The 64,597-nt window shown below is 40.3% G+C and overlaps 1 protein-coding gene across 4 annotated transcripts; it reads right to left on the bottom strand.

Annotated features, from left to right (window-relative positions):
* Positions 1 to 7,720: 7,720 nt before the first annotated feature.
* oprd1a (opioid receptor, delta 1a) lies at positions 7,721 to 46,356 on the bottom strand. Of its 4 annotated transcripts, XM_037094158.1 has the most exons (7): positions 46,156 to 46,356; positions 44,389 to 44,436; positions 33,829 to 34,035; positions 31,293 to 31,446; positions 22,852 to 23,138; positions 11,746 to 12,101; positions 7,721 to 10,558 (listed from the first exon to the last, which is right to left on the bottom strand). In XM_037094158.1, the coding sequence occupies exons 4-7, from the start codon at positions 31,341 to 31,343 to the stop codon at positions 10,029 to 10,031; spliced, it is 1,224 nt and encodes a 407-aa protein (XP_036950053.1). In that variant the 5' UTR covers positions 31,344 to 31,446; positions 33,829 to 34,035; positions 44,389 to 44,436; positions 46,156 to 46,356; the 3' UTR covers positions 7,721 to 10,028. The 4 variants fall into 4 exon arrangements, with proteins under 4 accessions (XP_036950053.1, XP_036950052.1, XP_036950055.1 ...); XM_037094157.1 differs by lacking the exon at positions 33,829 to 34,035; XM_037094160.1 differs by lacking the exons at positions 31,293 to 31,446; positions 33,829 to 34,035; positions 44,389 to 44,436; positions 46,156 to 46,356 and adding an exon at positions 23,361 to 23,811.
* Between the last annotated feature and the right edge of the window lie 18,241 nt (positions 46,357 to 64,597).

Genomic DNA, 64,597 nt, shown 5'->3' with positions numbered 1-64,597 from the left:
CAAAATCAATTTCCAGTCCAAAACCTCACAGAGATGATAGGGAAACTTCATTTCCACTGATGTCCAGTTGGTTAGTATTATCTTACCAGAACAGCAGGTATGCCACACAGGTTAAACCAGCACAAGAAGCACATGATAACAGGGAGAGCCACAACCATTCTAGAATCTCATGATGCAGGCTAGTCAAAACAGGAAGTACCAACGACACACAAAACATCTTGATGAGTGTAACATTTTTTATAAAAATCTGTATTAAAAAAAAAATATTTTGCCAGTATATTGGGTGTCTCTTGTGTTTGTGTTTTAGTGTCCTACATCACGAGACTGGACTGGTTGTGGCTCTCTCTGTTGGGATGTAGCTGAGCTGGCTGAGGTCATCTTTAATTAACCCCATCTGTGTATGTTGATGCCAGAGTACACACTAGGGAGGGGCAATTTCCCCAAAAGGTCCGTCTGTGTCAATATTAAAAAGTCAAATTATATTTTTTTAATTATTTTCTACTTTAAGGAACGGGCCCCCCATTCTTCAAAGTCTAATCATGATTTGAGCATGTGGTGTCTTATATTTTCAAATTATCGTACAGCATATTTTTTTCTCTAATGTAGGGATTAATAAAAGTAAAAATCTTAATCTAATTTTAACCGACAGTACAACACCTTTCAGGAAACAACCTGTAGCCTAGCCTTTTGAAGATGAATTTTCACTAACACTCTCTTGCAAAAACAGACATTGCAGGGTGTGGGTCTTATGCTTACATCTTTGTAGCGCTGTCAGCTTGTTAAAGTGGGAGAATGGTACAGCATAGATTTCACATGATGACCGGCTGAATGTGAAAACTACACGTTAACCACAAATCTGCTTATTACTTTGACATGATTTTGACTGTGAAAAGTGTTTTCACTTGATGATTTCTATTTCTTCTGTAACTTTCATGTTGGTCTTTGTTTCCATGTTGTCCTGCCCATCAGCTTGCATAATAGAAATCACAACATTGACAAGTACTGATGTTGTAGTGTCTCCCTGAAGCGGCTGTACACCCTGTACAGAGCGTTCAATCAGCACAGGCTCAGTGTCCAGGTTACAACAAATAAAAAGCTTGACGTCAGCCTTGAGGTACTGTTGTACCAGTAACACACAGTTTAAACTAATGCACAGTGTTTGCTGGATCTCCAGCTTTCGATATGGAGATGGCTGACTTCATTATCATCGCTATCATGTCGCTGCTCTTTTCAATCACCCTGACGTAGACTCACTATGATTCACTATGTGTTTATATATACATGACTAAGTAACTATATATATGTTCTGCAATTTTTGTAGCGTGAAGGAGTTTACAAGGTTTAACTTTATTTTGCGACCCAGTGTTGAATAATGGCAAATAAACCACCCTGTACCTTGTAAGCGTAAGAAAGAGTGAGACCAACATCCCTTAACCCCCGGATTCTGCCAAATCTGTGGCTGTGGCAGCACATCGACATGCAGGAGCAGTCAGAATATAAATGTGAGAGCTGCCGAGTGGAGACTGATGGGTCATTCCAAAGTTTGTCATAAACAGTATGAGGAGGAGGAGGAATCTCACACCAACCTTGGTCTACATCCACCGACTCTTCCTACTTTAGGCTCTGTGCTGATTTCCCCCATGCCCTTATTATTTACTGCTCTTGCTGTGTTTGCTACTTTCTACATCGAGTTATATCATAATAAAATGTGTATGTAGAATGTGGTAATATATGTATCTTTAATATGGGGAAGTACCTGAGACGCCACAGAGGCTGCATGAATCCTTTTCTTTGTGATCAACTGCATTCTTATTCTCCCCACATACATTGGACATGCATTATTTATTACTTTTCTTCCCCTTCTGTAATCTTCTTTTTTTGCTAATACTGAACCGGCCATTCTTTATGATCTCTACAGAGTGAAAAGAGCATAATGTCATATCGCTCGCTCTACTCTGCAGTATCTCCTCCCAAGATCACTGGTGCCTCTGAAAGCTATTTAGACCTTTCATCAGTTTCCATTACGCCTGTTCTCTTCACAGTTTTGACATAATTGGCCCATATATGTGTGTTGTCTCATAGCTGTTTGGCTCGTTTGAGCTCCTTTACAATAGAAAAAAGCTCTCAAAACCCAATTTAGCATTCAGCTGAATGGATCGAGAGTAGGACTGAGACAATTAACCTGAGAGTAGAAAGCAAAGTGTTTGAACATGATGGCAGCACATATTTAAAGCCCAACAAAGCCAAATCAATTTTTAGCTTTATCAGGTGCAATATATGAATTGTGCATTGTACTTATTAAATCAACAACCATGGTTCGTGGGATAAGGGAGATCTGACCAACAATTTCAGATGCCCAAACCATTTCTTAACCCTGACGATAATTGAGTGTCTCATCATCCTTCCACACTCTTGTCAGAGCGGTGGCTCATGTCCTCATTTAAATCTAGGTCCACATTGGTTCTACAAGCAAATTAAGATACTCTTAATTACTGAATTAGACTTTGTTGTTATGTCTGCTGACACATGCTAAATTCAGCCAGTTTCTAACTTTTTTATTTTATTGTTGTTTAAAAAACAATAAATAAGCTTAAGAACAACCTGGATTTTTTTTTTTCCATGGCTACATTTTTTGTGGGTGCAGAAAGTGAAGGACTGATGCTGGGGTCATTTTTGAGTTTTTCTAATATGTCAGTGTGGTCTAGGCATGGTATATTGATACATTTGTCACCATTTTGGTTCAGACTGAAATACCTTAATAACTACTTGATGGTGCCCAGAGGATGAACCTAATGGCCGCGCTTATCACCTGCCTTATTCTCATTACCAAACTGTCATCAACATGGCACGTTATTTTGTACATTACAGAAGGAATTGTAATAAAATTAGTAAATCCAATTTTTTTTTGTCAGTAAACACAAACACATTTACCCAGTTTTTGGCTTACAACCAAATATCCTCAAAACTGTGTAAAGTAGAGTTTGGATCCCGTTTATGCAAATCCGGATAAAGCGACTGCTCTATCAACTCGCCGTGCCATACCCAGCGCTGCCGATCCCACCATGCGCATCATGCGCCAAGCAATGCAAACCAAATGGCTAGTAGCGGTACTGGCCATACCCAACATGAACTGTGCAGCTGAATCTCCTGCTCTCCATACAGCATGAATAGATTCCTTTGACTTGACATCAGCAGATGGATCCATCTGCACTGTTGGTCTTATTTAGTATTGGACAAGGACTGTGAGTGAATAACATAATTTATATAGCTTAAATAATTTAAAGCAGGCTCCTAAACTCCTTTGAGTCCTTAGAAATGAATAAATAATCAAACAGATTGTCAGTGAACATTTTTCAAATCCATTCTGTATGAATATATTGTAACTCGGCAAATTCATTAACTAAAAACGCTTCTGACTGAACTTGATTCAAAACATTTCTGGCAGCATTACATTTCAGCGAAATAAATCTGCTGTTACAAGCTAGTAGCCTGTGTAATTTCTAGGGGACAGAGTCTTCAAGACCTTCAGACTTATTATTACAGCAGAAGCAGCAGCACCACACTACGCTGCATATTGGAACGCAAATACTGAGCTCCTGTGAATATTACATCAGGGATGTGAGCCTTCTCCTCGGTTGTTAAAGTGGCCAGCCCTCGGTTAATCTACAGGGAGGCCTCTTCTGTTGTTGTGGATGTTGAGCAATCAGGATAATTGATAAGTGGCTACCAGAGAAGGAAACCTCTATAATTAAGTTGAAACTCGTCAGCGCTTTCTCTGGAGCTCTGGATGTGGTGCCACTCATCTCCATGGTGACTGCAAGATGCTGGTCTGAATTTGCAGAGGAGATGGACGGTTGGATGTTTAATTTTCTTATAGCGGTGGATTGCACAGTCTGAGCCAGCCTTGGGCCATCTCTCGTGTATTTCTCTCAGCACCAGTGGAAATGAACTTTGCAGTCCAATGTCATGTCTATTTTGAAGCACTCTCCCACTTTTCTAATTGAATCATTGTCATGCACGATGGATTATTCCATTATGAACCAATACTTTCAAGAAAATATTGTGCTATCCCATTTCGCACGTGTTTCCAGGAAAGAAACAAACAAAAATGAGCCCATGCACTTTTCTCTCAGCTTCATTTTATTTGTTTTAATCTTTTCATTTTTTTGCCAACAGTTTGAGTAAGGCTTGAAACACAGCTGCTGCATTAGAAATGTTTTATACAACAGATACACCAGAAGAAGCTTAAAAGGTATTTGTCAAAGCTGCAAAATAACTTGTTTAGAGTCGAGTGAGATCAGCAGAATTGCCTTACACACTGCGCTGCCATCATGGGTTATACAACGAATTAACATCTTGCACAAATGTACATTTATATTCACACAGGCCATTCAGAAGAGTTTACAGTGTTTAGCAGTTGTATCTTAATTAGAAAAAATGGTAGTTAACAACAATAATGATAGATAAATTACAATAAGAAGCATATGAGGGCAGAATCCCAGATAGCACGCCTACAGCTTGCAGATGTTGACCCGACGATAAGAAGTTTTGTGGGAAAGATGGAGTAGGAGGAGCTAATTTGAAGGACGCTGGTGAGACGTCGGCATTTGTTTGACACCAATAAATCGACTTTCCTGGGATGGTCACTCCAACCTCTGCAAGACCTATGTATGCTACTGGGGATGAGGAAAGGGGATTAACGGAGCAATCAGTAACAAGAACTCTTCAGTAACATTGATTGACAATCAATAAGAACTCTTTAGTATACAGTATGCGGCTCCTCCTGAGCAACAGCCCCAGCTCTGCAGGCTCACCTCGCTTACCAGGCTCCCCCTTGGCTCCCTTCCATCTCCTTTATGCACTGGCAGAGGGGGTTAAATAAAAGTCAGTTGTGAATACTCCCCTCCTTTCCGTATTCAGCTCTGACCATCAAAAGGCAGCACAACTGTCAAAAGCATACTGCCGTCAAACTAGCAGCCTTCATAGGAGTCCCTAGCTTCTTCGTATGTGGTACGGCTCTAACGACGAACTTTCAGAGCTGGTAGTTTTGAATTGCTAATTTTAGTTAGTGTGAAGATCACATCAGTGTTAGTATGCAGTCCTATCAGTCCATTATATCCAACTGCTTTGTTATGGCACTTACACATTGAGGGATCTGTTAATTCAGTGGGAGTATGTGCAGGGTTAGGTTTAGGCAACATGAGAAACTTGTTCCTTACCAAAAGATTGTGGTTTTGCCTAAATGTTAGTAAAGTCGACACATCATGTCTGTCCAGTGCGTCAAATCCAGCAGCCTGGTCAGTGGCCTCACACTTCTTATTTTGACACTGTGGTTATCCCTCTATCGTCACTTTTTGAAGTGTTCATCTACCGCAGTATTATAAAGGGCAAGAGCCAGGGGATGGTCATGGTGGTCTGATGGGTCATGTACAAGACTTTGTCTCCAGAGGCATCTGTGCCCCCTTTGTGACCAAAAGTGAAGAGTTATTTGCTTTCGACCCTAACCCTATATTTAGGTCAATGACACAACTTGCAATACGAGAGTGACCTACTGCCATTACTTACGCTGGGTGATGTGAGCTCGTCATTTACATAATATAACCTACAAGAACAAAGGTAAGTAGTTCTTTTAACCCATAGTATGAGGTTTTCCTAGACCTAACCAAGTAGTTTTTGCTCCTAACACTGTACATGTTTTGCAACTTTAACAGCAGTCGCAAGTGTCATTGCTAGTTTCAGAGAGACAGTCATTTTCAAGCCCAGTGCCTGCGTTGTGTAAAAAGCAAATGCACTGTGCAGTCTGGGCGTGTTGGTCTGAAAGTGAGGTGTGGTCAGGTGTGCTGATGGCAGATTGCTTCCTTGAGGCAGCAGAAACTGACACACCAACAGAAAGCTGGTCTAAAGTCAAACGTGCAGTCTGTTTGCTGCTATTTAAAGAACGCAATATTCAGTAAGATGTGCCTACATGGGCAAGTTCACACCATGCATACACTTTAAATTATGATTAAAGTTTACTCTAAGTTATTTTAAACATCTCCATGAATGCAGTAATGTACTGCAACAAATACCATGGCACAGTTAGTCACCAAAACTAAAAGCTTGAGGGGAAACTCTGTTAATGTAGAGATACACATATGGTTTCTGCTGCTGGAGGATTGATCAGGATGCTGCTTTTTATGACCCTTCCCACCTGATCCACGGACTGAGATCCACACAGCCTCTTCCTCCTATGTTTAATATCAGTGTAATTTTTCATATGCAGTCAAACAAAGTTGTTGACAGGACAAAGAATTGTGAAACAGCGGGGCAGAGGGTTCAGCAACTGAGGATCAGATACGTGTCTCTCAGCAAAGACGAGTGCTACTGTGTAATATGTGTCAGGTCCTGGAGCACCTCGCTCTTAGAGGGAATCGTAGATGACGCTCGGATTGGTTTGATTTATTTTGCGCCCAAAACACGGCCATGAATGACTTGCGTTGCGTGTCGCACTTTGCGCCCAGACAATCTGCCATTTAACTAGCAAATGGACTTGGAAACGCCCTGAATGCACTTGCACTTTGAGTGATAGATGGTCTAAATAAGGCTCAATATCTGAACAGTTTGTCAGCAAGCTTTATTTTGGTGGAAAAGATGACGAGTAAGGACGTGTTGCCATGTCTTACATTTCTCAAACCTTAGTCAAGTACTTTGATCGCATAAATAAAATAATTCCAAAACATATACCTCAGCACTGATGAAGCTTTTGTGACTCATTACAATAAAGATTAGAGTAATGGTTTTTGGTGGCGCGCTGCCCGTTTACTTAATGAATATAATTCATTTTGTCAATTTGTGTAATATTGTGATGAAGTGCTGCCAAGGGGGAATGTGTTTTAGGGGATTATTTTGGGGAACCTTGCAGCTTGTTAGGTTACTGTTTGTCCCTCTATATTCAATGATAGTGAAAGTGAGAGGGCAGGTGGCGCTCCAGGAGGCGGGGTATATTATTAAAATAACCCAGGGGAAGGACCAGACTGCTATTTGTACAGCTTGAACCCTCTGTTTCCATTAGGGCAACATTGGATGACAAGCATTGATGAGTATCACTTGGATATCTCTGTTACTTTGTTAATGTTATGTTGTGCAACCAGGTGCTAAAAAATTACAGACTGATCCTTTTGGAGTGGATCAGACAGAGAAAAATATAACAGTGACGACAAGTTTTATTGAACTAACTGTAGCCAACAATTGAGACAGTCTTTTAAATCTCAAGATATCAAATGACTATGTCAAAGTATCACCACTGAGAATAACTTGATAATAAGGAAATCATGGACACACACACACACACACACACACTCTTTGACTTTGATCATACCCTGATTACACAAAGTTTGTTAAAGTTCTATTTTATTCTAGATTTATTAGAAGTAATTAGCTTTTGTTGAATTATCAAAATACCATTGTCATTCTCTTTTGGAAAACTAGCTCTGTACATTTCTGTCACCCTGCCCCTACGAACAGGATGTTTTACGACATTATTAGACTGCATTAATTATCAGTTAGATTGAGATTCGTCCCTCTACCTCAGCTTCAATGTTGTGACTCAAGTCACTAATTGGACTGTAAACAACGGCTGAAAGAAAAACCTTTGGATAGGATATCTGTCATCAGATAATCAATGACTGAACCAGAAGCCCTGAAACATTGCCCTCAAATGATCAGACGATAGTCTATGGGTTCCGAGATCAGCTGCTATATTTGCAAAGATAATGATAGCTGAGAGACATCCAGCACACCCAACAAATGTAACACTTGGTCAAAGCTAAGCAGAGAGCAGGTATATACTACAGTACATTTTAAATAACAATCGTCATTGTAAGAAAATATACAGGAACACTACAAAAATGTCAATCTCTTATAGACAGCACACAGAGTGGTCAATTTCTATTGTGAATATCACTCTCTGTGGTTAGCCACAGTCAAGCTACAAGCAAATTGCTGAATCTGTAAACAGAGCAGGTATTTCTTTCAGCTCTGAATTGTTTTCTTCCATTTCTGTTTCTTTATGTTTTTTTCATTTGAGCCACATGGGTCCAAAGCATGGTGGTGAAATAGTACAATCCAAAAAGTTTGAAGAAAGCTTACAGAATCACAGGCACAGCTCAAAGTCATTTTAACTGTGGATGAAAAGCCAAATTTGATTCAAATGCGAAAGCGTTGTATTATCTACAAATTCACATTAATTTGCTTTTTCCTTTCAGTTTCCATTTCGAGTCAGTTTAATTCATATGAAGCCAAAAATGGAAACATTACAAATTAGCCTCAAGGGGCTTTAAAATCTGTACAACATATGACACCCTCTAGCCGTGGGCCTGAATCTTTTTATCTTCCTTTTGCATGTGTTTTATCTGGCGCACATTTACAATTTGTCATAACATTTCAACATTAATCAAAACTATGGCATATTTTTACATGTTTTCATGCCAATGTAGCCATCAAAATATGTATCATAAGAAAGCAGATGCCCATAAACTCTGCATTATTACCTCTGACATAGCACATCTGCTTTGCAGAGTTGACATGGTCATTAACTTTATGGCATCCATTGATTGATGTCTCCAGTCTGATTAATGTCAGGATCTGTTGGAGTAGATAAATTACCTGGAATAAATTACTGTTCTGGCGCATGCCATTCAGTACGTCTTTAATGGGATTTGGTGATCCGATGTGATGGATGGGAGGCTAATATAGACGCTGATCAATAATCTCCTTGAAGCAGCGAAGCTCCTCTCAGTCTGACTGCCGTGGTGTTCTTTGACTTCACAGTTGGTTTGAATAAAGAACCGATAAGGTCAGCGGTGTGGCAGCCAACTGTTTTCTTCAGTGGCAGGTTTAGTATTCTTTAGTGATTTTGCTGAAAGGCTCACTGCGGGGCTTGACACCACACTTGAAAGTCAAGTAGGTGAGGAGCCAAGAAGTCCATGGAAATCCAAGCTTCGGTGGTTTGATGCTATTCTGACATTTTCCATCCGAGCACAAAACCCCCCCACACAAAAGTCAATTATTTCTTGTCCTTTATGGCAGACATGTTCAAACCCATGGATGCCCAAATTCTTCTCTCAACACAGCTTATGGTAGCAGAATGTAAAGCGAAAAACAATGTTTATTTTGCTGTACAAAAAAGATCACCTGAATCACACAGAATACCAAATAAGATTTCCCTTCTTTGCTAGAAAAGAGAGATTTACCTTACTGCGCAAGAAACTATGTCATTCATCATCCAGCTGTTGGTGGGTTTCACTTGTGTGGTTCTGTTCTCTAAGGCCCATTTTTTTGGGCTGATGTTGAAGATATAGATGAGATGGCCGCTCCCCCGCTGTCGTTTTTTTTTTTTTTTTTCTACTTCAGAGGAACCACCAACAATCTCTTTAATTTCTTTCAATGTACAGGGAAAAAAAGTTCCTTGTGAGAAATTACGAAGTTTGAATTGAAAAGCTCATTGTTTCACACTTCTGTGTTTTGTTGCACATTCTTCAACCTCACGGAGTCAGTATTTTATTTAAAATGCACTCTGATGGATGATGTAGTAATGATAGACAGAAACCTGTAGGTGTTTCTTGGTCCTGTTTGCATCATCAAAAAGTCCTTGCTAGCTCGTCCTCTGATCCTGTGAGCAGAAAAATCTGACTGGGGATTTTCTGTTTCATAATCTTGCTTTAATATGTGGATATACTCTTCGGGCTATCACCCTATCTACTGTCAATGCCTTTGAAAGGCATCACATTTCCTGTGGAAAAAATGCTCAAAGTTATTATCAGAAGGAAGGAAAAGTAATATCAGAGTGAAACTTGTCTGCTTTTAACTCTAGCTTTTCCGGTGTATGTCCAGTATGTCAGCCAAAAAGGGTGAGTGAGTCAGTTCCTTTAGACAAGTGTTCCGGCGAAGATCTCTTAAAACTCTGTTGTGGAGATCTGGGTGACCTCTGATTGCAGATCCTGCTGGATCCTCCTTGAGCGAGAGCTGTGGGGGACCCAGTCCATGCCTAGTCATGCCGGCTTCTTCCCCGCTTCTGATGGAGCGCAGACAGACACTGGCTCTCTAGTGTTGTTTCGGCCTCTGGTCAGACTGTTCTGCTCCACGCGGGTCCGACAGGGAAGGCAGAAATCCCTGAAGCACCGTTTAAAATTTTCGTCCAAGAATGCGTAGAGGACGGGGTTGAGGCTGCTGTTGGTGTAGCCCAAGGCAATGCACAGGTGCCAGCTGGCTATCACAAAAGGGTTCCTGCTGTCAATCTCCACCATGGTCTTCACGATGATGAAGATGTGGATGGGCGTCCAGCAGATGATGAAAGCGGCCACAATTACCAGGACCATGCGGGTGATGCGGCGCATGTTGCGGTCTTTCTCCTTGGAGCCTGAGAGCAGACGAACGCTTCTCAAGCGCAGGATCATCAGGCCATAACATATGGTGATGACCATCACAGGGACCACAAAAGCAAAGATGAAGACACAGATCTTTGTAACTGTGTCCCAGTACCAGTCAGGGGCAGGGAACTTCAGCATGCACATGGTTTTACCTGGAAAGAGAGCAGGAAGAATTAGAAAGAATTTGTTAATGGAAGTTTACACTATCATGATACTGGTTTGTAGCTTTAAAAATCAGCTAAATCTGTACACCAACTTACGATACATTAACCCCAAGATATTACTGTTGTTGCTGCTGTGCAATGGTGAAGTTCAGCAATGTGCCATCTATGCAAATTGGAAGGTATAGGTGGTAATATATTTTTTTTTTCCTTCCATTTACTGATTCTGATAATTCCAATACCTGAATGTTACATTAACACAATGCATTAAAAACTTGTATCTTCTTATAAGAACACAACTACATACGTATACTGTTAAAGCAGCTTGTTAGGAGCCACATTTACATTTCTACAGGCTGTAGTCATTATGACAGTAGCAAAAGAGGAGGTCAGGAGCAGTTGTAAGCAGGTGTATTATTTCTAATAAATAAAATCCGTGGTTTTGGATGGGTGCGGAGACACGTGATATTTCTGCAGTATCTAACTGCAGAAATATGTGAGTATTTTAAGCAATGAGCTTATAATTAATGCTGACTAGATTATTATTTTCTTCCAGTGTGACAACACGAACTTACTTTGTTTATTTTTCAACCGTAGTGCTTTCACATGATGTTATGATAGCTCATTAATAGCATATCTTTTCAAGAAGTGGACTGCAATGATTCATTTTGCCCCCATTTTTTTTGAAGTACTTTCAAATAATTGAGGAAGGACAGCAAAGAAAGAATAATTGGTTCTCTCTAGGCTGTTGCTCACAACTTCCCAACTTCTCTAGGACACATCATCAGACAACTTCGGAGTCTTGAATCACACTGGGCAGTGGAATGATGTTATATATATATATATATAATTGTTATATAGAGCACATTCATTTCTGCACTCGTACTAAATCCTGGCAATGGTTGAAATTCTAATATTACAGGTTTATCTACTATGAAGTTAATTCATAGGAGTTAATGGAACCGGGCTGGAATTAATACAGTCAACTATCTGCTATGCACAATATATCCGGAGATTCATCAGAACAATATTTTGCCTCTTCAGGGTTGTGAACTGAGCCGGGCCTGGATCACCAAAGACATTGGTGAGGGAACTAATCTAGGCTAATCTTTCAAAATGCCTAAAAACTTACTTAGATAGGTAATGAGATGAAACATGTGAAGCCAAAACTATCTCACCACTATCTGTCACTTTGGTCACAGCCATGATCATAATCGGAACCCCGATCGCAGAGGACAGAACCCAGATGAGCACGTTGATCATCTTGGCTTTGACCGGCGTTCGAAATTCCAGCGCCCTGACTGGGTGGCACACGGCGATGTAGCGGTCCACACTCATCATGGTGAGGGTGAAGATGCTTGTGAACATGTTGTAGTAGTCGATGGCAATAATGAGCTTGCACAGGACTTCCCCAAACGGCCAGGTGTTCATGAGGTACTTGGCGCTCTGGAAGGGCAGCGTGCTGGTGGCCAAGGCGTCGGCAAGAGCCAGATTGAAGATGTAGATGTTCGTGGCTGTCTTCATCTTGGTGTATCTGGTTTTGATCACAGAGCAGAGGAAAGTGGCAGCAGTAAGTGGCAGCAGTAATGAGAGCAGCTGGGTATGTCATGTGTCTTGGGTATGGGGATTTATAAGTGTAGAAGAAGAAGAGAAGATTTAATTCCCTCACACTATATAGATGTGCAGAATAGACCTTCAAACCTCTACTGCTCATTCTTCACAGCCTATTTGTAATATTTTTTTCTAAATGAGAGATATGAGATACTGGTTACAATTGACATTGTTGGCCTTTGATCAAGCAGCCTACTTGCTCAAAACGCACCAGGGAGTTCCGTTAAAGAAAATACTTGCTGCTGCCGAACTGAGGTTCATATATATTGCATGTGTTGTTTTTATTATGGAACTGTGCATTTTCCTTTGTGTGAGTACATGTATCAGCAATTAATTAGTTTTATTGGCTAGGATACTGGCTCTTCGGGGTCAGTATTTTTCTTCTGGGGAATAAGGCTTATTTCCAGAAAGGCTTATCCTATCAGAAACCTTGCAAGACATATTCAAGCTGAATCTAAATCTCAGCTCAAGATTTTTAAGTCCTTGCATCCAGTTGCAAATCAGCTAGGATGCACAGCGGAGCACCAAAAGGGAATTAATTAAGGGCTAGAAAAGTGCTAAATATTATTAAGATATACTGTATAATACATACTGCAATTGTGTATTTTTGAAGGATAAAGAAGGAAAGAACAATGACAGTAATAGAGAAGTAAAGATGAGGCAAACACTCATATTAGTGGTGTAATCTTTGTTAGTCTCTTCCATAATTATACACCCAAACCCACTGTCTAAATGGATATTTGTATTGATTTTCCCTCTGGTCATTTTTCACACAGGCAGTATAAATAGTAACCTATGGGTGTTGGTGGTGGCAGTGATTGGAGGGGGCTGCACATTTCATCAAGATGTTCGATTTTCAGCCATACCCAGCTCTAACCCTCTTTGAATGACCCTTTAATCATTCCTAATAATATCTGGACATTCACAGTTTTTATTTAAAAATACAATATGTATGTAATATACAATATTCTCCATCAAAATCCATAGATCCAGCTACAACTTTTTTTTGCCTATTATGTTGTCTAGTTGTGTGCCCTTATTTTCCCTGAGACGGTTCCCTGATAAATACCTAATTTTGGTCGAAGTCATTTCATTTGGTCGCCTGTCACAGTTATATCTGGGAAATCATCAGACGATACATCAGGTAAAGAGAAAGGAAGTAAGCAAATGTGGCTGACTGTAACGTGAATGATACTTTGAAACATTACATCCTCCACAAACTTTCTGCCTGACTCAAATCCGATAGATTTTCAAAATAATGCTGGCTGTTAACAGTGGAGACAACGACTCCCATGATTCCACACTACTTCGACCGAGAAGAGACCTTAAGTGGCATTTAGCCCTTAATTCAAATAATCTCATGTTTTTATCAGGGTTTGTCAATGTTTGCTGTTTATCATCTTTTTTTTTTTTTGACTCAAGCAACTTATAAGGGAATTTTACCTAACCCGTCTTATTGGTGGACAGAATTATTCAAACCTGTTACAATGGATTGAGAGGCAGTTCAGCGCTGAAATAGAGGATATGTCAATTTCATTTCATTTAAAGTCTATTAAATTTTTAACTATGAAGATTTAGGAGTGACATGCATTTCAGTATTTGGCAGAAGCCATCCACGCAAAGACTAATTAACTTGCATTTTTGGTGTACACACAAGGGGAAAGACTATAAAGAAAAGTTTCGCACCAAATTCAGTATATAAGAACTGAAACTGCCAGTTCTGGTCGGAACAAACTGTCTTAACGGGGTTACCTCCACAGCAGCTTCACGAAATATACAAAACTTGCCAAAAGCCTGCATTTTAAGTGTATGGTTATGCAGTTAGATTTGGTGGATATGGCCCTGCTCTCCGAGGGAGCACTTCAAGCATCAGAGCTGCGGGAGGATTCTACTGAGAAGGCAAATCCCCCTTAATAAAAAACATCAATTACATGCAGTAATAAAAAAAACACCAAACTTAATAAGTTAACATCAATTACATGCAGTAATAAAAGAAAAACTTAATAGATTAGCATCAATTACACGCAGTAAATCTTAGTTACATCTACAACAGAGGATTACACAGAAGGATGTTAGAGGTGGTGGAGGGAGCTTCAGCAGCAAAAAGCACTGGCATGAGTGTGATAATCTATGGAACAGTGAAAGTGTAAGCAAGGTTGCCACGGGTCTAAAAAGTACTTTGATTTTGAAAATATATGTCCTACAAGACCTTGAAAGTGTTTGGAATTACAGAGCAGTAAATAGGTTCTTAACAGGGATTGGATTTTGCTGATTGGATTTTCCAACTTTGAATCTCAGTACTATAAAACTTGACAGCTTGATACGCTTTCTTATGACACCCTCTGGTTAGGATACAAGCATACAGCTTGTCATTGTCATTGGTCGTGCTTTCTTATATTAGTTGCTACCTCGAATAAGTCGCAGATCGCGAAGGTAACCAGCAATTTGTAGCCCTTCCCATCTCCCCGAGCCTGCAGTGGAGCGAGCTATCATCAAGTGGACAAAAGTCAGATAATGACAGTCATGGCTTCTTATTTTCTCTTCATCCACGTTTTCTTACTTTCCGACATCTGCTGTATTTAACTGATGCATTTTGTTTTCAGCTCTTCCAGGAATCAGCTGGGCCATGTAAGTGGCTAATCTTCGATGCGGGCAGGAAGAGTGTTGGCAGCTGCTTCTTTGATCGCCACACTGCTTTTAAGCCATCAGTAAGACAAACACACCTTCAAACAGGTCGCCATGCTGTGATGGAGGCGCAAATCCCTGACGGCCGAGTCAAGCAATGCTAGCACACATGTAAATGCCCCAGACAGACCAAATGCGCGAGCTAGAATATCAACCTAACACCACTGTTATTTGGTGACATCAAGCTTGGAGAGGAGAGAGCATGTTTATGTGATTGCTGAGCCGCAACACACTTCAAATGTGTTTGATTTGTATTTTGGCTGCACTTTAACCTCAGGTTGAAGTTGTAAAACATGGACATCCACTTTGACACAACAGGGAGACGGTGTCCTTTGATTTGTGAGCATATAAAGCCGCCTGCCTCCGCTCTTAAGCGTCCGAGTGGAACAAGCAGAAGACTCGAGATTCAATCTGTGATTCAAGCTGTAATGATACATAAAATCACCTGCATTTGGTGGTTGCTCATTTCCAATGCTGCACAGAGGCAATTTTGAGTACATCTCCTGGTGTTGTGGCTGGTGCGGTTCAGTTTTATATAACAATGACTGCTGTCTAAGAGTCCCATCTGTCGTTCCAATGTTCACTGTCTTTCAGTGACATCAGATGACATCCTGATTACTGTCTCTTTTCTGTTTAGTTGAAGGAGATTCTACATTATGCACATTATAAAACTGTATTTAGGCATGAAGCATAGGCCTGATCTTTGTACAGTTAACTCCAAAACACACCTGAGGTGGATTGGGAATAACAGGATAAATAAGAGCTTGGCAGGCTGTGCATTCCTCCACCTGTATGCATGTGACGCACCCACTAGTTGTTTGGAGAGATTAACTCATTGCCCAGGTGTAATAAAGTGCAAAATGAATGTTCTATTTAGGTATGCTAGTTGTGTGTGCTCAATCAATAACAGCACTTACTGGTTCCGACTGCAATAATTTCTCCAGGGAAGGTATGTTTGAGTGTCTGTGTGTGTGTGTGTGTGTGTGTGTGTGTGTGTGTGTGTGTGTGTGTGTGTGTGTGTGTGTGTGTGTGTGTGTGTGTGTGTGTGTGTGTGTGTGTGTGCGTGTGTTGGGACAGGGGTGCACTCGTCGGTGATATTCCTTTTTTTCATTAGACTTTTTTTCAATAAGTTTCACATGTTTCCGTTCCTTGTTTTTGCTAGTTTGATAGAAACCACAAAAAGAATATGACTGAAGAAAGCGTACAGCCATCAAAGTGCTGTTTAAACGTCAGCTAGAGTTATAGGGAATTTGGGGCTTTGCTCACCAATATCTGTTTACAATTTGCCACATTTGCTATTAGTGCTTCCTGTTTTCAACACACCCATGGATGTACAACAAGGCAAGTCCAGAATTCTCATGTCCAGAATTCAGAAATTCCGAGCAGATTTATGGATCTATTCTTGATCGACACTGTAAAATGACTTATGTAACTCCAGTAACAGTACACACAAACGTAGGTTACGTTCATAATTTCAGTTATGTAGCATTCAAAACATGACTTACCGGTAGCTCCACTGGACATAAACAGGGTGAAGGTCCTGTGTTTGTTTGACCAAACCACTAAAAACCAAATATGGATCATAATGAGCCGCTTTCACAGTCGACTTCTGTTGTTGTTTTTTTCTGATGAGGACAGCCTGACAATGGAGTATGTGCTCAATATCAGATTTGACTCAAAGAAGGAGTACAATTTCTGTCTCAAGTTCCACCTTACACAGTGTTGTCTAATATTTCTCTACAATTGTCCCCAACGAGAGGCGTTTGGCTTCCTCTCTCTCTCTTTCTGGTTATCTATGTCTTTTACCATAATCCTGATTAAAATTCCATTTGGGAAGGTGAGTTAAATTATTGAGGAGCACAGGGATTGTTTTATTTCTTACCTTTCTCCACCCGTAGTGTTCATCCAATCTGGTTTAAGTCGCATGTATGTTATTAGTTACTCCTGTTAAATCTAAATGACCCTAACTGCCCCCTTCATCTTGTAGGACTAAAGCTCATCAATAAAAGGAAACACTGAACCCATGAAGTTGGCGCCTTACGGCTGGTTATGAACAATCACTTTTATGTTTGGTCATCCTAATCCGACGCCTGTATTTGGTTCTACAGCACAAGGGAGCGGTGAGCTTTTGATAGTTACGCAAGGGCTGTCTGTGAAGCGAGCACAACATTAATGTAATGCTTTGAACTTTTTGAAAACACGGGCAACATAGATGGGCACTGACGTCATCAATCATTGATAGCAAATGAAAAATCACATGTTGAAGTTTCTGGATTACAGCCATCAAAAATGAGACAACATGAAAACTACTACAGACTCAACCAAAAACCGCTCCCTGTTTACTTCTACATCCCAGTCGGTTTGAGGCCTTTGATTTAGCAGCTAAAGCCCGGCTCTTGACATCGGGAGAGGATTATGTTTATCGTCACTTTTATAATTGAGCCACGATTTCACAGAAATCGCTCTCCTCCTTCCCTAATCCTACCTGACAAGAGAGGCCACAGAGATGTAGCGTGTCTCCCACTTTGTGCCACTTTCTGCCCCCCCCCCCCTTTGGTAAACAAATGCCTGGATGGATCGGCCTAGATGCTCTACCACCCAGCCTGGTGTATTATGACCCTGTGGAGATTAGAAATGAAATGTTGGAAAGGAGGGTAAAAATAATCAGTGTGCATCCTTTCACTGTTGGGTCTTTTTGTACCTCATGAGGACGGTAAATCGGGGGGGGGGGTAATAATTGAGAATTCAGATTGGTTGGTCTAGCTTTCTTGGCCCTGAGATATTATGTCACATCCACTCAGGAGGATATCAAAGAGCTTGTGGTGTGGCATGAAGTAGGTATTGGTGGCTCGAGGGGAGGCTTTTTAATGTTTTTAATGCATGAGTCTAGGTTGCAAGGTGAGCCTCCTCTCTGTAGGTGATAAGCACATGAGTAGACTTTAATTTCACACCACAATGCAACAGGGTTTTTTTTTTTTTTTTCTTGTATAAAAACAGCTGTGACAAGAAACCAATTTCCACGTTCTGCCATTGTAATCACGTACCGGAGCCGGAGGTTACGTTATGGTGACTTGTTCTGCTCAGAGGGGAAAGCTTTAAAGCATCCATCTTCCTTTTTGTAGGGCTGGATGGGCAATTATGTGCCAAGAAATCTAAATGAGACACCCTTTTTCATGTAATAGTGAAGCATGTTTTTTTCATGGGCACAGTCCCATTCTGTGGCCGTTTAATCACCCACTCTCTCTTTCCCCCTTTTCCCTTACAGCGAGGACTCCCTGCTGCAAGGCTGTCATGGCTGTCCAATCCATTCCTCTGCCTTACACATCTTCTGATGCCACATCAGAAGAAAAAAAAAAATCTCATAGTAGCATATGGCAGAACAAAAAATAAGATGTCCAACCTCCACTGACTGTGGCAAATATTGACTGTACTGATCTGAAGAAAATGTGATATGTTTCATTAATTGGGTTGAATATGAATTCCTAATTTATAATTGCAAGTAAAAAAAAAAACAAACAACAAAGACAAAAACATATCATTAGCATTAGCAAGATAATTTTGTTAGCAACAGAATCCATCTACTACAGCAGTACATGGTAAATACTGTGATTATTATTCTGTGCACTTGATAAGGTTGTATATTTGGTTAAATTCTGTGCTAGGTAGCCACTGTAAGGACATGTGTGACAGCATCTACAGTCAACATATGAATCCTTCCTCTGCTGATACAGAAGTCAGGCATGACTCTCCTGTGTTTCCGGGGCTAAAGGCCATACACACACCTCTCACACACAGTCTGATATAAATGCTCACGGTGTGTTGGAAGGCAGTGGTGGCCATATTGAATCAGCCCAGGAAATAAACAACCTTATGCACAAACACAAACGCACACAGTCACGCTGCTACTGGCATCGGGCTGTGGTATTCTCGGCCAGTTTTCCACTCCCTATCCCTAAAGAAAAAAAAGAAAAAAAATCTTCCTGAAGCTGTTTTGGCTCACGCTCTCGCTTAATCTTTTGTCTTCACAAACACCGGACCAGAATACCAATGTACAGTATGTGAACACTGTCCAAGATCTGCGTGGAATGGAACAATAATCCACGAGAAGCAGCCCAGGTTGTGGGAATCCACTTTCACACAGACTAATCCTGCCTTTCACAAGCTGCACATCAAACTGATTTCAGACGGAGGCCACTTGATAATAAATTGCCTGAGCACCGAGCCAGTTCTTATCTAACAGGTGTGGCGGCAGCGGCAGGAGCTGAAGGCAGCGGAGAGGATGGCTGGTAGATAAGATGAGCCTCCTGCCGCTGACCCATCCTGTGTGGACCGTCTCCAGAGGTGTCGGTGGCAGCCACTCCATCAGTAATCACAACGAGGGCGCTCACCACCACAGCAGCCAAACGGCCAATTCGCACTGGCGGGAGCATCCATGCGGACTCCCTTGTAAATGGGGTTTGTGAGCATTTGAGTGTCTCTATCTGGCAATCTAAAATTCATGACTTAAATTCATAAAAGATTTAAACTGTGTGTTGTGTCAGGAAAGAAAAAAAGGAGGATGCTTTCAAGTGAGCTTTGGGTTTCTTAAATCAGAGATACAATTACTGCTGAAGTGATTCGTCAAATGAAAGATGATGATAATCAAATATAATTTAGTGACCTACTCATAATTTAAGTTACTTATCTGATTTATCTGGTTCCAGCTACTAAAGTGTGACGATATCATTCTAAATTACATTATCTTTTCTGGGACATGTTCCACTTCTTCTGACATTTTAGAGATGATTCATTTCAGTTAGTTGACTGATAGAGGAGTGCGCATAATGGAAATAGTTGTGATTTACGTCACTCGTTCTATGCTATAAGATTGTTGTCAACCTAAGGTTGGTTGTTACAACCGCTATCAGCTTTTCGGCTGATAATGATCTCACTTCTTTGATTAAATAGTCTATTTGATATTAGAGGATAGTGAAAAGAAGCGCTTCAAAATGTTGAGATGACGTCTTCAAATAGCTTGTTTCATTTGACCAACAGTCCAATGCAAACATATCCAGTTGATTATCACATGAGACAATGAAATGCAGCAAATGCTCACAATTTACAAGCTGAGGGCATTTTTCCTTGAAAAATTACCTTGACAATATTTGGTTCTCATAATGATTTCAACTCAGAAAGTTCAGACATTATTATGACAGTGCGATGTGGTAGATCCTCTCAGCACATGGTCTGTCTGCACTATAAACTGATGAACAAATCGCTGTTGTTAGGGGGCCCCAGGGGGATGACAAACTTCACAGCAATGTTTCAAAATGTGGCATCTTAATGAGGACTGGATGATTTGTTATGACATTTCAGCACAAAACCTCCCTGAAAGGGCACCGTGTCAAGGGAGGGGGGAAAAAAAAAAAATGTATGGAAGCACAGAGAGCAGTGAGCAGATCAGATGATGACAAAGTATGACAGTAATTAAACATTCAATATGTATCTTCTGCTGCGAGGGGGTTGCCTATCAAAACAAAAGACATTTGGGGAGTATTAAGTGAAAGGGCCCTGCAGAAGGGGGGTGGAAGAGTTCCTGCTAACAGCTCTAGGCCGACCTCAAAGGTCAAGTGACGAGCCAGACCTTCTGGGGGAATTAACACCTGGAGTCACATCAGCTTCTGCTCTGATCCCGCGTCCTTCACCGATTGGAGGAGAACTCAGAGACTACCTTTTGAACTTTTAGGGTTCAAAAGTGGATTTATCTTCACTCCTGTTTATCAGCCTGACTGCAGAAGAGATCAGCAAAGGTGACCATCGATCGACTGCTGCAATGCTAACTGGAGCCGGACGCTACCATGAGGGTGGCAGAGGATGTCTGTGTTATGGTAATAAATCTATATCGCATCATAAACAGGATGATAAATGATTGCCACATGGGGCTCAGTCATAACCCACCCATGTTTTTTACACTACATCACCTTCTGTATAAGTTTGGGTGTCTTCTCTAAGTTGGCTCCCTGCGGAGTCTACGGATGTTCCGCAGGATATTATAGACTATGACAGGGGTGGTAAACGTGCTCAGCCTCCCCCTTGCTGGGGGGTGGGGGTGGGGGTGGGTGTCTGGCATCTGTGAAGAGTCCTCTCGCTCACTCGCACAAACATAAATGCCAGACAAATCGCTGCGCACAATTTGATTCACTGCCTTCTTCTTCCGAGCTCTCATCCATCTCCCTCTCATCTCTCTCTTGCCTCCCTCTCTCACTCATTCTTTCTTTCGTTTGTACCTTTGTTTTGCCAGTTTTTCTCCCTCCGAGTCGTGAATGAAAATAATGGGCAGAGCTTTAAATATTTATGAATTCTTCTTGGTTCAATATCCAAAGATTGCCACTTGCACGGAAACAGCTTGCTTGCAGCTTTTCCCACACCCATCCATCTTTTCTCAATTTGTTTCAGTCTGCTTTTCTCTTTCACTGGATACATTGCAATAATACCAATAACCATTTAGACCGTGTTTCCGTCTTATTGTGCACATTTCAGCCTGTCGTGTCACGTTTGTGTGGTGAAATACGACCACTGGCCTTAGATTTTTCACCTCCACCCGGTCGTGTTATCCTCCTCCGCTGTAACTGGGGCATCTCCAAGTAATTCTGCCTGCTTGTTAAATAAGCCGGCCCAGCTGTAGTAATTAATGCGTCAGGTGATGGTAAAGGAACACGTTCAGAGATTAGAGGGTAGCTAATTGATGGCTGAGGACGGGTAGGGCTGCAGCGAAAGATACAAGCTCATTTATTCCTGACAAGCATGCAGGTCTTCTCCGGGAATGACAGGGTTCTTTTATCTAGTGACATAATGGGTGTGTTACGTTGCGTTTAGAGCTGAGGTAGAGAAGCAAACCGACCTCGGACTGACAATTATACTGCAGGCATTCACACTAATGGACAAAATCTGCTTACTCTGCACAAAACCTGGGCATTTTAGCCTTAAAGTGTTGGAACTACTGACTAAAAAGCTTAAAGCTTAAATCAAAAAAATTAAAAAAAGGATGTTTATCATCCCTGTTTGCATTCCATTAGAATAGCAAAAGGAAAACACACTTTTTAATTCAGCGGCCAATTAAAGACCAAACAACAAGTCTTTTCCTTTCCCTCTTCCCATTAAACACGGGTGTGTGCAGCTGGTGGTCCACAGGTTTATGTGGTTTAATAGAGACTCTGTGCCAGCGTCCCTCTCCGCCTGAGGGACAGCTGACTCAGGCCAAACTGACAAAATTGTCTCCGAGGAGACCCTCCTACCATAAAACATGCACATGCTGCGGTCATGTGTAGAATAATGAAGAAACCATGCAGGGAGCGCTGGGACTCACACGCAAACGCATCAATCACTCTACTCACAGTCAATCACAAAAAGATGGTTGTTAATGGGGCAAGAAATACTGATCTACTTGGTGAGTTTAGAGGGAATAAAAGTGAGGTCTGGAATTTCCTCCGGGATCAATAAAGTATCTATCTATCTATCTATCTATCTATCTATCTATCTATCTATCTATCTATCTATCTATCTATCTATCTATCTATCAAAAAATAAAAATAAAAACAAGGTTCATTTTAGATCATTTTTATTATTCTTACAGGTTTCTGCACAAAACCCCCAAACAGACCAATTTATTGAGCAAAGGGCTGTAGAAAAGCTTGCTTATCACTTTTTCATGCCATCAACCCTTTCTGTTAAAGTGAAGTGATTCTTTTGAGAGTGTGTTTGTTGTGTACTTTCACGAAAAATTGGTAATAGTAAAAGCCAAAAGCAAGCCAAAGATAAAATTTACATCAGATTTTGTGTCCAGTACGCATCAAAATGTATTTCATCTGTGAGATCATCACTTAATCTCACTCTATTACAAAGGGTCTGTCGCTGGGCGTTAGGAGGTCTCTATGACTCAGTGAGTGCATGTTGGAGACTTTCACTCGCAAATGGGTGTAATTTACAGAAGAAGGCAGCGGTGTTTTTACCTGACCACTCCGTACATGACGAGGACGTTGCCCAGAAGTCCCACCACGCAAATGACGGAGTAGAGAGCCGTGATGGAGATGGCTATGATTATCCCCCCGGCGCTCCTCACCGGACCCTGCTGCTGCTGCTCGGTGTAGTTCTGCAGCCTGTCGCCCATCAAGCCGCTCTCCTCGTCCGGGAAGGTGACATTGAAAGGGATGACGGAGTAGAGGTCGGACAGGGAGAGCTGCGCTCCCGGGACGGTGTACGGTTCCATGCCGCGGCGCTGTCCACTCTGGCCGCGGTGCTGACAAAAACAAAAAACAAAAAAACCCAAAAAAAACTTAACTCACACAATTTTGGTGAGAGAAATGTGAGCGACCAAAAAAGCAAGAATTGGAACAGGAGTGGAAGAGTTTTGGAAAATGTGCGGAAGCGGCGAGCCTCTTTGGGGAAGAAGAGAGGACAAAGAGATATGAGGAGGAGGAGGAGGTCAGCTTCAGTCTGTGCGCTCTGGCTGTGTGAACACCTCTTATACTCTCCAAGATCCTCCTCACAGCTGGAGCGCTCTCTTACATCCGCGCGTCGACGTCAAGGCTGCGCAGGCTGAGCGTCCAAAGGGAACGGCAAGGTGGTGTGTGCGCAACACACCTGAACCTCATGTGGAAGAGTCACGATTCGATCTTCCGGTCGGAACATTAACAAATAACCCCGGAACTGCAAATCATACCCAGAGCGTTTAGCGCAGAGAAGCTGCCTTCCACAGTAAACACCTCATCAATCGTTTGGTCCCCAGCTTCAGCCATGGAAATCAGGAGTGGTGGACATTCAAAAGATGCAAGAACAGTGCACAGACAGGTAACTCTGATGTGTCTGCCCACAAGCTGTGAACATAATCACCCCCAGCTGCCGACAAACAAGCAAGTGCCACAATCGATGAACTTCCCATTGAGGTCATTTAAGGATGTGCCTGACAGGGATAAAAAAAAAAAAAAAAAAAGGTTTCACAGTGTTTCGACTGCCTGGGATCCTTCCTCCACAAAAGAAAACACGATTGTTTCAATGTCACAGGGATGAATAAGATGATGAAGCAGAACGTTGCAATTGAGAAAACAATCTAACCTCAGCAGGATCCCTTCAAATGCCTCTTTTATGGAACCAATCAAAAATGTTTGTTTACAATACCTTCTGGGTGGAAAACCAGCTTGTGTGCAGTTGGACTGCCTTTTGTCACGATGTTGCCTCAACATCACGATGATGCTTTACTGTCTGATAGTAGCCTCCCCTATGCTTTCAGGGACATTGGGTTGGAACCCAATTATATGACCACAGACAAGGAAATGACAGCCTGAGTTTACCCCAAAACTAGCAGTTAGCCCAAGATGTCTCTGTTGGGTAGGGTTAGGTTTAGTGTGGTTCAACATGGCGATCCTACCTCTCTCTAACTATCCTATTTGTAAGAAAGTTGATTTTGAGTCTCATTTCCCATTCATCAAATCCTGACACAGTGAGATTGTAGGTCGGGTTGGTCACCAACCCAAAACATCGGCCTTTGACCAGTTTGGAATGAGACTCAATAATCAACTTTATTACAAACAGGACCTTAAACATTATAGTTACAGCTGAAAATGAAACCAGAAATAAACAAACTTGCGGATGTCCCATAACTCTGCAATGAGAACAACATGGTCTCATTCTGTGCTTAAGTTAACAATGGTAAACATGCAATGTTCAGGTACACTTTCAAAATAAAAGCACAAAAATTATTTACTTCAGGAAAGGTTAAGGGTTTTGCTTAAAATGAATACTTCGCAGAACTCAAAGTCCTATGAATGAGCCCTCCAACCGTCCCTGACCTCCTCATGTTTTTCTTTCTTTCTTTCTACTACCGAACTCCTTTGCCACTGTCATTATCGCCCCCTGCTGGTACTAGGCAAGGCAAAATCATTGCGCTTCACGCACTGTCCTCAAGTGGATCAGCAGGTCGACACCTTGCTGTTTGACTGCTCTGCACAGCAAGAAGGTTCTGGGTGCACAAACAGTTTGTTCAATAGATATTAGAAAATCCCCAAATTAAAAAAAAAAAAAAAAAAACTAGATGTTGACACACTGCTAATAAGCTACAATAGCATCCCCCATTTAAGATTCTGCAGGTCTCTATTCCCTATAGGAAAATCTACTATTCAGTGACAATTGGGAAAACACCATTTTCTGATCAAGGTCAAACAGCTACCAAACAGACCTTTTTGTGTTTCATTTTGGGAATCAGCTTAACAAGATTTTTCCCCTTATTTAACACACAAAGCAAAATGTTGTACGAGAGGGCAAAAATAAAATCTACACACACACACACACACACACACACACACACACACACACACACACACATATATATATATATATATATATATATATATATATACATACATATATATATATATATATATATATATATATATGTATGTATCTGTCCACTAGCTGTCCACTAGCTACTCTACATCATGAGACACAGAATGCCTTCAACACATTGATCAAGCTGGATTGATCAAGGTAATCCAGCAGTGCAGGCAAACAGCAATTGTGGGGTGGTCTCCTGGGTAGACAAAAGGTTGATCGATCTTGGACGCATTCCTCTCACTCATCGATGCTGATGATGGCTCAGATGTGACTCCTGGGAAATGAAATGCTTAGCAGATACAGAAATGTGCTGGAATTCTGATGGCTCATTAGCCACTTATGGTCCATCACTCACCTTAACCCACATGTGTTTGCCCTTCCCCCTGCCCTGTCCCTTTCATCGTTCTACATTCAACGTCTCTCTTGGCAACAACACATGAGCTGGCCACCCTTCAGAACAAAATGCATGTGTCTGAGTGCCATGTGCACCACTTACTCCCTCTCTCTGGACTCCTTTCATGCAATCACAGTGTAATTGAACTTGCTGTTTCTCTAGCAAGCCTCTTTGGCATTTAATTAGTGTTGAGTTTTCGTCTCTGTAGTACATTTTTCATTTGCTTTATGTTCAGTGCATTTCCCAGAACGTCGCCCCATTTGGGAGACACCACCCTGATCCTTAATTACCTTGAAGAGAAAATGTCTGTGGAGCCCTGCCTGATTGTGTTGTGCATTTCAACTTCTCCACACACCTGCATTTCATCTTTATTTTGTTAGACAATCTGGTCTCCAACTCAGATGTATAATGAAGGGTCACTGAGGGACAGGAAGCACCAGAATTCTTATTCCTGCTCTTAGCGACGACTGAGAAGTGGACTTTGATTGAACAGTCATTAGCTCAAAATCCCCAGGCTGGAGGGTAAATTGGCTGGTATAAAGGGAAAAGTGAAGGGAAGAGAAACACTATTAACATCATGTGCAACTGGCCTGCTGATGGGCCTCTAAGCAAGGCACATAACCGTTTATATACTGTTTGCACAGGTCAACAGACCTATCAAGCTTTCCCCACATTCCAAAGCAGCCTGCATGAGGCTCTAGTTAGAAGGATACTTGACATTTTAAGAGTACAGTGCAAGTGCAGTGCAGTGCAGTGCCCTTTCAAATCATGCTGTTCGGCACTGATTATCTGGTTATGTGAGGGCCACAACAATCACTAGGAGCAAGCATCCCGTAGCATCCCAAGCAACAGTACACATTCCTTAATGCTGACATTAGTTAGCAAATAGCTGTTGACAGAAATGTACACTCTCACTTTAATTTCTCAAAAAATAGAAAATCCTTGTTGCATGTCCCCACTCACCCAGAGTCCTTTAACATGCTGCTTCTGTTTGTTTCTTGCTGCAACAAGCTACTACAGGAAGTTGTTGCACCATGCTAATTTCCATTTTGCATTCTAGCCCATGAGACTAACGTTAGCTAGCATACTACTTTTGACAGTAACCCCAAATCTCACCTGCAGTTCTCGCTTTAAGAATGCAAAACATGTGTTGGCTCGGACTCCTTCAACCTTCTGCTTTTGTTTTTTGTTGCTGCAACGCCTTAGCAAGTTTTTGCGAGACGCTAATCTCTGCCTTGTTTACCTCTGCTTCCCCATGAGATCATGTGAGAAGGATCACGTGAGCCCAGCTTTAGCCTGCAGAGCCATGAAGCCAGAGCGCTGAAGCCTCTGAGTGGCATTCACTGTTTATTCAAGACTTGACTCAACAAGATGATTAATATTGAATGTGTCGCGTGACCAAATTGCACCAAATTTCCATGGGTCCTCAGCAACAAACCTGCAAAGTGTGGAGTAGATTGGATGAACTGTTCAGACAGACAGAGATTCCGTCCATTATAGTTAGATGAAGGTAGTGTGTTTTAGAGCCTACACAGAACACAAGAGCAGAAGCGTACCAAAACGGATAACACTGCTTTATCCGCTCTATTGTGATCTGTAAACGTTAGCATGAAGAAGGTTAAATTTGAAGCCGCTCATCTGTTTTTAGCGAAAAGCTACATTTGTCTTGAGTGCTTCCAAAGTCCTCCCAGAACGTCATCGAGGAGGTAGCGCGTGGCTGAGTGGGAGGATAGATATTACCCTTTTGAATGGCCTCATCTTTCAAGTGGTTGGGAACATTTTTCTGCTGACTCGAAAATAGATCGGAAAAGCACTTTAAAAAAAGAAAAAGAAAAAAAAAAAGGCTACAGACTGAGGCTCCTCTGCTTTTTCACAACAAATGTAAAGCCATCACCAGTGACATGATAATACAGCAGTAGGTTAGTATGAATCTTGAACAACAAACCTGAAACATCACTCGTCACAGTTTGTTGTTGTTGGTCCCATGTTCCAGTGAGAGAGGTAAGCTGTAATCTTCTGCCTTATTAAATGCTGAAATCAATAACGTGTAAATCTGGCTAAATCCACATCACTAATTCACCCTGTTCACTTCAATATGTTGGGTAAACTCAAGTGCAGCCTGTCTGGCAATGTATGGAACAGAATCATGTGCATAGGAGGCTAATTAGATTTGCAATGGATTTGAATTTTCAGGTTGAATGCATATACCCAAGCTGAACATAAATTCACAATGAGTTCATAGAGTTTTGTTGTCCTATGATGGTCTGCTAGCTGCTTAAGAGTTTTTTTTTCATGAATAAAACATGAAACGAAACACAATGAAATTTAGATTTAGTGAATACCTGCTAAATTGTCAAGCCACTTTAAAATTCAGCCGCTTTAAAGTACAGCTGCACACTCTAAATAGAATTTGGAGTAAACCTGGGGGTGTGAGGTTTGAGTGTGTGTTGAATTAATCGGGTAAGACATTTGAAATGATAGAGCCTACTGGTGCGGTTCAAGGCTGAGCTGTCATCCACAGATCCAGCTAACTTAATCACTTTCTATGACAGTGTTACTTTCAGGGCCAATGAACGCTTCCTTGACCTTATTGGTTAGAATGCTATGCAGGTTACAGGTCACATTATAAAATGCCCTATCCATAACAAGCACGTGCTCTGTGTATTATTAGTCTCTGACCTGAACCTGTTCCTGTTATCAGAGTCAGTTAGTTATCAGCAATGAGGGCTGGTATGATCAACAAGTTGGTACTACAGCAACCGATGACCAGGATAGAATATGTATGATTTGGGTGGTTTGGGATAAAATAATAAGTCAAAATTGACTTTTGGTTTCATAGGACACAAACAGGGATGATAACAAAAAAAAAAAAAAAAAATTTGAAGTTACAATTGGGCGAGAGGTCTCCTGTGGTTTTAATCTTATGCTTGAGCAAAGACTAGGTGAATTAATACATGTTTAGCTGCACTCTTTCTGCAGTATATGGGTAACCTCTGTTTTCAATAAACCAAGATGGTGACGAGCACTGTGTCAAACTCGCAGCTTCACTGTGGAAATCCTGTCACACTATTTACACTGGATGATGATGTTATGAAATCAGGCAGCACTAGCTCTAGGACAGTATCATGCAAGTACATTTTTAGACCCTTGTGACAGGACTCCAGTTTTAAAATGAATAAGTCAGAAACATTAAAAAGTTAGCCATGGTTTACACTTTCAACCAACAAATGGAACTAATGATAGCTTGACTAGCAAGCTAGCTCTAATGTGACAAATTAAATCTGCCAGCAAAAAGATGTAGTTTCAGCTGAAATCCAAAGCCAGCTTTCGCCTGTCTCGTTTCCAAAAAAATCCTCAGAATTCCAAGGGTACATTTGCCACTTTTATTATCGTAAAATGCATAACCTACCCCAATAACACACAGGTCAGCATCTCGCCAACATCCTGTCAATTAGCAAACGCTCCCCATACTTCATCAACGTAACTCGGGCAAATGTATGCAAGACGTATATGAACTCTCTGGGTATGCACGGTGAAAGAATGGAAAGTTCAACAGACACAGCAACAATAAATTAAAGGGAAAGGGATGACTAATAGATAACCAATTGCTCCATCACATAGTCAGTGGCTGACGTTAAATGGTGCTGAAAAAGAAATATAAGCAAAGAGTTTAGAAATGAATGCCCTGCAACACTCAGTGTCAAGGTCCACAGTTTACCCTGAAGGAGAGAGACATGCTGTTTCACACAGCAATTTAGCCTACAGCAACAGGCAGAAACAAAAACAATTTCAGCTTACACCTACTCGTATGTCATGGCAGCTCGTATCCCTTGAGGCATTCCTCTATTCCTTATCCCAAACCCTTGTCTTGTCCAAAAATCTGTGCAGCAACTGCTTGATGAATTTGTCCCCAGAACACAGAGTCATACAACCTCTACACCATGCTTGGAATAGATATGAGTGACTAGTGACAACAATATTGCTACTGTTAGAGTTGCACTTTGAGTGTCACTGACTCAAGTTTGAAGCTGCACAAGGTAAAAGTTTGAGTTTGAATAAGCCATCTTCTTTCCATGGCTGCAGCTGTAAAAAAAAAAAAAAAAAAAAAAAAAAAATGCTGGCGTCTTGGATCCGGTTTGTCAGCCTGAATATCATCGACCTCTGACCAGGATGCCGTGAAATTTGCTCCAAACTGTGATGATTCTTAAAGATTATGCCTTTAAGTGATCCCATGAGCCTTCATTGTATGGCCGTTCCAATTCCATATTTCAGCATATGAAATATCAAATGTATGGCACATATTTTGCGTGAAAATTGACTCTCGCCTTCAGGCATCCTGGAGAATTAACCCTAACCCCTTTATTATGTCTGCTGTGATTGTCACTGTAATAGATGTCATTTTCATGAAAGCTGCTTTGGATATTCGTGGATCAAAATGATGAATCATTATGTTTTTGAGCGACAACCTGGACCCCTGAGGTATGTCATTCCACTTGTACACGAGAGAAGACCACATCGGTACATGTCAGTGAAAAATCAAAATCAACTGGTTTCTGGACACTCCCTTTACTGTCTTAAACCAACTATATTCTGAATAAAATAAAACAACAAGTTAGTGATGCTTTTATATTCAAATTTTACAGCATAATCCATAATATGAGGACTGGCATATCTGAGAGAAAGATCTTATTTTGGACAAGGAAGAGGCAGTTGAACTCAGATTACATACAATTTCAGGATTCATGAAGCAAAACATGTCAGTATCTTTGAAACAAGCAGGCAAATGCAAATGTTAAGGTATCAGAAAGTATGCTGTTTGATAACCATATGTCATATACTGCATGACATATGGCCATAGGTAATGTATAGCCTTTTTAAATTGTAAATAAATAAATAAGAATAAATTGGGATTAGCCAGTGTCAGGCCCATAGATTATATAGAATATAGATTGACATTCCAAGTTCAAAAAGTGATGTCAATGTGGAGGTGCCCTAAACCCGCATTCTTTCAAATGGCCAGCAGGAAGAAACTACACAGATTTCAATTGGGTTTACACTTGGTCAGGCTGCCAGACCTCTTCATAAATGGATTTGTTTGTTTCCAACTTTGAACAGTTTAAAGCCAATCAGCACAAAGACGGGTGATGTGTGCTTATTTAACCCCTTTAGACACTGTGTCCATTGGAATGGATCTATTTAAAACACAAATTTTTTTTATTTATTTTTTTCCACTTTGTTTTTATGTTGGAGAGGAGTCAGAATCAGTTTAATTTTTCTCTTTTTGCCCGGCCAAAAAATTGCAAGTCTGAAGGGGTTTTAAATGAGGTCTAGATTAAAAAAGCAAAACAAACAAAAAAAAAACCAAACAAACAAATGAAACCTACCTGAGATGTGTTCATAGGCTCAGTTAAAGTCACTGTTATGTTTTTATTTTTATTTTTTTTAATTTTTTGAAATAAATGTTTATTGTACAATGTAATGGCTGTGAAGCAATGACACTATCAGCATTTAGACTGCTTTACGTGCTCACTCTGTTACTTAGTCTGCCACTGGGCATAAAATCTGCTGGGGAAAATGCCGGCTCACAGGTGATCCAGTCTTTCTGGCAGTCTGGCACCAAGTCTATCAGCTTTACCTCTCCATATAGTTTAAGTAAATGAATAAACTCACATTATGTCCTGCGTTGTTGGAAGTTGTTTCTTGGAGGAAAACAAGAACCATCGAGTTTTCTCTGCAACAGCGATGTTTACAACAATACCACTTCGAAACACTGGTTACTTTCCGCTTCCCCTCTCATCCTCTGTTAAACTTGCTCTCGTAGTTTCTGAAAAACAGGACAAACAACACAAAAACTCAGAATGTTTACAATTTGGTGTCTCTGAAGTTCATTTCCTACCTGCGGTTGTTACATGGGGTTACAAACAGTCCAAAATCAGGTTACCAAAAATCAATGAGAGAGAGGTCAGATTGCAGGTACAGTATGTTGCATTCTGTCCTCTGAAAGGCTGCGTACGCACTGCTGCCAACCACCCACTAGTTTGTTTTTTTAAGCACATGTCCAAATGTTTCACATGTCGGTGAACATCATGACCTTTCATTCAAAGATTATTAAGCATGGCTGCTGTATAAAACCGTTCATACAGAGAAAGAAAAGCGGGGGAGTTTTGAGCCGCATAGTTAATGGCACAGATTGACATTTTAGCCAACTGTGATGGTTCAGATGGAGTCTTTTTAGATCCTGAATGAATTCAGTCAATGGATCGCATTTTTTAGTCATGAAGTTTTTCAAAGAGTGAAAAAAATTCAGTTAGCACCCTGTTCCCCTAGAAGTGCAAAAAATGCCTACCGAGCAGCTTTAACTTCAGAGATTGGGTTAGCTGTTCATCAATAGGAAGAGATTAAAAACACATCAGGGATCAGCTCTGTTGTTGAAAAGACTTTATTTCAGCATGCCGTGATGCTGCCAGCGAGTGAGTATTGAATTTAAGAATAAGTATGGCAATTTCTCAGTTTTGCTGCAATAAGGCTGACGCGTTGCTGTGTTACTGCTGATGTGTGTTTACGGTTTAGACCTTGCTGATTAACAGTTTGGAGAACACTGAGCAAGCAGCTTGGCCCGGCGACAGGATGGGAGTTTCGAGGCTCTGGCGATTAACTGCTCTCTGGAGCCTCTGACTCTTTAGAAATTCATCCTGGGTGTACGTGATCAATGGGGAGGAGGTTCTTTATTTAATGTAGTGTACCTGTCTCTTAAAATATCGGCTCCTGATCGATTTATGTTGTCGAGTATACAGAGATATAAACCCTGAACTCTGATCCTACTCCTTCTGGACTCTGGTGGATGTCGAAACAAGTGGCGCTCCGTGTCGCCTCCACTTTCAACTGAAAATTGGGGGCTTTTCTGGAACCTAATCATCAGCGGCGGAGCAGATGGATGGTAGGGGAGGGAAATGTCGGGACACATTAGCTCCAGCCTTGTTTCCCCTTCGCACTCCTGGAAACAGAAACGACGTTAGCGGCGCTGGATCCGCTATGTGGCTGGGTTTCTGCCACAACATATGGTCAGTGCTGCTGGTCCTCAGTTTTTACGCCAGGACTTTCAGTTGAGCAATTATGCCTGGAGGCAAAAGTGGTTACGCAGTTAAAGTAATATCACCACTCATCTGTGTTTTGCTGCAAACTTTTGGACTGAGTGCACAATATTCTCCTATTCTATGGAATAACACAAATCCGTCAGACCGAGGAAACGACTTCTCTCCAGAGAGGAGAGCTGCTGCCCTCACCTCTGCTGCAACATTGGACATGTTCTGCCTCTCCAGGGTTCAATAAGATAAAAATCTATTTTTAATGTTGTTTCTTGGCTTCTGTCTGGGTTCAGGGAACCAGAGCGAGTCATGACTTCTCTCAACTTGTTGCCTTGTTATTTCTGTGCGGGCAAACAGGGAATGGCACACAGTAGAGGCCAAGTCCCAAGAGTCCCCTTTTGTACTCAGCAGACTTTTGTCATCAAGATCCATGTATTATTCCCTGAGAAATTAACAAAAATATGAAATGTGCTTGTCGCAATTTTAGAGTAGTCGAGAAAAAAAAATCCTTGATCTATCCCTTTATCCAGACCAGCACTCTCCCAGCATCAGACCTGTCCTCCATCCAAGTTTTTGTAGAAATCCATTCACCTGTTTTTGTGTAATCCTGCTGACAAACCAACCACCAAACATAAACAGGCGCAGGTGAAACATAACCACCTTGGCGGAGGTAGTAGCACTTCTGTTGTTACGAGGGCCGGAACAAGTCGCAACTGTCTCTTTGCAAGCTCATTAAGCTGCAGCTGACGCAAATGACTGCTGTTCTAACGTCGCAGGGCTGCTCTGGGTTTGCCCTCTTGGTCAGATCGGCACACTGCCTCTTGATGACCGCGATGCCAAGCCGGCATCTGCTCTCAAAATTGCCTGGCATGGAAAATGATGCTGGGAAAACCACAGCACATTAAATTAGGGCTGGCGTTAAGTTTTCAGAGTGCGCCCGACCGGGGTCCATGAGCTTTAAATAACATTTACAGTGGTGCTGAAGTGGACGGCTTTTTGCTTGCTGTTTAGAAATCCTAGGATTAGGCCATTGTTGTCTGTACAGTGCAGAGAGGTACGGTTGTAACAAATAGGCAAATAGGCTTGGTTGATATGACATGGTGACAAATGAGTTTCCCCACCGGTGATTAATAAAGCTGTCTAATCAGAACGTAATTATTCTGACGTTCAGCAAGGTCCGTCCTGTACACATTTGTGACCAGTCCCCCACCAGTTGTTGTCGTGCAGCGCAGGATGAAGATGATGTTCAGATCCAGTATAAAAGGCACCTTGATGCTTAGACAATAAGGTAATTGATGGGCTGAAGTTAGGGATTGTCTCCAAAGTGCCTGCCAAATGACAGAAAGAGCATTTCAGATTTCAATCATTTATGTTTAATGAAATATCCTGCCCAATCCCCACTACTGATCTCCAACCAGACCATTAACAACCGGAAATTAGCTTAGTCTTTACTTTCGTAAAAGCATAAATTAGAAGTAAAGCAGTCTAAAGCAATTACACATGGGTAATTTGATTTTTTTTCTTTAAACTCCCAGTATAGGCCCACATAGGGATGTAATGCTACAGATCAAAGTCAAAGTCGAAGTGAACTTTATTGTCAGTCAGATCATGCAATTAGTGCTAGTAATTACACAGAGGATCGAAATTGCGTTTCCCCATACTCCAAATGTGCAAGTAATATTTTAGCACACAACATGAACACAACATAAACCTGGTAATACACACAAATTTAAACAAATAAACACAACATATACAGACAGACAGTGGGCGTATACATTATATAGAATAGAATATTTTGAGCTATGTTACTGAGGTGAAAAAAGGTGCTATATAGCAAAGTGCAGAATAGCAGCATGGAGGTATGTAAACATATGATATTGTGCATATAGAGACAGCATAGCACAGACACTGAATTTAAATTAATCAACCCAGTGATCTGATTTTATTTATCTCTCTTTTTATTTTATCTCTTTATGATATGCTTTTGTTTTGAAATTCCCATTCAAATAGTGCGAATGCCAGGCAAGTAAAAGACAATGATGATAGTTACTGATAGTTACTGTCCTCTTGAGAATAAACCAGCAGTGTGGTAATGTTGTGAGTTTTGAAGCAAAGGTGAGTAAACAGCAAACAGGCCATCTCATAAAAACCCACCAACTTTTGTAAAATATCGCAATTGTTTACAGCTGACACTGATTAGTTTCGGGGTAGAAATTTGGGGAAGTTTTTTTTTTTTAATTCCTAAGCAAACTAAATCAACAAACTCACTTTCTTTTCATATGACTGAATAAACTGACCTGAAAGAACAAAACAATTTCATACTACTTAGTTCACATTTGGCTGACCCTGCCAATATTCTAGCTTCCATCAGGGTTCTGGGTACCTTATTTTTCCTCTAAGAACAGCATGTTTATTCACTTACGGAAAAAATACTAATACGTTTGCTTCTTGCTTTTGGTGAAAAGCGTCTCTGTCCCAGCCACTCCGCCCACCTATTTGCTTCTTGTGAGAAAATGTGCAGGTGTGTCTCCAAAAAGACAGTGATGAGAGGGAAGAGGCTGCAAAAAATGGCGAGGCAAAGCTGGAGAGAAAAACAGCAATAGTGTTTGCTCTTCAGGCAACCTCTCTTTCAGCCACTCCACTGCTTGGCATTGCCTTTGAACGGGAGGCGGTTCAGAGGACGAAATGGAAAACAAATCTAAAAACTCTGTGTTGTTCCCTGTTTATGTTTTCTTTCTATCAACCTGTTGACTGCAATACAGCGACTGATGGTGTGGCCGGTGTAGAGAGGCTGTAATGGATGGAGACATGCTGCGTGTTTACAACTCTGGTAGTGCCGCACAATAACACCTTAGCTCTTATTCATCCCCCTATATCGTTTCGCCTGCTGCTCCAATCAACCTTTTTTTTTTAACTTTTTTGGCTTGGTGCTTCTCTCACCTGACAGAGAATCTTTTAAGATAGAGAAAAAAGGTGTTGCTCGTAGGGAAAACAATGCTGTTTTCACCTTCTCAAAGCTCTGTTCATCCACGGTTCCGAGGGAGAGTGGTTTCGGTTCATAGCACAACTTGGAAGCCAACTGTTACCACTTAGTCCACAATGTGGTTGACTGGAGAGACGGCCTCGTGTGCCAAACTCTCAGAGTCGAGACTGAAGCTGTATTCCAGTCTGACTTACTGAGGCAGGTCAGCTCACACATAATATATTTATTTATATACACATAGAAAAATCACTGAAAAGCGACCCTTAAGTATTTGTTCTCCTGAGAGTGATGTAACTGCAAGTAACAGGGGCGCTTGGAGGCATGTTTGCGGTTACCGGTACAAGAAGAGAACAACAGAGCACATTTCTGTTGTTGATACACCTGAGGGCAACGCAAAGCTTTGATTTATGTGTACCGTCGGAGCTTTAGTTAGTGGGGGGAGATGGAGGAAAGTACAAAGCCCAGACAGGGAAGGCTGTGTGGGGGGGATGGGAATTGATTTGGCTAAATAAGCATGATAACCAGGTTGCTCTCTAATCAGTAATAGAGCCAATTAGGCTGGTGTCTTGGTTGGATTGGTCTATGAGATAGATCCATTATCAACCCTAATAGATGTTCTTTAAAAAAGTCCTTTCTCAGTACCAAGAGCAATTACGGTCTTTAAATATGTTTGGCTCTGCCTTCTTTATATAAATGAGTCGAAGGGAGGGGGAGAGGCAAGAAAGAGCAAAAGATGGAGGGAGACTCGCCGAACGCTTCAGAAAATGTGCCTGCCTGTAAGAGAGAAAAAGTCCACTGTGGTCCCGTAAATAGTCATTTACTCAGTGTTTTTTTTTTCCCCCTGAAGGAAAATTTAACCACAACACAGATGCTGTTTGAAACAGAGAGAAATGTGCACTGTTGAATTCTCCCATTAGATTACTGCCCATTTTCAAAGCGCCACCTTTTTGGGATGCCAGCTGTTCGTCGTGCTAGTGAATAAGATTAAAAAAAATGGCTTTATATTAGATTCAAAGGGTGAGTGCAGTCCTGCCTGTGCACCTGTGGGGTTGCCTTTGAATTACAGTTCAGTGTCAGATTTCTCCGCTAAAGTTATCTGATGTCGTTATTGTATGTCATCAGTCTCTGCATGCTTAAATTATATTCCCCAAAGTAACTCAGGAGCACAGTACGCATTGTAGTTATCAAACTGGAGTTACATCCAGGTAACTAATTCACCTTATCTCACTGCTGCATAGGAGACTACTGAGGCCATGGAGACATTCTTTTATTCAGTGTGATAGAAAGCTTTATTGCTATCACTATGAATATTGTAAACCACCAATTAACCAACCAAGCTTTAAGAAACTTTCCAACTTTCCTGATCACTTAGTGAATTCAGATTTCCCCATTTGTAACTTCCCTTGCCATAAGTGTCTTTACTGTTCTATTCTGTGATTAAATGTGATCATTTAAATCACAATCAAGTTTAGCACTAAAAATGTGATATACTTGTTAAACTGTCCATGTTATTTGTCTTATGTTTGGAAAACAAAATGCAAATTAAAAACCAGGGACATATTTAGATATATAACATAAACACCCAGGAAATAATTATAGTGCATTTTTTAAAATTTGCGTCATTGAATGGCTGTCATCTGAACATTTGAACTTTGACATCAGATAAATACCGTCAAACAACCTTTACTGTGTTTAAGCAATAAGCATCACTAATGTAAACAGAGAGTCCACTTTTCCTTGCCCTGCCGAAGTCCTGCACTCTGTCGGCTCTGACCCAGTCTGCCCATCGAGTGCAACAGCTTGATCCAGGATGATTTCTGTCAAGATGTGGGCAAAACAATCTCTGATTCCCTGTTCTAATTATGGCCATTTCTTTTTCCTGTGATTAGACAATGACCAGGAGGAACCAGTAGTTGTTGATAATGAAGACTTCGAGACTCTGCTTTCAATAGTGATGAAACATTTCAATCTAGACCAAAATGGCAGACCGACCGATCTACAGCACCATCCCCAGAAACACAGTCCGAGTGTGGCTAAAAAGTACTGCCAACCACGTGAACAGAGACTCCTTTCTTTCTTTCTTTCTTTCTTTCTTTCTTTCTTTCTTTCTTTCTTTCAAAGTTTTAGGTTTCACTGTTAATTACTGACTCTGTGGGAGTTTTTACTCTTGCCATTATTGAGGTTACTTTTCTGTCCTCTGAATTTCTCTTTCATCCTCAACAAACAAAAACAAATCCTTCATTTCTCACTGGAACTAAAATGTCTTTAAATATGAATGAACAGAGGGTCATCCAAGCCTGGCAGTGTGTCTGGCCCTCGGGCCAATATCTTGGCATGCCTGGATGCAGTCTGTCGCATCCCCCATCTATGGGACAACAGAAGACACTGAGACCTTCTTGGAACAGACTTAAAGCGCTGCAGGTGGCAGGGATAACCCAGGGCAAATCTCTCCTGTCTAGCTGGCATCTGTCCTTCCCAAAACATTTTGGTGACCAATTCAGAACCCCTGTGAATAGGGGATAAGATAAAAAGTGTTTGTGGCCAAAGGCAGTTTCTACAGAGAAGAATATTCATACACCAATGCAGATAAATCTAAAAAGTTTGCACCAATTGCTAGATTTTTGTCAACAACAATAATGTTCTGCTCACATAATCACTGGAGCACCGTCAAAAAAAACTTTCAGTGCACTGTAATGTGAAACAACACTATTACTCTGTAAAGAGAACATCTTTTTTGAGTACATTGCCTGCAGTCAGGCTTGATTTTATGATTAACCTGTCTGGTCTAGGTGAAAGCAAATTCACTGGTATTGAGATCCCCATCCATGCTCTTAGGAACACAAATCAAAGACGTAATTAGAAGTTGCTTTGGTTAAATGGGCTTGTTATTGGGCTGAGCTCTGGAACAGAGGAGTCAGATCATCCAAAAAGTTGTCAACAACCCCCCAATTTCAATTTACTCATTTCAAGAGAAAAACCTAAAGCAACTGTTGCACTATTATCAAAAAAATGAAGGAAAGGCTCCTAGAATACCAAAGTAACCACGCTGGGCTCGGATTGGGCCTGGAAAATGGACTTGGATAAGGGAAAAAAGCTTCTGCTTTTGGATATTATAGTTCAGCCAAGCCTGACATACATTGAAGAAATAGCAGTACCACAAGAAGACGAGAAAGAAGCTTATGAGAGGAAGTAAGTACTCTGAGCCACTGACACTGCCTGCAAGGGTTGCAAGTCCTGGAATTTCCCCATAGAAATGGGATACAGCGGATGCACTATTATTGAAGTCTATTGAAGAAAATGGGGCTAAGGGATTGCTCTATCCATCAAGCAATCAAGTCCTTGTCAAATGCAGAAGGAAAGAGCAGCAATTTGTGGATGAGTTTGTTGATTTGTAGATAGGGTTGTAGATGAAAAATGAAGAAAGATATTGCCAGGATTCACTGTTGAGCCCTTTGGAGTTGTGTTGGGGTTATGAATGAAACATAAAAGAAAAGCCCCAATGATTTACCTTCCCTCCTACACCACTCCAAGAGGGCCGGCTTACCACAAAACATCAAGTCCTATCAACTCCGCTTAGTTGGAAGTCAGGCTAATTTTGGTGTTCGCATTTCAAAATAGTCCTCCAATGTGCGTTTGAATGTATGACTGGCATTAACCTCAAGTTTAACATTTACCCCAAAGTTTAACATCTACCCCAAAGAACACACATATTCACAGAGCCACTAGCACGGATTTGGATTATTTCATTGAATTTTTCCAGAGTGACTGTTTCACTGATACTGTATCCGTACTTGGAATGGGCGGGTCTTAAGCCAACAGCGGGCGGGGCTGACTGGTTGTTATTTGAAGGCTAAAATTGGTGTAGTTTGATTAGAAGTTGCTATACCTGTTTTACTACTTACAGAGCAGCCCCAGAATTGAGCTATGGATCAACAGTTATTAGATTTTAATACATTATCTGTGCTGGATACTCGTTTCAGCTTGCTCAATCCTTCAGTATCTCTGACATTAAAGTCGAGATATGACATTTCATGTGCGCTCACATTTGGTCTCTCTTCAAATAGTCCGGTTGGATTCTGTTGTATTGTATTCTTAGGGAAAGAGGCATGAGAAGGGATTGATTGACGTAACCGGCTCATATGTGCATTCTTATGAAGTTTCAAGCTTATCTTTGGAGATGAATTATACAAACACCAGCTCGTGTTTACTTTTACTGTCACATCTACTTCGGTAATGAAATCATGTCTTGGTTTCTATGAAACTTGTCTCAGTTTTCATGGGGTAATTTTATTTTTTAGTTTATTAGTCCAAACTCTAATTACATTGAGATTACTTTAAAACATGAATTGCCTTTGAACACTCAATGCATTGCTCTCTGTGCATATTTTAGTTTTACTGAGCCACTCTTGACTGCTCATTTTATCATCCGTAAACCTTGCAAAATCTCAGTGACTCTTACAATATCTTGTACCTTACCATGTGTGTAACTCTCCCTGTAATGAAAGCACGCTTCTCTCTTTGATTCTACAACCCTCTGGGTTAGAGCACATTCAGATTTCGGTTGATAGGAACTCATACACACTCTGCTAATGAGACATCCCTGAGGCTGCAGCGCTCCTCCTTCCACCGCTGCCTTGACTCATTTACCTGCTATCCTCTCAAGTTTAAAGTAATTCTGGGTATCAACTTCAGAAACTGTTTCCAGAATTGGTCATTAATTTGCTTTCCTTTCACAGCTTCTCTGACCGCTGATGGCAGACTTCAGTCTTAAATATTCTGTGCATATCAAACAACTAGAAAAGCTCATTCAGAGATAAAGTTCAAGTGCAGGCTTTCTCTGTGAAATATCTGATCCAGGTCAGCAACATTTAATTTGAGGAGGGTAAGGTTTAACAATAACTTAGGTCATTCCTTGGCTACTTGCTTGTAAAATAATGTCCTTGATGATGATGACTTGTTGGCTCAGCATCCACCCAGGAAGCCCTAACTGTCAGTGTATGTCTGTGAGTATTCTAATTAATATATGCACTTTCTGCTGATGTAGGCATGAGATGAGCAAGCAATGATGACCCAAGGTCTTGTGAACACTACCAACTAAATCTTTCACAGTCAAACCAGAAACACTTTTATTGTATGTTAGCAACTAACAATTCAATTCTGCTTCTGTTTGGCCAAGCTTATCTTCTTTTCAGCATAAAGTCACCTTGATAAAAGAATGGTTCAGTATTTATGGAGGAGATTATTTATATGGAACAACAGCCAGTAGCCAATTAACTTATTTAGCATACAGGCAGGAAGCTAGGGAAACAGCTAAACTCGCTCTGTCCGCTGGCAATAAAATCTGCCGACCAGCTACTCTGAAATTCACTGATAAGCATGTTTGTTTAACATGAGCAAAAAAACTAAACATTTAGTTGTAGTTAAAAAGGGAGTTACACCATGTAACCTGATTGTTGGCCATGCCAATTACCTCCTGGACTGTCTGCTGGCAGCCTGGCAATCATACACTGCTGACATGGCCAGGAAAGCTTTAACTCCTGCTGTTTTCACCGTACTGGGGTTGTTCCTGGAACATTATAATAAATGTTACTCTAAAACCATCATTCCCATCGATAAAAGGCTGTTTTGGCTGAGTGGGTAAGGTGCTGGACTCCCAGGAGAGGGGGGTTAATATCCTGTTTGACCCATATGGATTATCATGGGCAGTTTTTTTTTTTTATTTCAAAATGTAAATTGTTGGGTTAGGTCTAACAAAAATAGTTAGTTAGGTTAAGGCAACATGTACCCGTTCATGTGCTTGAAAGGACACCCTGTGTGTGTGTGTGTGTGTGTGTGTGTGTGTGTGTGTGTGTGTGTGTGTGTGTGTGTGTGTGTGTTTTTTCAGTCTTTCTCCCACAAAGCTATTACCAAAAACAGGACTGATCAGATTCAATGATGGTCCTGGAGCAACATTATGATATGCCAGGAACAACACCAACACAGCAAGATCAGATTGTGCATATTTGAAATAACAATCTAGCGACAATAGACTGGACCTTGTGTTTTTAACCCCCCCCCCACAAAAAAAAATCATAGTCAAACAAATTCACACTTTGTGTGAAGCGTAATAATGTTAAAATACCACAAAGAAAAACAATATGTAACAAACTGGATTACAGCAGGCACATTAGCTGTTAGCTAAGGTCTAATTGAATGTTATTATAATATGGAATATTATGGGCAAGATGAACAGCCTTTGATTATGATGATGAGGTCGTTATTTTGAATAGGCATGTAGACACATTAGCAATGTCATCCCATCCGTGCAAATCCAGGCAGCCATTCATACAGGACTCCTTTTATTTTCAGCGAAAACTAAACCGTTTTGTAGGTTCGTTAAACAGGGAGGAGTACATGTGTGAACAAGTTTTTTTAGACACTGCCTTTATGCTACACTAACTGTCTATTTGGCATGTGCAGACACGGGAGGACCTCTATGCAATAAATTAGCATATTGCAGTGTTTACAGTGATGAAATCTACCTTGAGGGTGTGTTCACATATTCAGACTGAACACAGCAAATTATAATTGGGCTTCATGCAGTCAGTGTAATAGTTGGTTGTTCAAGGGGTTTGCAAACTGAAGAGTTAAAATATATCGACTTTATTGATTTTTTTTTTTATTTTCTACCTTTCCTGAAGCCATATTACTCCACTCAAGAAGGGAAACGTGAGAGAGAAAACATCAACAAACCATTTTTAGATCAGGCAGCTTATGTATCATTGGTTTAATGGACCTTTGAGTCAAGAAAACATCCGCTGGTAGAAAGGATTCTCTGTGAGCAAAGCGAGGCAAAAATAAGCTTTGCATTGTATCTGAATATATCAGCAGGACTGTTTCCACAGTAAGCTAATGGTCTTTCGGTAAGATGAATGCCAGTTTTACACACTACTTAGCATTTGGTAACAAGAAACTGGTCCTTTTTCTCTTGAAAGATCCTCCGCTTGCAGCAGTGCTCATACTGTGAGCATAATGGACTGTAAGTATAATTCATGCAATCAATTGCTTAAATCAGACTCCTGCTGGTACAGTGAATGGTGGATATACAGTAAGTGCATTTCACAAAGACCAGCATGTTCCCATGTGTCCAGCCTGAAATGAGGATGTTACTGTACTGCATTGTATATTTTAGTAGATTTACAGAATAACCTCGGGGAAATTTAACCTCGATTTAACAAGCGCTCTGTGGAACAAAAGCTAACTCCTGAGAGTCTTGATGGCCCTGATTTCATTTAATCATCATCATGTTGTGTGTGCGTTGTGTCCTCCATTTGTATTTTATCTGTTTATTTGCGGTCTCTTCTATTTGTATTTTTTATTATTTTATTAGGGACTACGGATGCAAATGAGCAGCTTTGCTATGATCCAGCATGTTTACAGAGATGTTTTCAATGATCATTAATTTGCACTGTTCCTATCCAAAAATAAAGCATTATTAAACCAAAATTAAATTATTAAATGAAACTCCTGAGAGTCTTGATGGCCCTGATGGAAAGTGTAAGCTATGCATTACCTGTAGCTGAGTCAGTGAAATGGATTTCAAAAGGGGTGATACATCACAATATAATCTCTGGTGAATACTGAATGTGTTTGTCATCACTTGGCAAATTCAACGCTCAATAGGGAAAAGAACAAGAATGACAAGCTCTTCATAAATCATGTGAGAGAAAATTTCTGGGTATGTTAAACAGAGCGCAACTCATTCTGTGTCAGGGAAAAGGGCAGAAGCTGACAAACTGATGGCAGAAATTATTAATCGCTTTGCTCCGGCAAAATGTTCGCTCAGTTTGAAGATTCATAGTCGCTGAGTTTTGTAATTGTACCACTATGTTAGTCACGCATAGTCATCTTATCAAGTCGTGGCTGTTTTATGTTCTTGTCTGATAGAAATTTACACTGACGAAACTGTACTAAATGGGTGAAATCATGGATACTACAGCGACAGGCTCGATAGGCTTTAGCTATCTTTTTATGTTTCTCTTCTTATGCACTGATTTGCTTAGCTGAACAGCCAATAGGAGTGACTTCTTTCACTGACAAGTTCCCCCACCGATTCAAAGCGCACAGTCAGCTGAAAGCAGCCAACGAAGGCTAACAAGTTTCAGGGCAACAGATGCTCACGAACAGCCCGACAATGGCCAACCATCGGCCTGGTGTGTCCGGACCCTAACTCCTCTCATGTTGCAATGTATGGTAAGGTTCAACTTTCCAAACCGAGTCCGACAACAAAAAAACAGCCACACAGGTAGCTGCAGATGCCCTACAGATGAATAATTATCTCAGCCAGCTGTGCATAACCAGGAGACGAGACGGCCAGAGTGACCAGCATTTGATTAATTTGTTAATTTATTGCTTTTCAAATATCATATTAAGTTCAGAATAACTCAAATATACTTTTTAGTTAAGAATAATATTTGAACATTTTAAATTAGAGAGGATTTCCCTGATTGGTTCCACACACAAAAATATACATATGCTTTTTAGTAATACGTAGAATGTGGATTCTGGTTGCAGCTTATTTCACGACCATCGTCTCATCTTGATTCAAACACTTAAGTGCTGATTGACTCATTATGTCCAATTTGCCAGTGAAATACCACCGATTGCACCTTTAAGTCAAATAAAGGTGTTGCAAACAGGTTATTGCAGTGCCACTTACCTCGTTGTGCTGCTGTCGCCATGGCAAGCTTTCGATGATCCCTCCCGACTGTGAAAAGATCATCACCATTATTGTAACCACTGTTTTTTGTCCTTGGCTCTGAGCATCATCTGGAACAGTAGCATACTCATTCATTACTGTTGCTGTTGGTGCTGGCAGAGCAAACATTTGCCCCGCACTGCAACTATTTGTTTGGAGGCAGGCAGTGTTCTTGGCAGTCAGTGGCATTAGATGAAAAGCTTTTACTTCTCTCTCTTTTTCTCTTCATGTGACACTTGTGGTAGCCAAAACAAAAATTATTATTGTATAGGGAGATAAGATGTTTAAAGCATTATCATTTTTCTGTTTCTTTTCTTGGTCTTTTGGCTGAGTAATGAGGCAGCTGCTGACCAACTCCACTCAGACGTAGTCTCAAGGTATGAGACGTACATGAAAAAGGACAGATGGTCTTTTCTGAAGCCACAGCATTTAATAGGGAGGCATTTTATTTTATACTTCATTTTGTGTGTAGAAGAACAATTATTCTTAGCACTCACTTGTGAAAGATGTACTGATATTTTATACTTTAAACAGAAGTATGAATAAATGAATATATAAAAACAGTTCAAGTCAGAGTCCTGCATTCATAATTAAACAAAAGTAAATTAGTATTATCAGCAACATGTACTTAAAGCACTGGATCAACATTAACAACTCTCCCTGTGACCTGATCATTGAGATTATATTTGATACTATGAGATTTAAGAGACCAATGCAGCCATGAGGAAGCAGCATTTTACAGCTCTAGCAGATCATGTTGGAGTTAGTTTTAACATCTTCATTCAGATTCAGTGTGGTAGTTTGGTCCAGTGGTTCTTAACCTTGGGTCGGCACTTGAAAAATGTGTCAGATGATTAATAGCAGAATGAGAGGGAATAGACAAAAACTTTTTGTGAAATATTAGATAACTGAACCTCTTTGTTATCTAGAGGAAGCCTTGGGAAAAATTTCGAGGGGCAAAAGTCTCAATGGTGGAACAACTCCAAGTCATCTGTAAATTTTCAAAGACCTATAAATCTAAAAAGTAAAGTAAAAGTTACTTGTAACCCTAGCAGTCAGACAAAGTGCTGCAGTGCAGTAAAAGGTATACCCTTCATCTGAAATGGAGTAGAGTTGTAAAGAAGCAAAAAATGGAAATCAAAGGACCCTCAAAATGTAGTGCAAGACTGGAGTTAATGTACTTAGCCTACTTTACACTGCTGGAGCTGTGCTGTAAGATGCACCGACGAATAAATGGTTCATTAGCGTCACCTGGTGGACCCTGTTGATTAAACCTTTAAGCCCCCCCCAACTCCCCCAGTTGTTTCCGAATAACAATTCATCTGAATTTTGGTTTTAAAAATTCAAAAATGAACATTATCAACAGTGTACACCTTTTATATGCACAGTTATTATACTTTTTGCAAAAATGCCTAATTAACTTAGCATGCTTACTAGCTTCCCGTGGCCTGTCCTGTCTCCTAACACCACTATGTACATCAAGACATGATGAAACGTTGACAGTTTGCTACTTACAACAAAATATACTTAGAAAATGCCAAGAAAGAAAATGACTCACTAAACAGAAAAATACAACCTTTACAATAAACATTTCTAAATTCAAGTTTCTCTCTTTTAACCACATTAGTTACCTCGTTTACTCATTGTAAAACACACTTGATTTAAACTGACATAAACAAAATGAAACTCAGTAAAACAGTCTTGACTTAGCCTTGTTGTTTGTGATACCTGTGTCATCTGAGGTTGTGCTGCAGCAGGCAGACTCCACTCACAACTAGCTACTTGCTCTAGGTGGCTACTTGCTAACAGCAGCTACTTGCTAACGGCAGCTACTTGTTAAAGGTAGCTACTTGCTAATGGCAGTTATTTGCTTATGGCAGTTCCTTGCTAACAGCTAGTCATTACAGTCACTGAGGCAGTACAACAAATATTAGCAAGTCCAGTAAATTGGGGAGCCCTGAGCAAAAATACAAAAGTACAATATACTACCTTAATAATGTTTTCTGTATTGTGTATTACGTTCGACAGCAAGCTAACACGCACAAATATAACTTTGTAATGTTTTTTGCCTTGGGCCACCCTTGCAAGCCGTTTAAATATTGAGTTGTACATTTTAAGTGTAGCCTAAATTAAACATGGTATTATGTATGATTTGGAGGATGAATATGAGTGCAGTTCATTATAACTAGACTCTGCAAGTGTGCAGCGACGTAGCGGCTCTGAACTACTGGTGACACTTCCTACAGAGGCAGCGGATCTACTAACCCTTAACCAGCCTCCCTAATCCTCAGTCTCTTATCTTCAGTCACCGCAGTAACAGTAATCATTTGTTCATTCCAGGATTAAAAAGTTCAGCTCTGCTTCATGAACCTCTTGATTTGTGTATTTGCCCACAGATATGCATTATGCAGTCATATCCCCCCTAACCCCTCAGACACGCTGTGGCTTTTGGGTTTCTGAATAAGCAGCTCAGCATTATAATCCGCTATTGTGTTTCCAACCTTATCCATTATCTGACTTTATCTGCTCTGTGGGCCAGAAAGACTTTCTTTTTTTCATGAATTTACAACACTTCATTGTTGAGCATTGGTCTACTTTTGTTGACTCATCGCAGCTAAACCTCTTCTCATTCCTGTTTTTTTTCTGGAGTCTCTTTTCGTCTCCTCACTTAAACACAGCTCTGTTACATTCAAGTCTGACTATATAGACACCAAATAAGCCAAATTACCCCAAATAATTAAGTTATAGTATAGTTATAACTGTAGGTGATGACATCTGTCTGCTGTCTGAATTACCTGAACAAATGCCATAGGGGAGGACAGGGAAAGATGAGCCAGTTTATTTTTTTTACTGCAAATTTGAAGAGTTTCATTTGTTTCAAATAATCATTACTATTTATAGCTCCCATTGTGTGTACCTATGGAAATTAAACAAATTAAAACAAATCATCTAAGTATAATGTTTAAGGGCAAAGACAAAAAAAAAAAAAAAATCTCAGCTGAAATCAAGAAAACAGAAAATACCACAGACAAATGCTGAAACATCATAACCATAAATTAAACACCGCTGGAATTTCTTCAACATGTTTTCTACATTTCTCGCTTTCTTTTTTTTTTAAGTTGATTACATTTCAAACTAGTTCATGTTAACGTCAGACACATACAGATATCTCGGTCAGGACACCTATGTGTGTGGAAATATTTCAGCATAATAGCTGTGCTCACAGTTTTCAGAACATTGCTGTGCAAGTACATGTTTTTGAAAACTTGAAAACTATTTCCTCGCAATCCAAGCTCAGATCGGACACATTGAAAACACTTTACACAATTCAAGATGAATAACAACTTCTCTCTTCCGGCTAGTACCTCCCCATGGGACCACCCACTCCTACCATTCCTCCCCCGGTGTCTCCATCAAACACACCAGGTAACCAGGGCAACGACCGCACGTGTCTTCCTCTTGTTAATGAGTCTTAAGTGTTGCCTGGAGTGCCACATTTTAATTGCAATACAGGTCGATGTGCGGCTCTAATGAGCAACATGATTAGATGAAGGTTGTTCTTGTTAATTATTATGAACGGTTTTCCTGGAAACAAAAGAGTGTTTTGCTAAAAAACTGCAGACTATTTAACTGATCATTACCTATGTTGCAATATTAAGATTAAAGCAGCATCACTTTCGTTCCACGATTCTCAACGATTAATTATTTATTTATTTATTTATTTATTTATTTATTTTTTACATGAAACACTCTCAAATATAACTGAATTTAGTGTTCAAAATACGTTATGAAATAAAAGACAACACTACAACAGGCAATCTTCACTTACATTTAATTTTTGGATTTTCCCTGAGGACCGAGAACTGAATGTGAATGTGCTACAATTGTCACAGTTTCCAACATGGCCACCTTTAATGTATGATAATATCTTCTTTCTGATCCCACCCATCCCACTATCCAAGTGAGCCACCAGTGTACCAGGCAAGCCTGGCAATTAAGTTACCAAAAGTGGGTTTAGCAACCCCCCAACACACTTATTCTTAAGTTATCTGCATTAGTTTAGTTCTGTAATGGATTCTATCAGTTATTTCTTTACCCAACAACATAGTGAGAATTGAAAATTCATCAGCAAGTGCCTTATAAGATTTTATTCTCAGAGACACATGCGTGTGAGCTCATCCATGCTAAAGAAAAAAGCAGCAGAATTTGACAGAATATCTTGCAATGGGAGCACACCGGCCTGACCACACCTTGCTGGCAAATTCTATCAACATCTTCATGTCCCCCAATCTGTTTGTGTTTGTTGCCCTCTTGGACCCATTTATTGTAGTGATGATGCTTTCCAAGATCTCAGCTATTACTTCTGTGTTTAGCAAAATTAAACCTTAAATTGTAATGAATCATATTTCTTCTCTGGTGAACAAAATGTCTAAATTGGATCATCCATAGCTAGAATCCCCACTACTATCAACATCCGAGATTGTTTTCTTTTAACTAGGACTACAATCATCCCTGACCCCGAAAACCTTAACCATAGAGGATGAGGAACACAGTCATTGATATTTTCTATAATCATAGGTTGCTTTTGGAGGCAATGGCAAATAGCTGCTTTGCCATTTAGGGACGATGACTTGCTTGTTGCTTGTGGCTGCACAGACGACCCCTTGTCCCTCGTGGCTTCTATGTTCAGCTGTTGATGCTGACTTGATAGATAAGGTGCATGTATATGTGGTGCAGAGGGCGACTCTCAGGGGATCTTGGTATTGACTTTACAGGACTATATCATTTACTAGTGTCGAGCCGAAGGCTGTGGTAGCACAGACACTGCTGGTGATTGATACTTGTTTTCAGAAACTGAATAAATCTCCCAGTTCCTACGTATCCAGGCCGGGGATTAAATCAATCGATTAACCAGACAAAATAAAATCAGCAGTTATAAGTACAGGAAACACTGTTCCAATCTCAGCCAGCAGTCTGCTAATCCAGTTAGTCCATGCAGCCTCATTAAAGACCCCTGCTACAGACTCACTGATCACTCCATTTATCCATCCGTCTCATAGTAAGTCTGTCACCACATGTCATTTATATCTTCGTCAGCCAGAGATAAAACTCATTGTACTCTGATTTGGCTAATCTAAAATTAGCTTTTGATTGGGTTTATTTGCCTTGCTGTCACTGTATGTTGCTGACTGATTCAAATAAGATTGCAGTAGATGATAAAGTTGCTTCTTACAACCCATATACATGATTTAACATGCCAGTAAAACAAGTTGGTGTCCATGCTGAGCCACTTGAAATGTTGAGCAGATGTGGTTAACCCTTTACTCATGGTAGCAGTGCAGCTCTAATACTGGTAGTGTTGGTCAGCCTGACACTGGTCCGAAATGGTCAATAACTAGATGGTTTACCATAAAGGTTTTTACGTGGATTGGACACAGTAATCATAACCATACCAGATTTCCAAATGTCTACTACACCCCATATATATGCACAGGAAACAAAGCCATAGTCAAATGTCTCATGAAAGGAGGTATACTGTAAGTAACTATACTGCTGTTACTGTAAGTAACAAGTAGCATTTGTAATACTGAATGAATGGCGACCAAGATGTCATGCAAGCCAGTTACTTGAATTGTCACATTCTTAAAACGAGGGTGTAGCAATCTCTTATAGCTTCAGTCATGCTAACTCATGATAGTCATGATAACTCGGCTAGATTGACTTCTGTGTTAAGCAGCTACCAGGTTGGCGAACTAGATGACTTTGTTGATATATGTGAGGGGTTGCAAACTCCTGGCCACCGGGCCATTTCTGGCCCCCCTCCCCCTCTATCTGTCTGGTGACCTGATATCAAAAATATAATGTAATTATATAATAATAATAATAATAATAATAATAATAATAATAATAATAATAATAATAATAATAATAATAATAATAATAATAATAATAATAATAGTTTTTCTAGGTACTTTCAGGAAGATGTGTGACCTAGCAATACTTTACATTGCTTTCTTTAATTTGGCCACTTGGTTCTCTTAAAACTAAAACACTGTCACATTTGTAGGGCAAATGAAATTTACAATGAACAAGTGAATGAATGAACAAGTACAATGAACATCAGTGAACAATATCTGTGAGAAGTGAAGCCTCAGATATATGTCCATCAACCTCAAATCCACCTCTTAGGTGGGATCGAAATGATCCCGGATTTTGGCGTCAAATTGATCCAGATCTCTGCCTCTGTTTGAAAATTACACCAAAGCATCATTTTATCCAGGTTAAGATAGGATTGAATTTCCAAATCTGAATTTTAAGGATCAGAAATCTTTGGATCTGCTTTAACATACCCAACTTTTGGATCAGAACAGAATTTAATTCTATTTGCCCAGTATAATCCTGTAAAATATATATATTTTTTAAATACTGGCCTTGGTCAGCTTGGTCAGCTTCTATTGGATTCTCTGACACAGCTCTTGAGACCAGAGTTTTTGGCCAAACTAGCGGCCTGACATTTGGCACGGCCAGTGCCGGCCCAAGCCTTTCGGTAGCCCTAAGCAGAATTTGATTTGGGGTCCCCCTTTATTTAATATGTAAAAAAAAATATTATATAATTGATAATTATAATAATTATATAAATGATAATTGATTTTTTCTTGATTGGGGCCCCCTGGCCACCAATTCAAAAAAAAAAGGAAAAAAAAGAATTATTCTTTCTTTTTTTATGTTAGGCTGCTAGTTTGGCCAAAAAGTCCTGTCTGAAGAGCTTAGTTCGCTTGTGCCTGGCTCTGCACGGTAATCTTGGTCTGTCCACTTTGGTTCTGAATAACTTAACAACTATCGGATGACTTGACACGCAATTTAGTACAAGTATGTTCTTTGTCACACAGGGTAAAACCCTAATGACTGGTGAACATGAGTCATCAATACATTATACACTGTCATTGCCTAACACAAACAATAAGCAAATAAACAATATTCCCACATAACCTTAAAAAGGAAAATTCCCCACAAAAAAGATGATACAACTTCAAGTACTGACTAGCTACTTACATTTTTGTTGGAAACATTCTGCTTATGGGGGAAATGTTAGGTCTCTGTAAATGAATTAAAGTGTATGGTGTTGACCTGCTCAAATGTGTCATAAGATCACTTTTGCTGTGAACTGGTGCTATATAGATAAAGATTAATTGAAATTCCTCTTCCCCTTGTAGATTTATTGTAAGGGTGCCTCACATAAATTGATTATTAATTTGTTAGTCGTAAACAAATACAGCTAGACCCTGCTAGATTTAGAGTTTCTGTAAATTCTAAAATAATTCTCTGTTTTTCTCAACTGCAGTGGAACTTGGCTGTATTTTGGAAGTCTTATATTATAAACATCTCTATGAACCTAATTCCCACTGCTCTGTTGTCAATGTAATCTCAGTACTTCTTTGTTGTCTTGATAAATTCAACGACAGAGTCATGTTATACTCAGCACTCTGCTGTTTTGAGTTTCTAACAGAAACTCCTAAATCCATACTTGATATACATACAGCTGATTTATTGAGTGTGCTGTTGATGGGCACTTTTCCCCCACAATGCAATGCAGAGAGGAAATAGAGAAGCTACTGACAGGAAAAAATGAAAAGTGTGGGTGGTGAAACTGTTCCAGAAAGATACTGGAAAATCAACAGGTAAAGATTTTCCTCCTTTTTTAAAAAAAGTTTAATTGGCAGCAACCTCCCAAGTTTCAAAGTTTAAAGTGTGTTGATACTAACTAATAAAACTTTGCATTATGACATTTGATATAAAATATAGGTATACTGTTTAGAATTAGTACATATTATGTATTGGTGTCGCACCAAATCTGGTCACGTCCATCCATTCATTGGACCAAAAGTCCATGGAACTTCTTGCACATATACGTCATATTAAAAGTCTTCCGACAGCTCAATGAGCACACTCCCACCCTTTTGATGTTGAGATGGTTGTACCAGTGACAAAAACATGACAAAGTTGGATGTAACAAGTTGGAGCCTCTGATTGGTAATTGTGAGGCTTCATTTGTTTGAGCTTTCAGGTGGACTGCGATGAAAGTTTTGTGCAAATGCTCAAAGCCTTGAAGGTTGAATCCTAATGACGGTGGTGGTCGTGGCTGAGATGTATTAAAAGGCATTGGTGAGGGCTTATTGGATTCTCAGGATGAATCCTAATGGCTTGGCAGCATAGTTGTTGGGATGGTAATGACATACTTGTATTTCTGTCCACCACTTTTTTTCCGGGCTGAAAAAATCTCTACATCTCTACGGACCCTCATGCATAAAATGGGAGAGGAATTTAAGAAGAGTCCTGTCTTCGCTCTGGTGAGCTTTGATGTGAAATTCACCTTGCCAGGCAGTGGTCATGTGCCCAAATACGCATGTTTTATCGTAGCCTTAAGACTTTTTTGCTGAGATTCATGGCCCCCAGAGGCTGAGACATTGACATGAGCTTGCTGTTAGATGTTGCTTTGGGAACCTGTTGGGGCATCCAGAGAAAATGCTATTTAAGCTCTTGTTAGATGGATTGTTAAAGGGAAATTGATTTCTGTTTGTGTATTTCTAGCTGACAGTGGTAAATCTTCATCTTGACCATTACCTCTGCTCTCGTTTTGGGATGTTGGTGTGGAGCTTGGGAAGCTGAGAATCAAATTCAAGAGGCAGAAAGAAAGTACAGTGTGGCATCTGTCACCCTCAGCATGGAGCCAATTGCTGTAAAAATGCATAGACCATTGCAAAACAATATTCATATGAAGCAGGCTGCAATAGCTGAAAACCTCCCAGAGGACACTACCACCAGCCTGATTAAATACAGATTCTGTTGTGTGGGGGAGGCCTCTACTGGTGCTGCATGGATTTTATTCCAATTTGTTCCCTCTCTCAAATGCCCTCTGCCTGAATGGTGAATTTATAAATGGGAGATGAGTTAGGTGCTCATGGAAAATGCGTCTCTAGGGTCATGAGTTACCAGTGAGCTGATGTGATACCTGTGGCTGCAGGCTCCAGTTGCAAATAAACAATATTTGGTATTCTGACACATAAGGGTGATCCAGAGCATGAGGGGAAACCACCTGAGATCTCCCTTTTCCATTCCCCTGTGATGAACATGGAGAGACACATACTGTACAATCTTATAGCACCATAAAGTAGCAGGTTTGAAAGTAATGCAGTAACTTGCAAAGATACCCCCTGGATGAAGTTGCGAGCAACGCCTACATACTGTACATCTAAATCCTGTCTTGTTATGAATTTGCTGAGCATGACTGATGAACTGATTTGGGACACTAAATGGTGCAATTTAAAAAAAAAAAAAAAAAAAACATGCCCTAACAAACAGGCAGTTCCAACAGTGGTTCTGGTTGCAGGGATCGCTGGCCCACATACCTACTGCTGAAGAAGATATGATACGTGAACTGGGTGTTCATATTAACCACCAGAGCTATCATTAGTTACCATACTGATCACAGTCATTACAGCACCTGTTACAGTGTGTATGCTTTTGAGGTGAAGTTGCCCATAGCTGATATTTTTCTCCTCTTTTCTTTGGCTTTGACACCATGTAGAGTGTTGATTTTATGTCTGTACATCCATATTTTTTTCATCTGTTTTATCTTTTTTGTGCAGCACTTTGTAAACCCTGTGTTTGTTAACATTGTGCTATATAAATAAAGAGGATTGGATTGAATTGGATATTTGGCTTGCCGACAGGACGAGAGATTCCTTCCTGAGATTATCCCATGTGTGGGATGTGGAAAATCGCCACAAGCAAGTACAATTATACTGAATCTTAGGGGACCACAGAGGAGATTTTAATTGCTGTGGACTAGAAACTCAACCTGCAAAAGTTGCCCTTCTCAGCACCGTGATTCCCCATGAATGACATTGCGGTTCTTTTTAGTGGCCTACATTGAAAACAGTTAGACGCTACAACAGTGGTGAACACTATAAACCAGTGACTTGTAGTAATGACAGTTGTGGTAACCTCTTCTTCACTTCTACTCTCACAGTAGAATCTGGCCATTTACCTCTAATGGACCATTTGACCCCTGACCTTCTATAAAAGTGCTGGATAGCTGCGCCGCTAACAAGCTTACAGCAATTACAGTCATGGATTTATAGATATGATGCAAGTAGCAGAGGTAAGCAGTTTTATGCCTGTTTGTTGGGAGTATGAATTCATGGTGGACAATTATTACATATTGCACCTTTAATGACTGGTAGCATGTATAATTGCAGAATTAATAGTTGATTATCTAAAATATAAAATGACATATTAACATTTACAGCCGCAGGCTTATTAGCAATGGTAAACAATTTCCCTTTAGTCATTTCTTGATTATCAATGACTCACCCGAGTCATTAAGTGATATTGTCCAGTCTGACAACACAATACTTTATTATCTCATTAATGGTTTATACCTATTTACTAAAACATGTAAAATATTGATAAATGAGTTATTTACCTGTAGTAAGGCAGCTTTTAATCTCTTTATACAGGGCAATTTATGATAAGAACATGAATAACAACATAGAGGTGTAGCTTGTTAAGTTTCTGAGTTTGTGTTTCCTTAGGAGGAAAAATGCTGTTCAGACGGCCTTGGAAGCGGTCAGGGGCAGATAAAGGTAAATTACCTCAGTTTGAGATAAAACATTTGATGCTCTGGTCTGAAAACACAGATTAGAAAATGCTTTGGTACCAAGCCATCTTTCTGTTTAAGGTGAAAAAAAAACAACCTGGCTTCATCAACCATCGAACTTACAAATGTGGCCTCTGCTACCTTCGTGCTAACATAAAAGAATATAAACAATTTAGTGACTTTAAGACTCAAAATGTGTTTCGAAGGTTTTCACAATTAGTTTTCCCTTGTAAACGTTGTTTCGTGTGCAGATGTTGTTATTTTTGTCTTGAATTTATTTATTTGAATTAATATCACATTATTTGATTGTTGTTTTAGATTTTACCAACTAGTTTGCTGTTAGTAGCACTGCCTCATGTATTGTGGCTGTTCTCTCATTTCGTTAATTTAATCTCTCATGGTTTGTCTGCCTTCCAGACCAACTGCTCCTCTCTTAAGCCGTACTAAGGATGATTTGGAACACTTATCTTTATTACACCTTTCTTTAGTTGCCAAAATTGAATCTATTAGAATGTTAATTTCTCTCCCTCTATCAACCCAACCGGTCAAGGCATATGGTCGCTCACCACTGAATCCAGTTCTGCCCGGAGGTTAAAAAGGCAGTGTTTTCTCTCCGCTGGCACCAAGTGCTTGCTAAAGGGGGGAAATGTTGGGTCTCTTTAAATGAATAATTAAGGACTATGGTCTAGACCGGCTCAATATTGTTTATTGACAAAAGGATTAGTCTTCCCGAATTCTTATATCCTTTTCAGTCCCTACTGATTATTCTTCGTAATACATGTTTTCAAAAGATCATCAGTCTAAAATTGGCCTTTACATGGGATGGAAAGACTCCCAGGATGTAAAAGCAGTTTTTTAAGATGCTCAAACCAGATGGAGGTCTAGCATTACTAGGCTTCCCCCATCTATGCTTGATAGTGCTTTCTCAGTATGTTCTTGTATTGGTTTTAAAAGGTTCAGTGATCTTTATATTGACAATACATTTAGCATGTTTGAGCAGCTATCAGTTAAAGTTGGTCTACATCACTACAGGATAGATCCTTAATTCCCCAACCTTCCTGGTGAAATAAAGTTCAATTCTTTTTACCCTCCTTTCTGCACTAAAATGTGTGTTGACAGTCATTTATAGACAGATTAGCTCTTTATAAACTAGGCCATTAAATCATTTGTTTTTTATCTATATGGGAGGAGGAACTGTGTGAGGCATACCTATTGGTTTATGGGGACAGCAGGCTCTCGAAAGGATACTCACCTCTTCCATTTGTGCCCTACACTTCAGCAGTGTTTGGGTGGGTGGTTCGTGCCAAGTGTCATCCATATGAATGCCAGGACCCATGGTTTTACAGCAGAACATCACGTTGTAACGAGATAATCAATAGTATTCAATTCACCCGTCCGTGGTTTTAATACTGTGGCTTATCAGTGTGTACATGCTTTCTATAATGTTGACTGTATGGTCTAGCCTAGTTGACCTGTTTCTTTCTTTCTATTTGTTGTGTCTGTGTGTGTGTTTTATGTTTGATTGTGTTATGTCTGGTTGTTACTGATGTTGCTGTTTTTATGTTGTTTTAAACTGTTACTACTAAAAGAAGTACTACTAAAACTTTCACTACCACTACTTAAAATTCAAATAGAAAAACTCCCCAAAACTCAACAAAAACCTGAGGCAAATAGGTAATATGGGAAGAAACCTCGGAAGAGGCAATTCAAAGAGAGATCTCCTCTTCACATACAGCGCCAGATTGAGTCCGAGTTGATAACTTCCTTGTTGGTTTTTGGTCTTCCTTTGTTGTCCAGCTTCCTCTGAGTGAAGATCCAAATGTCAGGGGAAGAATCCAGCAGGGCACACAGCAGACAGCAGTGAGCTGGGCTCCAGTGCATGATCAGCAGGAACAGTCAAATGGAGTCAAAAGATTTGCGGAGCCAAGTATTGAGAGTGCTGCACGCTCTTCCCTGCACTCTATAGATTGTGGGCGCTATTTAGACAGTTTATGGTGCTTGGTCTAAAGCACTGGTCCATTTTGGGCGTGTTAAACTCCCTTTTGCTAGTTTTGATTACATTGTGGTGGGCTATGAATCTCCTAGTGGTGAAACGCTCATGTCCACTCACAAAGAACAGAAGAGCACTCCCAGCTGCCACACAATGGTTGGACCAGCTGAATATGTCCCAGTTTCATACCAGTCTGGAGAGAAATAGGCAGGGGTACCTAGTATACACATTAGCAGGAGAATGGAAGGAAATGGACAGATCGATGGAGGCAAAAGACAGAAAAGTGATTAGGGGGAGTTTGGTTTAAAAATGAAAGGCATGATTTCAGAGATTGACAAATGAATGAGGAGAAGAAGCCAGATATCATACCACAGAAAGAACAGTTCTTCTTTGAGAAGCTGCCACAGCCAAAGTCGATTTTTCACACCATCATCAGGGCCAAGTTGAACCAGGACATTTCTTAACTTGATGTCTCAGTGAAAGACTCTTTTGGATTGCATGGAGTTGGAAGGGACTGTATGGAAGTATTTCCATGACTCATCACAGGGTGGGAAAAACCTGTTGAATGAAGATCTAAATGTCAGGGGAAGAATCTACATAGAGAGCCGACTAACATGACTGTTTGGTGTGTAATCTTTTTAATTACCTATTTTTACAGTCTTAATTTCATGACAAACTGTGATGTTCTTGAGTTGAAAAATTACCTTTCAAAGTGACAACATCATTATTCATGATGTGTAATTCATGGGACAATTCAAATGGGATCATAAAATTCTTTGTCTCTCATCATTCACCACACTACATATTTTATCTGAAATAGAGTCCCATGTTACCAGTTTTTCCCAATTTACTCTTGTCAGTTGGTCTGTTGTTGTCATGCATCTCCTGTTCCCACTGTGCAGCCACTACTTCTTAATTCTTGGATTTGCCCCTGCCTGCTTCCTCTGTTTTGATTTAGTTTTGGACGTTGTATTGTTTGAGTTTGGTCTGTCAGCTTATTATTAAAGCTCACTTTTTGGTTATACCTGCCTGCATGTTGTGTCTTGTGTTTGGGTCCCTTTTTGTTTAACCTTGGCACCTATATTGTGGGCCCTGCGATGAGCTGGCGACTTGTCCAGGGTGTATCCTACCCTCACCCATAGACAGCAAAAACCCTGTGCGGTTACAGACTTTGGCCTTGTTTTTCTCTAAAGTCACTTATAAATATTGGCAGTCGCTGGTTGCAGGTTTTTTGGGCTTGTTCTTCCTCAGTCCTCTTCCTATTGTATTGTATGTCATATTGATTTGAAGTCCTGGAACTAAAACAAAAAAGGACCATAACATATGAAAACAATAATAAATGCAATGATACAATTCAATACATTTCTGAATGCAGGGTGATATTTACATGTGTGCGAAGTGTAATGATTTTTACCGTGACCAGAGAAGTCGCTTGTTTTGGGCTTGCTTTCATAGGCCCACTTACTTGTTTCTCTAGCAAGATCTGGCAACACTGGGATGGACCTATATTGTGTTGCAACAATGCTGACACACTGTCCAAGATGTACACTGGAGTCTGTTTCTGTCCTGGCTCTCGATGGCATTCATCAAACCTCGACTCTTGTGGTTGCCATTAGCCTTACTGCCGTAAGAGTTCCTCAGCCATTTCCTTGATTTTCTCGTTGTGACATAAAATTTTGCCAAAATATGGAGCATACAGGCTTCTTTGTGAGGGCTGTGTCGTTCTCCGCTTTTATTGATTTTGTGCAACTTACTGGTGATGATTAGCTGCTGAGTGGCTCCACTGTCTATTCAAGGCAATCGGAGATGTAGAGAATGCACAGTACCTATGTGTGCATGCATGAAATACAAGTACTCTCATTTTGATGAAGTTTCCCTTCTTCCTTTTTTTTATTTCTGTATTCCCTTCCAAAGAACACTTTCATCATATTTTTCTAAAGGTGTGTTGATAACCTTTCCATTATCTCCCAACAACGATGCTGCCCCTTCAAGTGGTTACCAGTTTGTTGCAATCGCTAATGTTAATGCTGCTTACGCTAGGTAGGTAACACTGGTCGCACATTGTACAACTCAGCCATTTTAAATGCTTTTTCCTCAAACTGACATCTGTGAGGCTTTTGGTCACTGACAAAATACAGATACCATGTGATACCAACACCATAATGCTATTAGCTCACAAATCTTCTTAGAAGTGTCGGAATTCTTACATAGACATACAAAAAAACAAAAAAAAAAAACAACTAAAGAAACAGTCATTTTAGACTTGACGGCTCTTTTGAAATTGTTAATTTGTAATGATAATAATTTTAAAAAAGGTTTGTCTTGACACTACGCTTGGTAAGTAATCATTCACAACATAACAATAATCATAACATAACAGTCTCCTAATGGCCTTGCAAGCCAGATGATTCTTTCGAGTTGTTGACTCTGCCAGAACTGGCTGGCCTTCCACTCAGTGAAAGCAATTTCCCACAGGGCCACTGCACTATTCAATACATATTTAATGCGGTGTTATGTATCAACCAGTAGGAGCCGTATAGATGTACGACATAGGCATTACAGGCAGCAAGGTTCGGGTAATAACCAACATTATGCTGCTTGGCAATATACAACACCTCCAGGAGCCTAGCATATAGGAGCAACAATTACAAATGTAAATTACTTTGCCGGCTGCGGCTCAGGAGGCAGAGCGGTTGTCCACCAATCAGATGGTCAGTGGGTCAATTTGCTGGCTCTGCAACCAACATGTCGAAGTGTCCTGTTTCTGCTTACTATTAACTTTGATGGTTATCAACCATCGCTTACATTCCCAGTAGTCATTGCAAACACTGGCCTTTCAGTCTGTATACTCAGAAGAATTTGAATGGTAGGTCTACTTAATGAAGTACAGTATACATTTACTTACTGAACTTTGAGGTAATGTCATGTTCATGTATAGAGTTATGAAACGATACACTCTGAGAAGAAGTATTTCACAGCAGGAAAGATGGCTCTTGCATAAATCTGGGCTGTAGAAAGATGTAAATGCATGCAGTGGCTATGGTTCAGGATATAGTGTAGTCGTCTACCACCGAAGGGTCGGTGGTTCAATTCCAGGCCCCTGCAGTCTAGATGTCAAAGTGTTGCGAATAGAAAAAGTGCTATATACTGTAAAAACAGTCCATACCATTTACTTCCTCCACAACCATCTCATTTAGATGGCAGCGTCTACTAAACTTGTTTGGTCTGGCTTGTGTATTATGTTTTGGTGAAAACTAATCATCAAAAATAATACTACATTTTTTTTTAGCTTTAGTCTGCCTTGATAGTATGAATTTTTACAGTCTGGTTAGGTGCCATCATCATAACTAATCCCACAAATAGGCAACAACTCCAATACAGCTGATGAATCAGCTGGTGTTGAAATAAAATGAACCACATGTGACATTAAGTGGATATCTGCACTAACTTTAGTTAACAATGCTCGCTGATATCCACTTTCTGATTAGTTAGCCTCACTTGCTGAATTCCAATTTCTTAGAAAGGGACAGATGCCTTGTTCAAAAAGGGGAAGAAATTGTCTTGTATCAATATTTGCAGTCTGTACATGACATGCTTTGGCTGTACATCGTGAAAATCGTCTGCAGGTCAAATTGCCCAATATTTTATCCACACATTCCACCTAAAATGTAGATCAGCTTATAAGGGAGATTTGTTTGTGCATGCACTTTTTGATGAAACCACAGTGCACTGAATGAAATGGCAGCTTTACGCCATGGAATTTTCAATTGATCTGTGCTTGTGGATGACAGAGGCGCAAATGTTGGATTTCTTTTGGCACCAAAATGGCGATGCTGGGAGTAATTAATGTCAAAACACTCTATACCCAGCCTCTCCCTTTGCTGTACCTGGGCTAGGTCAACACAATCTGTTCTAAAGACATCTGGATAAAGCATCATGTTATCTTCGTTATTCATGGAAATAAGAAAAAAAAAATATATTAAAAAATAAAAGGATGCAGGATGCATGGCCAGAAGAAATCTTTTTAGGCTTTAGGGAAATTAATTTAATTGCAAAACCGAGAAGAAAGCAGCTGTCCCAATGGACCAGGACCCCTGGGGGGTCCCAAACGTTTGTTTACTGTGACTTGATGAATTTCTCACTGCACCATTGAATATGCACCAATTAAATTACAATATCAACTTGAAATGAAAAGGGTCCTACATTAGTAATTACCCTGTACTGTAGAAAGGCCCTGTGTCAAAAACAACCTGCAATACATTTATTATTTAAAGGAATAGTGTACCATTTTGGGAAAATACACCTATTCACTTTTTCACTGGGAGTTTGACTTATACTTTACAACTCTCATATCTGTCCATTAAATATGAAGCCGGAATGTGGAGATGATAAGCCTAGCTCATCATGAAGACTGGAAGCAAGAAGAATCAGCCGGCCTGGTTTTGTACAATGGAGGATATGAAATCCACCTAACTGCACCTCCAAAGCTGAAAATTAACACTATTGATCTTGTAACTTATCTCCCTTGTTTTTTCACTTCTGATTACTTTTTATATTCCAATGTCTAGACTAAATCTTGGCCAGGTGTAGTGACTTATATACACGTCTCCAAAACCCAGCATTGCAAAACGAAGACCACAACTAGATTCAGTTTTTAATAGGTGAATTTCATGAAGCAAGCTAAGCAATCTTGGTGTTGGTGTAAGTGTGTGCATGTGTGAAAGACCTGTCCCATGGATCAGTCCAATTGGTAATTGGGGGTTGTTTTCCCCACAACCCCAAAACATTTCAGTTCGAATCTAGCTCACAACCAAAAAAAGGAAAGAAAACTTAAAATTTCACCCTGAGTTTTTACCGCAGATCACCCCAAAACAGCGCTGGGTAACAGGCTTTACAACGCCGTCTGATGCAGGGTTTAAACCTGTCACGTCTCTCCTCCACTGACCAAACAAACACTGGCAGCCCTTAAATCAGAGTACAAATGCAACAAAACATTCTTGTATGGATGAACAAACACAATTTATGGCTGTAGCTTCATATTTAAAGACCATAGTCTGATGAAGAAAAGCATCAGATGATCCTTCTTCCATTCTGCCTGTCCTGAACAGCTTTCATTTTCCTCTGTTACAGTCTAAGCACTTCTATTCTCTGCTTTTATATTTCATTTGGATGAAGTCCATTATTTAAAAAAAAATAACAGACCAAGGCACAAGGTCACTTTTGTTGAATCGTTATACAACACAGGGTTCTATGACAAAATCAAAGTTTGTTAACCCCTTCATGTTTCACAGATACAAGAACATATGCAGTCATTAATATAGAAATATACATAAACATGTAGTGCATCTTTTGAATCTGGGTCAGGGTGTATGTAATATGGTGGTGACAATGTAGTCGACAAATTCATATCAAAAGTTCAACATCTGGGAAAAAAAAACAAAAAACTGCCCATCAACATTGACTGTGTGAGAGCACCAAGCGTCGACGTTATATACGCAGCGTCCTCCTCTCCGCGTCACGCTGTAGTCCTGTCCTCTGTCGGCTCAGAACATGGTCCACTGTTCAAGTGCAAAAGCCCGACCCGAGGTGTTGCGGTGGAGACAGCTCTCTGTGGGCACAACAGCCTTCTCACAAACTTGAACAGCATTAAAGAAAAAGTTCAGCAGTGTATGCGTGTCTGTGCACCATCTGTCAGTACAACTCATCATCATTGTATAATCTCTGAAGTCCTGTTTGGTTTTTTTTTATTTGTGTCATGGCATCTGCTCGATTATTTCAGAAATGCGTGTGTACATATTGAGGAGGTGCATCTTGTAATGTATCCATGCTGACAAAGAGCTAGTGTGACATTTTGGCCCTCGGCAGCAATTCTCAGTGTTTGCACAGGCCATTATCACAACCTTACACTGACCCCTAACACTCTGTTGTGTACAGTACTGTATAACGTACAGCATGAATGATAACACCCCTCGCATGTAGCTTTAGCAGCGCAGAGCTTTCCCTCCTTCACTCGATTACCTTCGTGCCTGTATATTGAGGATTTCTGCATGGCACATTAGTTCATGCTGTCACACATGATGAACTGGACAATACAGAACATGGCTGGCTTGAAGCCAAATCATGTGTGTGTTTGTTACCATAGGCTGTGCTGTATAACATTCATTTCAACTGCGGTATATTGTGCACATAGTTGATTTTATTTATATCCTGCTATCAGCAACTCACTCTGTGTCGGCTAAAATGTCTTTATAGATGTGTATGGACGAATGGATGAAATAACATTAGAATGACCCGAGTCACATTGATTGAGGTAGATTGAACTGAAGTTATGTGTTTTTTTTTATTATCTCAGTCTGCTGGTGAAATGAATTCTTCGGAGCTGAAATATATTCCAAGAAGCAGAGCTGTGAAGGTTTACTATAAGCAGGGACAGACTCGGCTGGTGATATTCTGGCTTCTGGCCTTGTGTGTGTGTGTGTGTGTGTGTGTGTGTGTGTGTGTGAGAGAGAGAGAGAGAGAGAGAGAGAGAGAGAGAGAGAGAGAGAGAGAGATCATCCTTTCAAACTCATCAAACTCCTTTGTTAGCAGAAGTACCACAGAAGTAGTTTCTAGCCTTTTATTGTTAGTGGTATATCAGAATTTTGAGAAAAGCAGCACAATAATGAAATGGTCAGATAGAAAAAAAAAACCAACAACATCAAAAGTGCCTTTCATGACCACACAACAATTGCCTTACCTGTCCTGATATCCAAAACATTCAACATTCAACACAGTAATGAGTGCACCCACAGAGAGGCCCTTCAGTCTGGGCAGTCTTGTGCTGACTCAAGGAGGAACAGATGATTTGAGAGCATCCTTCTCATGAGGTTTTAATTACTGTCTTAATGATAAACACATCAAACAAGCTAGACTAAACTTATATAAGAGTTTGTTTGAGTGCATGTGGCGTGAAGTCACAACAAAAGAGACGGAGACTCCAACAGAGGGAAAATAGTGAGCAATTTGATGAAACAGCAAGCCAGGGCACCCTCACAGGATGCACTTCACAAAGTAGTCTGTCTTTATATAGTAGTGAAGACTAGAAGCAGGGGGAAAGAGACTAGAAGCAGGGGGAAAGAGACTAGAAGCAGGGGGAAAGAGACTAGAAGCAGGGGGAAAGAGACTAGAAGCAGGGGGAAAGAGACTAGAAGCAGGGGGAAAGAGACTAGAAGCAGGGGGAAAGAGACTAGAAGCAGGGGGAAAGAGACTAGAAGCAGGGGGAAAGAGCTGTCCTGCCTTTTCTTACTCATCACGTGCCTTTCAAAAGTGCTTTACTTTGTACATTTCGATTGTATATTTATTTTTACATCGCTGGCATTCTGTGGACAGCAAAGGAAGAATTTCATTGTACAGAGAAACATGTTTCCTTACAGTGCATATGACAATAAACACTTTGAATCTTGAATCTTGAAACTGGATAAGGTTGCCAGTTAAGGAATAACTTAATAGCAGGTTATAAACGTAGTGTTTTTGCTGGCCTC

Source organism: Acanthopagrus latus, chromosome 3 (genome assembly GCF_904848185.1).
Source record: "Acanthopagrus latus isolate v.2019 chromosome 3, fAcaLat1.1, whole genome shotgun sequence".
Lineage (NCBI taxonomy): Eukaryota > Metazoa > Chordata > Actinopteri > Spariformes > Sparidae > Acanthopagrus > Acanthopagrus latus.
Note: the sequence above shows the minus strand (reverse complement) of the source record. Positions and strands in the feature narration are given on the sequence as shown.

Coding starts and splice junctions, on each gene's coding strand:
- oprd1a (XM_037094158.1), bottom strand. CDS start 31,343: ATGGTTCTTGTTTTCCTCCAAGAAACAACTTCCAACAACGCAGGACAT. Junction 23,139..31,292: donor CCAACAACGCAGGACATAAT/GTGAGTTTATTC, acceptor TGTTTTTGTCAG/CACCGCGGCCAGAGTGGACA. Junction 12,102..22,851: donor GTCATGTACGGAGTGGTCAG/GTAAAAACACCG, acceptor GATCAAAACCAG/ATACACCAAGATGAAGACAG.